The 54969-nt window shown below is 33.5% G+C and overlaps 5 protein-coding genes and 1 long non-coding RNA gene across 6 annotated transcripts; 1 reads left to right on the top strand and 5 right to left on the bottom strand.

The window, feature by feature from the left end:
- Positions 1-1697: 1697 nt before the first annotated feature.
- On the bottom strand, positions 1698-7423 carry LOC113396854 (serine hydrolase-like protein 2). The gene is made up of 7 exons (XM_026634919.2): positions 7131-7423; positions 5476-5592; positions 4798-4950; positions 3909-4011; positions 3027-3114; positions 2361-2458; positions 1698-2098 (listed from the first exon to the last, which is right to left on the bottom strand). Exons 1-7 carry the CDS (start codon positions 7183-7185, stop codon positions 1792-1794), a joined length of 921 nt encoding a protein of 306 aa, XP_026490704.2. The 5' UTR covers positions 7186-7423; the 3' UTR covers positions 1698-1791.
- Positions 7424-10248: 2825 nt separating this feature from the next.
- LOC113396847 (serine hydrolase-like protein) lies at positions 10249-15113 on the top strand. The gene is made up of 6 exons (XM_026634911.2): positions 10249-10295; positions 11792-11859; positions 13081-13350; positions 13674-13870; positions 14097-14194; positions 14796-15113. Exons 1-6 carry the CDS (start codon positions 10264-10266, stop codon positions 15088-15090), a joined length of 960 nt encoding a protein of 319 aa, XP_026490696.2. The 5' UTR covers positions 10249-10263; the 3' UTR covers positions 15091-15113.
- Positions 15114-17786: 2673 nt separating this feature from the next.
- LOC113396850 (serine hydrolase-like protein) lies at positions 17787-25730 on the bottom strand. Its single transcript, XM_026634915.2, has 5 exons — positions 25587-25730; positions 21326-21487; positions 19971-20078; positions 19285-19561; positions 17787-18738 (listed from the first exon to the last, which is right to left on the bottom strand). Exons 1-5 carry the CDS (start codon positions 25636-25638, stop codon positions 18432-18434), a joined length of 906 nt encoding a protein of 301 aa, XP_026490700.2. The 5' UTR covers positions 25639-25730; the 3' UTR covers positions 17787-18431.
- A 1440-nt stretch (positions 25731-27170) lies between these two features.
- Positions 27171-30101, bottom strand: LOC113396849 (serine hydrolase-like protein). Its single transcript, XM_026634914.2, has 6 exons — positions 29888-30101; positions 29542-29673; positions 28938-29075; positions 28511-28661; positions 27932-28069; positions 27171-27502 (listed from the first exon to the last, which is right to left on the bottom strand). Exons 1-6 carry the CDS (start codon positions 29940-29942, stop codon positions 27193-27195), a joined length of 924 nt encoding a protein of 307 aa, XP_026490699.2. The 5' UTR covers positions 29943-30101; the 3' UTR covers positions 27171-27192.
- Positions 30102-34603: 4502 nt separating this feature from the next.
- Positions 34604-45192, bottom strand: LOC113396851 (uncharacterized). The gene is made up of 3 exons (XR_010309758.1): positions 45112-45192; positions 36336-36420; positions 34604-34898 (listed from the first exon to the last, which is right to left on the bottom strand). It is a non-coding gene; the product is annotated as an uncharacterized LOC113396851 (long non-coding RNA).
- Positions 45193-51974: 6782 nt separating this feature from the next.
- On the bottom strand, positions 51975-54117 carry LOC113396863 (homeobox protein not2). The gene is made up of 3 exons (XM_064219805.1): positions 53887-54117; positions 53397-53538; positions 51975-52596 (listed from the first exon to the last, which is right to left on the bottom strand). The coding sequence occupies exons 1-3, from the start codon at positions 53922-53924 to the stop codon at positions 52480-52482; spliced, it is 297 nt and encodes a 98-aa protein (XP_064075875.1). The 5' UTR covers positions 53925-54117; the 3' UTR covers positions 51975-52479.
- Positions 54118-54969: the final 852 nt, after the last annotated feature.

Genomic DNA, 54969 nt, shown 5'->3' on the forward strand with positions numbered 1-54969 from the left:
AATTACTGTTATATATCTGCCTTTTAGGTAATGTCACCAGAAAGCAGATTCGGTATTTCACCAGACAGAAGCAGTTTTCCTGATCCCGATCACATAACGACGATCATTGAACGAAAAAAGACAACATTGAGAAACAACAGACCATCGAAAAGACCGATTTTCATAATAAAGTCCCCATCGAATATCACAATGCTTGATGGCAAATTAGCTAAAATATTTCTGAAACAGAAGGACATGTCTAAGAAACTTTTACAGCGGTTACGTTCTAGTCGACAATTGTGTAAGACTTTGAGAAATAAAGTTATGCTATTGGAAGATGAAATAAAAGAATTAAAAAATAAAACAGTGAATAATAGTACTCCGCTAATATTGACTCTATCAAATGATATGTATGAAAAGGAAACTCTAACGATCCGGGTTGCTAGATCCGAATAATATTTTAGTGTTGCTATTATTAATAATGTAAATTTTTTTTTAAGGAATTATATATTTAGAACAAGGTTTTTTAAAATTGTGTTATTTACTATTTACATATAACAGATAAATAAGCCATTTAACATATTGCACTGTAGGACTTACAATCAAACTGCTATTAGATTAGTTTATATAAAGATTTAAAAAAAGTTAATAGAATTATACATAAAACATTTTTTACATGGATGAGCTGGCAAAATGTCCTACCACCAAATAAATCTACGTCTATTTTCAATAGAGTCGAGCTAAAATAGGGTAATGTCATTAAAGCTGGTTGAACAATTTCGTGAGTTAATTGAAAAACCAATTAGTTGCCTACGACTGATACATAACTGTTTTCACCTAAAACGTCAACATTTCTTGAGAATATTTTGAATATCGAGACCAGTTGAATTATAAACAAAAACTAAGCACAGGGATACTCAGTTAATTATTAAAACCACAATATTTTTATTTCTAATATAAGTCTATATATTATTTATTCAAGTAGGCTCATAAATTCATAATAGCACTTGAATCACCATGTCAGTGCTGTATAAAATGTAAAGCTGCCACTGATTCAGAGTAGATTCTACCAAAAACAACCGACAAGAAACTCAATAGTCTTTTAAACCATTTTAATAACAGAGTATGAGAGAAAAGTATTGTTAGCGAGTAGCCCTAGCCTCCAATACGGTGTTACGTCATAGGATGTCATAATTAATTATATCACATTATATTATATACAATGATTACAATCGAAACTATTTTACATTGTTATGTACTTATAAAATTATTGCTATAATTAGTTGTTTAATAATTTTTTAAACTTTAATTAATACTATTTTATTTGGCACACTATTTAAGACTGGCACAAATACATAAACATATTTGTTTTTTTTTTTAAAAAAAGATTGATCTGTCACGAAAAATAATGGGATGTTTAGAAGTTAATTTAAAAATATATTTGTTGGAGAATTATTATAAAACGTGATTTTATTTTATCATCTTAAACTACTGAAATTATAGTATAATTATATTCTTATATATGCTGTCTGCGCTTTTTTATCATTAATATAATCTTGTATTGAGTAACATACCTTATTTATCAGTTTTTTTACACGAGCTTTTAAATTTTTAATAGGCCAAGATAAAAGTTCTTTTCACAGTCCAATTGAGTAAATATATATAAATCCATTGATTCTATTACTAGTGAAACAGTGAATTTAAAAATAAAACCAATATCAGTAAATAAATTTTAATTAAAAATTGTACATTTTACTAAAATATAATACTCTACTTTCCCCATATGAAACAACCATAACCTCATCAAAAACATCACAACTTCGCCTTATTATCTAAACCTTCTAAACCATGTAAAAGAAACTGGCCCACAAACGATGCAACTTTTTCCGGTTCAGCGATATGAACATCGTGGTTTCCTGTGACTAACTTCACTCTATAGTTGTCAGACAACGACGATTCGTTCAATAAAAATGGCGTCTTCGCAAAATGTCCTAAATTTATAGAACCGTCGGTTATTATTGTCAGTGTCGGCGTTTTCAAGGAGTTCAAGAGCTTAAGTAATTGTTCAGGGGGGAAGGGGGAGTGCATTGGAAAGTTGACCCGTTCGTCGAAGGTATATCTGAAAAAAAAAAATGTTGTTATAGCGCCATCTAGTGGACATAGCTTGAACTTGAATAAGAGCACAGATCTATAAAAATATAGAGGTGGACTTTAATTATAATATAACTACCTATCCGTCCTGACTTCACACGGATAGAATGAGGTTCTACAAATGAAAATTCTCATTTTTTTAGGACTTTACTGGCGTACGCAGAACACCGAGTTTCGTCACAACCGGAAGACAGTATTAATTTACTAAGGAGTTTAAAGAATATTTGTACCTGATAAGACCATTCCCCACCGGCTCCGATAACCTAGATATTATTTCTCCCGCTAATTCTTTACTTATTCCGCGACGTTTCATCAGTTTCGATACGATCTGTAAATCATATGTCATATAAAACATGCATTACTATGGGCTAAGGCCTCCTCTGTCTTTGAGAAGGTTTAGAAGTAACCAAAAAGTTAATGAGATACACGTGTGATCGAATTTCATTGAAATTAGATACGAGCAGATTTCTTCATGATGTTTTCCATCACCTCGGAGCACGAAATTATAAGCAGAAATTAAAATTTAGTGCTTGCCTGGGTTTGAACCCGCATGATCAGTTGTAACGGACCGTATTAGTATAAAACATAATCTCTTCCAATCACAGCTGGAGTTAAAGACTTTGACCTTGAAATTAATCGACGCGATGTCATTGGTAGACATCTTGAATTATAATCTATGATATTCATTATGATTATCAACGTCGACGAAACTGTTGTCGGAAAGAAGGAAAATGAAAGTTGGTATATGCCACACATTTTTTTTTAAAAGTAGTAGTAGCTAATCCGAATATTAATTAAGGAATGACTTATATTCCTATCGAGGGGTAAATAGCTTTTAAGCTTATCATTTGTGTTAGGAGTGGGGGGGGGGGGCACGATTAAATTAATAAACTTACCATTTCCCTGTCATACGTTGGTGTTTCTTCTCTTGGCATGTTAAACTTTTTATAATCATTAAAATATTTTATAAATGTATATTCGTACCTAAAAAAAAAAAATATGCTTAATAACCAAGTGCGAGTAGGACTCGCGTACGAGGGGTTCCGTACCATTATATATACAAAGTTAAAAAAAAAACTGTATTTTAGTATTAGTTTTTATAACGACAACGGAAATACATCATCTGTGAAAATTTCAAGTGTCTAACTATCACGGTTCAAGAGCAGTACAGCCTGGTGACGGACGGACGGACGGGCGTCCGTCTTAATAATAGAGTATGTTTCAACCTTTACCCTAATAATAATGTTAAATTAATTCTTATGTTACACATTTTAATTTAACATTTTTCCTGTCGCTTTCATGCAATCCGTGGGATTGATTTTGTTAAAAGGGACGGAAGTTTGTAACGGGAAGCCGTGGAAGCGCGCGCTATTCGATTCGACCAATGAGCGCGCGGTAGAGTTGGCCGTAAGTTGGTACCACTGGTGGCTAACACTACTTAGGGGCCCACCTATGACATATCTGAACGTAGACTTGAATTAAATTAATTGAATAGGTTTGATTAATTGCGGGATTCACAGGACTCAAACCATACGAATTATCGTCTATTTTTTACTTTGACTTGACTTAGCTGGGGCCCCCTTTAATCGACGGGGCCCTGGGCTGAAGCCCAAAAAGCCATATGGTAGATCCGGCTCTGTGTATGTATTAAGTATGATCTTACAAATACCTTAAAATATTTGCATAAATCCTTACATCATCCCGAGTGACGTCGGCTTTAAAGTTAATAAATTCATGGCAGTTATGTTTGTTGATTTTTAATGATTATTGTACTTTACCATTTAGGAAATTCCTCCACGGGAACCACCACACCTAACGTGAGAGGGTCCAGGTCAATAGCTTTGCTTATCTTTCCTGGATATGATAGATCATATAGTTTACCTGGAAATTAATTTATATATTAATTACTAGCTACCCGACCCGGCTTCGCCCGGGTGCAAACTGCCACTAAATATACTACAGAATGTCTTACAACGTTCACAGTTTTTCAGTCATTAGACAATACGAACCGCTATGTCCCTGCGTTTTAAATCTGTAATATCTTCGAAAATATTAATTTAAATTACATGCTGTAAAGGGCCATATTGATCTATATTAAATGCACAATGTACTTAAGGTACTTAATTGGATAAGGATTAATGCCGTATTGCTTATAATCGCTTCGAAAATAAGCCATTATTTCTCGTAAAAAGTAAAGGATAAAAAATGGTTATTATGGGCTATCCCTAAGAGATAGACACATACCATCGCACCTTTTTAAGATTACAATAATGTAGAACATTATTTTGATCTATCTCGTAGGATTCCACCAGCATTCGCGATGTAAGCGCAAAAATGTGTTTATTTACGTCATCACTTCAGAAACCTCTAAAATTATCAATGTTTCTCTACTATATTGTGCATGTATTATACATATAAACCTTCCTCTTGAATCAATCTATCTATTACAAAAACTTATGGTAATTTTAAAGATCTAAACATACTCAGGGACAGACAGCGGTAAGCGACTTTGTTTTATACTATGCTATTAATATAGTACGGATATATGTTAGTTTCCCTATTAAAAATAAATTAATATTTTATTATAACATTTTATAACTGCAATGTGGCAACACCATTAGCTTCACTTAAATTTTTTTTATGTAAAAACTTCCAAAAGCATCTCACCTAAAGTACAACCCATAGAATGTGCCAAGTAAATGAAACTCTCCCATCTGAAGTGTTTCACGACGACTTGGATGCTGTATAGAAGGTCATACATGCTGATCATAAGGCCACGCGGCATGTGATCCGATTTACCAGAACCTGGCAGGTCGAAACCTGAAATAAAAAAAAATAATACTGCGACTAAAAAATATATTCTTATGTTATTTTCTATTCTATTCCAAGTTTAAATGGCAAATGGGTCATCTGATGGAATGTGACCACTACCAGGTATTGTTAGTTAACAATATAAAATTTAATAAAATTTCTAGTTTATCAGTTGATAAACTAGAAATTTTGTATACACATTATCAATATATAGGGAACATAGGGGGACACAACATCTGACGCCCCTCTCCCCCCCCCACACGTGGACAGATATTTATTTATAGTTTGTAACTATTATTATAAATACGAACGTAACTGTCTGTTGCTCTTTCACCGATTTTCTTTTCACAAACCATTGAACCGAATTTGATGAAATTCCAATGAGCAAGTAAGCTTGAACTCCTTGGAAGGACATAGGCTCTTTTTTTATACATTCCCTAAAATGCGATCGAAACCGTGGGCGAAAATATTATCATTTTTGTAAAATATAGTATTTAGGAAAGTCTTTAGTCCAAATACGAATAAAATACTTACCAATATAATAAAAATTCTTTGGTAACATTTCAATGAGAGGTCTGAAACTAATGACGGTGTCTTTGGACCCAGGGCAGACCAGAACCGGTGGGTCATAGCAGTCGCCCCACGCAACAACTGTAGAAAAAGGTATTTTTTAAATAGGTAGGTAGACTTACAAATGGCTTACCTTATAATAACACAAAACCACATAAACATTTACAATGTTATAAATATTAAACAACTTGTACATTCTTAATGTATACCACCAAGCTTGGGAACTAAGATGTCCTGTGTGCCTGTAGTTACACTGGCTTACTCACCTTTCAAACTGAAACATCAATGCAAGATATTCCTATTTGACTAGGTGGTACCTATCCAATCAGGCTATCACAGAGCCCAACCAACAAGTAATAATACTACATTATTACAAATAACATAACTATTGGCATAATTGTCTTTATTTATAAATTAAAATTGCCTATGTCTAAATCTAAATGTCTTTGATTACTTGAGTATATATAATATTAGACAGATATGTCAGTCAGGTCTATGGGGCAGGACTCTGTAGTAACAACCAATATATATTGGATATAATAACTAAACAAGACTAAGAACTCAATAGTGATATCAGTAAAAGTTAAATTGAGATTCCTCTCTTTCTCTCAGCATAGATTTGACATTAGAATGAAAAAGATAGCATTGTTTAAGTAAACACCACTTAAGCAACATTTGTAGCTTAGCCTTATGTGGACTTAATGATAAGTATATTATATTTTATTAGCATTACAAAATTAATAACTGAGCCATGATTGCCGAGTGGCTAAATTGTGTGAATTTTTATTTATTCAAAATCAAACAAGTAGATTTATTGGGTTTCACAAAAGTAACAAATTCAAGGCACCAACTATAAACTTAGTGGTTAGTTTTTAACACTTGTTACACATTAAGCAGAGAATTAGTTAATATTAATTTATAAAAATATTTAATTAAAATATTAATCAAGACCAATGTTTTAAGAAAAAGAAAAAACATTTTCTTTGCTTAAAAAATACTTTATATTTCAGCGAATGACAAAAAAATAATTTAAAATATAAATCTTTATGAAAAATAGGAAAAAGTAACAAGATAGACTTAATGGTAATTCAAATTAACAATGAGGATAACCAAAGAGTGTGGGTTAAAGCTGTGTCCTACTAAGTTCTTGTGATTAACATGTGTATATATTTCATATCAAGCTCAGTAAAGGAATTTGTGGGGAAACTCTCATGTGTAGTATCAAAGCAGTCACATATGTATTCAGCTGTGTGGCGGAATGAACTCAGCACAATTTCCATACCAGATAAAAGGTCTTCGAACCCCTACCACCCATTAATTTACAGTGTCTTTATTAATTTATATACTTACATATTATTTTGATAATTATATATCAATTTAATAAAAGTACGTGAATAGTTAGTAGTTTCTTAAACATTATTTTAGTAATATGGCATTTTAAAATTGAAATATTTCATATATCTATTAGGTTATAGACGTTTTTGATACAATTTATTTTGAATTAGCTAACGTAAAGTTTAGGGTTCAAATTCCACTAAAACGAGGAAATTAAATTTCGAACAATAAGGATATTTCAGACTTAACGTAACTTATTATTTCCTTAAGCATTATATACTTACTGGACAAACGACCCCATGGAGCTTGAATAAACCATTCTTTTTCTAAAAGTGTCATTTTAACTTATTAAATATGATTATAAAAATATGTATATCACAGAATAACTTCGTAAAGAATCAACATAATATCCTTATCACATCAAGATATTACTATTATTAGTTTATCACAAAACTTTGATATATCCATACATTCAGAATATGAAAAGATCTGTATAGCATACAGAAAAAATATAATATCAAAAGAGTATTATCTATATTTTATAGTACAAATATATTAAATATTCATTTATTAAATTTTTTATCACAATATTACATACTATGTCATAGTTTATGTGTTGCCAAGTGCTCATTCTAATTCAACGTCAATCGTATTTATTTATATTGAAGTACTTGTACTCCTAAAACATCACACACGAGTACAAAAAAATTATTCATTATTATACATAAATATGTTTTATTTAAAATAATAAGGTACATTATTAACCAATGTTATTTGTGTTTTTCATCAACCACATCATTATATGTTAACTATTTATAAATATATGGTTAAGCTGTTAATTATTATTTTGTAAAAATTAATAGAAACGGAGTTTTTTTTGTTTTTTTTTTTGACTTAGAGAAGTGGACTCGCAATTGGGCCACTTGATGGTGAGTAGTCACCACTGTCCATAGACTTTTAGCATTTTAACCATTCTTTACATCGCTCATTCGCCAACAACCTTGTTATCCATTTGTTTTATCCCTTGTGGCTGTACTTATATTAGCTCACTCACCCTTCAAACCGGTTTATATTTCTTATAATGATAATGTCTACGAGCGGTGGTGACAAGGGTTTATTAGATGGGCTGTTTGCCAGTCTGCAAACCTATGAACAATAAAATGAACCACGAGTACCACTATGTACGATGTACTCCTAATATTAAAATTAATTAATTTACATCATTATCTTTATTCAACTTATTATAAAATAAACTGAACTAAAATACTTTGAACGAAAATAAACTGTTCAATGTTGATGTTAGCAATGAAAGTGTAAATATTGTTCGTTAATTTTTATCTGTTATTTTATTTATCCAATTGTTTCAATTTCTTTTTATTTGAGTACGTTTGTCCAATGACAATACACACAAAATGATTATAACAGTATTGAATTAACAACGAGGTAAGTAACAACTATACAACTAATAAGTTACTTTAAAAAAAAAGAGCATGTATAGATTTTATTTTATTATATTTTTTTTTTACTAACATTAATTATAAGGTTGCCATGTAATACTAAAATTAAAATATGGACTATGTCTGAGACAAAATATATAAATAAATAAAAAAAAAAAATGTAGACACGTCTATCTTAGCATACAGTTTAAATAGTAATCAAAATGTTTTCATTTCTATTCGTATAAATTCTACATCGTCTTTTTTTCAAGCAAATTTAACAATATTATATAATCAATAAATACATTTTTGTATTTAATATTCTGTTTATTAGTGTTCATTAATTTAAAAAGAATAAATTTGTATTTAATGCTATTCTATAATTTTCCATTTATAACGCAAAGTATATCTAAAGTTTTTTTTTAAATTCGTTGTCGCAATTAACTGTTAAATTACACCTTTAAAGTCGTATCATTTTGTATGTTACCCAACAGATATTAACTTTAAGTGCTTAGTGATATGTTGATGGTGTAACTTTTCCAATAAATAAATAAATATAAAACCTATTAGAATGATAGAAGGTATGGAATTAAGTTTTTGAGAAACGACATAAAAAAATACTAATAATAAAATTAAAACATTATTAACAAATGAATTACATCTAAAATTCAACTTCCTTTTTAATTTGCATAATTTCAAACAAGTTTTAAAAAGAAATAATGTCAAAAAGTGCCACTTTAAAATTCCAAAAAACTTTATGTTACTGAAATTTTTATTTATAAATTGAATTATTTGAAGGTTACGCTATGCAGTTACCAAGCAGGAAACATAATAAATACTCACATAATTTTTTTGTGGAACTAAAATTGTCTTTATCTTTGCTCTAAAGTACCTATAATTATATAATTTAACATATATATGACCTTACACAATAACATTTACGATTATTTAAGTCTTTTGAGACGCTAAAATTCACTTGCTGATTTAATCTTATGAGATTTACTGCGAATTTCATTCCCTGTGTGAAGTTGAAGACAATAATTATATTTTTGGTTTCCATTTGATTGTGCTTAGTTTGTACTGGATTGTACCGTATTTAAAATCATTCATACGTCAAATTGGTGAGAGATATGGGGGTACGAAATTATAGTCACCAAAGGGTAAATTTAATGAACTATTTCGTCTTTCCCTGTTTATATACCCGTCACGAGAAGCTATAAATTATGTAAACAAACATATTTTACTAAATAAACATTTTATACTGCGAGATAATAATAAATTGACCATATTCAATCGACATGAAATATAGACGGGTTATATGAAAGTAACAACCTATTTAATTTAGTCGGATCATATTTTAACGACGCATCGTTTGTGTTTTTTGGTACCGGAACGCGTCCGTCGCAGGGATTGTAAACTATCGGGACGCCATTTTGAAATAAACGCGTCATTCGAGATTCGAATGCGTACGAGTTTGTTTCATTGCTTTGCATATATCGCGGATCTGGTTGTTATTGTTAATTTTGTTATTGTTTCGTTATCAAGGAAGAAGATAATTTTTATTCCAAAATCGATGAGATGATTGATAAAACTGTAGACAGCTTCGTGATACATGTCACTGATTCTGACACAGAAATGGAAACATCTGAATCTGACGAATAATTATTCTTAAATAATATATGTTAATTAATATTTGTTACTTAATAATTCATTAAATCTTAAACAAATTCATTTTTTTTGTTGGTCCAAATGTTATGAACTCCTGAACCCTTGTTTACAAAATTTATAGCTTCTCATGGCGGTTACTATAGTTATATTATGTATAGATAGATATTAAATATTATCGTGATAATACAGACGATGCGTAAGTTTGATAGATAAGGTTTGTATATTGCATAAGATTAGCGAGTTCCGTCGTACCTGTAGATTGTTTTACTAGTTACAGTATAAGTTTATATTACGTGTTGAACATATTAAATATATGGGATACAGTGTTCGCCTGTCTTTATTCAGGTAAATTATTATTACTTAGGTTGGGTTTTATTAAGATTATTATTTTATCAGTGAGAGATATCTACTAATCTAATTTTGAAGGGGGATATTAATGACATGTCTATACGTTTTAATTTACCATAACATCTTATGTTATTGAACTTTGACATCTTGAGAAATGGACAAAAAATTAATATATACTCCTTTTCACGAAAGAAGTCCCCCAGACGCAGCGCTGTATTCGCGCGACATAATGTTGCCAGGGTTCATTACGGGAAAATATTATATTATGAATATTAAGATACCATATCAAGAATGTTTTATTATTTGAATATCAGTTTTAAATTTGTTTTTAGTATTTTATTAATTAAATTTTATATTTATTGTTTAATTGTATAAGTTGCATTTTTATTAATTATTTAATTGGATTTGTTTTATTGACAATATTTTATATTTATTTATATATTTATTATTATATTAATGAAAATTATTGAATAGATGGAATTATTAGTGTCGTTATTAATATTGATTATGTAATTTGATTATTTATTTTGAATTTTCCGGGATATTAAGCGGGATTCTGTATATCACAAAATAAGGGAAAAAAACAAAAAGAAATCACAGTTTTATTGAATAATTATGATCAGTTACATCGGTCATACTAACATCACTGTCGGAAGAGTTCATGGAAACAGAGTCCGATTCTGTTTCATTATCACTAGCCGTGGATATGATGACTCGGTCCTGATCTCGGACTTTTCCCTGGTGTGACAATTTTTTTGAAGTACTCGCTGCAGGTATAACACCTTCTTTTGTAATTCTGATCACAGTTTTTTCGGACACGCCTGCAATAAAATTAAGATTAAATTATTTGATGATTAATTAAAAAATACTAAAATTAAAAAATATATATCACTTGCAAGTTTTTTTAACATCGACAAACGACAACATGGCCGATCATTCAAATTTGAAAGTATCTTTTAGTTCCACAATCCACCGCGGGACTTCTTTCATGAAAAGAAGTTATATATTAATAATGTGTAGAGATGAATATCACAGTTTTTGTCATTGTGGTAATGTTGTCATTAAATTTTTTTTTATGTAAAATATTAAATATACAAAAAGGGAGTCGTTAAAGATTAATGCAAAATAAAGATAGGATTTGAATATTTAAAATGTATATTAATAATGCTTATGTTAAGATTAGAATACTGTTAAGAATAAAAACGGCGTGACCACGTTTTTCAGGCTTTTTATAGAAATCATCGGGTTGACAATTAAAATCTCGTAAAGTCTGTAGTACATATGAATAATTTATTATACTAATTAAAATCTTAAGCTGCCTCTAAAATTACCGGCTACGAATAGCCCAGTTTACGTTTATAGTAATCCACTACAACCATCAACCAAACAACAGTTACAAATGAATGCTCGTAATTTTAAATCTTACCAAACATAGCTTTAAAATTATCTAGTACTTTAAAAATCAAAGTTACTTAATCAAGTTATATTTACAGGGCAATGTCAACTTTAAAATCAACAGAGAAAGAAATAACAATAAGAGCTCCGTGGGGAAATATAAAAGGTACTTATTAAACTTTAATATTGGGTAACAAAACTGAACTTGCTTTTGAAGTATATTTTAACTTTTCAAAAGTCTATCTTGAAATGTTGAAATATACTTAAATATGCTGATTTTGAGTCATAAAGCATTATTGATTTATTATATTAAAATTAAAAGTCGTTTTTGGATCTGTATATCATGAGTAGTATAAGTAAATCACGAGCCGCCATGGTGTGACGTCATATAGGCAAAAACTATCGGTTCAATGTAAACAGCTAGGTACATATCTACCAACGTTCTTAGTAATTATAGGTTATGTTACCATCAACTTTATTTATACAAATACAGGAAAAAATTCAAAGTCTTATTAGATTTTAATTACTAAATGCAATCGACTTAAGTTGATCATGATAATATTCTCGTTTTGCGAGTTCCAACTAAACTTTACTTATTTTAAATATCACCCGGCACTTTGATAAGCAACTTTTCTAGAGTTTTAATGCTAATGTTCGTATAACAAGACACTACACACCAACGATATCGATTGTAATTAATTATTTTCCCAAAGATCGCCATGTTTTTATATCTGTTAACGTTCAATGAGTGTTAAAGTAGTGCAAAATAGACCCATTATTGTTTTTATCAGAATTATGTCACCAAAATGAGTGACATCGTTTTTGCGGGAATAAAAAGGTTTAAAATTTAATTTAAGTTTATAGCATGAAAGCGTTATTATATTGCCAAAATATATTCTTTTTATTAGAAAATTTTGTAGTACTTTTTCAAACATAGTATAATGAGTTTTAATATAAACTGGTTTATTTATTTTATTGTACTTTTTTTTAAGTTGAATACGGTCATTCGGAGTAGTGTCACCTCACGGTTGGTAACGTCGTCAAAGACTCCATTTGTTTATTAAACATGGTACGACAAAACATAATTTATACCTCTGTTTCGGACTTATAGATGTAGAATATTGTCAAATAATATTTGACCATATTCTACATTACATAAATGAGAACATCGGGATGGGAACATGGGATTTTTATCCAACACATGAGGCATTTCGCGATTCACGTGCAACGCCATGTGTTGGATAACAATCTTTGACATGCGTATCCCCCCATTGCGCATCGTGACTAAGTGGTAGAATAAGCCCCAAAACCTTCTCCTCAATCAGGAGAAGTGGCTTTAGCCCAGCCAGAGGGCGTTAACAGATTGTTGCTCTTTTATTTATTTCAGGTTTAACGTGGGGTGACTCCAAGAACCCACCAGTCTTATTGAGCCCTGGTCGTCTCGTACCCTGTTCTGGATTCCGTCCTCTTATTCTCAAGTTGCCAACCAATTTTTTCTACGTCAGTATTGATTTACCAGGAAACGGGTATTCCGATCATCTCCCCAAAGGAGTACGTTTTACAATTTGGGATCTAGTACCAACTTTACAGTATGTCACTGAACATTTTAAATGGGAACATTTCATTTACATTGCACACTCCCTTGGAACAGCTGTAGGTAATTATATTTATTTAATACTTTTGATTGTAGCTTAGTTTTAAGCATATGAGTCAAAAACTAGGATTGAGCCAATTAAAGTGTCTTAAGGGTGTCTTTGCCAATAAATAATCAGAAGTATCACAGAATATTATGTAAATGTTTACAATCTCGTACCTCCAAAAGCCCATAAAGCTATTTCTAGCTAAGACTCTGCGCCGGAACATTCATCGGTCGACTCTATTTGATGAAGTCTTCGTTGAGAATTGCCGTTGTAGCCGAAATCAGACATCGTCAATTTGTCTTGAATACAAAATTGTTATGTTAAACAATTTCCATTCCAGGCAAATACTTCAATATGGCGTACCCGGGTGTGATGACGAAAGTAGTAGACTTGGACCCTGTACCTGCGTATCACACGATCTTACCAGAAGAGATACCGAGCTGGTACAAGGAGATATACGGAAGTCATTACCAAGATAAGTCGTATAAAAAACATACAAGTGGCAAGGAATCCGCGCCAAAGTATAGTTATCAACAGGTATTTAGAATTAATTATTTATATATATTTTTAAAATTAATTAAATATTTTTCGGTATCATTAGAACGGTATAAGCCGTACATGTGTAGGTACCACCCATTAATTATATCTACCGCCAAATAGTAATACTTACTATTGCTGTGTTCCGGTTTCAACGGTATTCAAGTGAAATTGGGGCACTGGACCCCCTTCCCCCTTTCTGAATATTTTCGACCGTTTATTGCAGATTAAGGAAATGATAATGAAAGCTCAACAGCTGTCTGAAGAGGCGGCTAATCAAGTTTTAGATAGATACATAGAGCCGGCAGGAGATGGACTGTTCAGGTAAAACTTTACCGTATTCTTTTTTTTTGTGATTTGATTTTTGTGATTTTTTTGTGACAAATATATTTGTGTTCTGGTAAACAGCCGAGATGGCCCAGTGGTTAGAACGCGTGCATCTTAACCGATGATTTCGGGTTCAAACCCAGGCAGGCACCACTGAATTTTCATGTGCTTAATTTGTGTTTATAATTCATCTCGTGCTCGGCGGTGAAGGAAAACATCGTGAGGAAACCTGCATGTGTGTAATTTCAACGAAATTCTGCCACATGTGTATTCCACCAACCCGCATTGGAGCAGCGTGGTGGAATATGCTCCATACCTTCTCCTCAACGGGAGAGGAGGCCTTAGCCCAGCAGTGGGAAATTTACAGGCTGATTATGTTATTATTATGTCTGGTAAAGTGCTAGTGTGTGATCCAGTGTAAACGTATCACAGATGTAAACGCCATCGACTCTAATTTTTAATGGTTAAAAAATTCATACAATGCCAATAGACTAGAATAGACCATTTACTATCCTTTTATTTAATTCGCTGTACTATACAAATAGTCTATGATATTATTTTAATTAATATCTTTATAATAAATTTTTTTTTTTTTTAGATTCTCGTACGACCAACGCATGAAAAGTACATTCAAATTACCTTTCCAACCTCAACATTTAAAGGAAATGTATACACCACTTAAAACACCAACACTGGCTATAATAGCAAAAGGTTCCATAGACAACGGATCGTACAGCCGTGTACCCTTCGTGATGGATGAGTACGCTTGGCCGCATGGCAATTACAGATACAAAATTGTTAATGGCGGACATGACGTTCATCTTGAAAACCCGGATTGTATGGCGGATGACATTTCAAAATTCTTATTGGAAGATATAAAAGCTAAATTGTGAATAACTAAAAGCCATCAAACTAAGAATTGAATTGAATTAAATTGTGAATGTCGAATAATTAATAATTTACTGTCAGTACTATATTAATCAGTTTATTAAATAAAGGTTAACGTCATGAATCGGCAGATATAAAACATCAAACAGTAATATATTTATAATAAAAACAAATCAATAAATTAAGAAATTTGGAGTGTTTTATATATATGTATAAAAAAGAAACAAGTTTTTTTAATCTATATCTATACGTATATCCTACATAAAAGCGAAATATGTACCACCCAATGATTAATCACGAATGTCAGAAACCATAACACATACAAACTTGAAATTTGGCAGGTAGGTTCCTTTTAGGGTGTAGACATCCGCTAAGTATTTACGAAACTCCACCGTCAAGGGGACAGAAGGAGGGTTAGAAGTTTGTGTTTTTTTTTAAATTTCGTGCGTGTAAAGCCGCAGGTTCAGCTAGTAAAATATATTTTTCTTATTAACCCTAAGTCGTAACGAATAATTTCAACGGGAACCTGAGTTCTTTTGTCACGTGTCGTAACTTATTAGCGGATCGTCATGAAATTTTATATACACTAACCTAACTCCTGCTTCTCCGCCTTAATAATTATCATATATAACAACAAAAGCATCTATAAAATCATGAGAAAATAATAGTTCCCGAGGGTTGTATACGCTTTTGTTCCGTGTGCTCCATCCGCTCCATCCGCCTCTTGTTTAACAATCTGAGCAATTAATAAAGTACCTTGTAGCGATGACATTAATATATTCAAAGAAATTAATGCAATTGACCCTCAAAACTCAACTCATAATCGATTAGAATCACGTTAATAATAATAATTAACGTGATTGTAATCGCAATGTGTCTTCCATAATGTTTTTCAGAGCCACTGGTGGTTTAGAAAGCAGCACCACACACATAGGGATTTACTATGTCGACTGTCGAGGTCTTTTGGCAATTAACGTCCGTCCCTTTACCCTTTTCTAACTTCCTGAAATATATTTTCTCTTCATGATATGCCATTACTTTATTCAGATAAGAGAAATATTTAGTGTATTGTTATCACTATTTAATTTATAAATCTTGTTAAACTATTTAAGAATCAAAGACAATGAGATTTATACATAGACAATATTTCTTTCTTTTACTAATCTCTCTACATAGTATAAAACAAAATCTTTACGATCTTTAAAACTACACATCAGCTTATAATGCGGCTTCCATCAAATACAGAGCGATTCGAAAAGAATGTTTGTGTATTTTGGATGTATATTATAGAGAAAAGCAGATAATCTCAAATTTCCTAGGCAGTACAAGGAATTTTCTTTTTAAATTGTTTCTTTATTCTAAAAGTTGTATGTAGATCCTTATTGTGCCCGTGTTAAAACAAAAAACACAAGTCTATTAAAACATTTAATTAAAATATATCACATTTTTCCTTCACCTGACAAATCACCATAACAATAATATTAAGAAAAAATCTAGAATATAATATTTACGTAGAGCTAGACATTGACAATTAAATTTAAAAAAATCCTTTCGCTATTCCGATGGAGTGGGGAGGGGGTGGTGGTTCGGTATTGTTCTTCATAATTAAGATTTGCAACTTTAAAATAAACGATTAGGTATGAAGTTAGTATAATTGATTGTAAGTTGCGATTAGGTTAACGGAAGGACGGTAATATATTTTTAGGTCTAGGAATGAAGGAGCCGGAGGCACTGAGGCTGCACGCGATTGGTCCGTCAGTCGATGCTTGTCGTCTATTGGACACTCACTTGTCATTCTTCTACAGTCATTTTGCTGAAAGTATACAAATCCTGTGTACGAACTTGCTACTGACCATCTGTGCTCAAGAAGGCGATTGCACAGTTAGTAAACCTTGTGATTGTGTCATTCTTAACATTCAAAAGGAGGACATAATTGTAATGACTCTTCAGACATCTTTAAACACCAATAACTTTTAAAGTGATTAATGCCAGTTAAAAAAATAAGGACAATGAACTCTCATTTACTTGAACGTTAAACAAAGTTAATACCATTATATCTCAATGATTTATTAATCTAGAGATGATATACTACGATAAGAAATGTATATTTATGGAGTAATAAATATATTTGGCGAGGCTTGACTGATATGATATGATTTTTACACACGAGACATTTTGAAGGTCAAAATTTTGGTACATCTACATGTTTTACGAATTTTCCAGAAATCGCTGATTTTTATACGGTTACGTTTATGTATGTTTGCGTCTATGTGGGTATTATATTATGGGGAAACTGGCCCATGGACATCTGGAAGCCTTCCGATTTTACAGATGTCCACGGGCGATGAAAAATCACGCTGTTGTGGACGTTTGATGATGAATTTCATGTGCCGGAATTAATTCAGATCCAACGTCACTGAGCAAAGCCAAAGCATTAAGACGGTGGAGAACAGCTCGATCTTCAACAATGTGAGGTGATCTACGGTGGTCGAATAGAAGAAGCTTACCAACACTGAATGTTTGTTTTTTTTTTTTACAAATTGCTTTACAAAATCAACGTCTAATACTCCGGGTACGAGCCGGTTTTTAGTGCGTGTGCTTCCGCGGACATGCTGACCAATTCTATTGCGACCCGAAGGTATGCAGCGTGGCACTACCACTATAGATAAGCTACTACTCTGAGAACAGACTTTTTAATTTACTTAAAAGTTGTTAGTCTTGTATTGTGCGATGAATCACACTGTATAAAATACGGAGTAGTAATGTCATTTAACTTCGGGACAAAACAAATATGCAAATATTTACATTATATTTAGTCTTTATTGTACTGTATCTGTATTGTACGGTATATTTATTGTATAGGACCACTGTGTTAATCAGCGAAACACCAAACTGAAAAAGTAACTATAGTACAACACGTAGAACGCATATGGTACCATAACTCCTAGGGAACAGAAAAGGAAACCAAAATCAAATAGAATCAAGGATTTCCGAGACTCAGACGCTTTATTTCATATAATCTGAACTGAACCGCACTGCCTCAGCTCAATACATCGACTGGCGCTGATATTCAGGCATGACCCTCGTTGAAGTCACGAGGATCATTAGCAAGTTCACAATATAAAACCAAGTGCCCCCGCTATTTGTCAGTCAGTCTGTCTATCTGAACGCGATAAACTCGAAAAGTACCAGATTTTCATATTTAATGGACGGAGTCATTCATGAGGTTTTGGTACGTTTAATTCATAAGAGTTTTGTGTGAGTTGAAATATAACAATGATTGTTGAAGAAGAAAATTTGCCAACTGGGGCTATTTGCATGCGAAAGCGGGACGACGCTATATCAATTATAATTTGCTTTTCACTTCGTCTCTTTCTAAAAACCGACGCACATGGTCACTGATGCGCTCTGGATGAATGAAATGTACGTCATGAGTGCCTTCTACATTCAAAATTGTGAAGTTTTTAACACTTCTTTCCAATTTCGATATTAGTTCACCCACAATAACTTTTTCCTTTGAGTGATAGTCAGCAAAACTTTGATTAGCGACGATGTATAAGATCGGTGGACAATTCTTTGAGATCAATTTATAACAATAGTCCAATGAATAGTTCATCGGTGCTAAAATTTTCATCCGTCTGTCCCATAGTAATCTGGAAAAAAAAATTTAGAGATCACAATAACTCTTAAAATCTAGGAGGTAGCAAGATTTTTTAATCCGTGTTTATAATTCCATGAAAATCATTGCAGCGACAATATCTTTGAAGTGATAAGTTTGTAGCGTCAATTGGGCAATGGTTCAAGGGCCCCCTAGTGATGTAAAAAGTCTTAGGTTAATATTAGTAACGCCTTATAATGGGGCATTCCTACTATTATTTATAAAAAAAAAAAAATCTTCTAAAAGTAAAGTATCCAATGAACGTTTCACTGATCTATCAGTCAAGGCAAAGCATGGTCGAATAATCTCCAAGCCATTTTTGTCCTCAACATTAGCAGCCTGCTGGGCTAAGGCCTCCTCTCTAAGAAAACCCCAATATTTTTTTATCGGCCAGACCTGGGGTTTGAACCCAGAACCTCTAGATCTGTGGCCTTATATCAAGCAACACGGCCAGTGAGGCAGTCACCTTTAACATTTTACTACTCACTAGTAAAAAAAATGGTACGGCAGACAAACAATATTGGTACAATAAATTACTTACTTATATTGATCTTCTCCAATCTTCTTCAGATTCCTTGAGAGTATAATTTCAGCCTGTTCCTCCGTCATCCCCCGAGCCCTCATCACAGCTTTCAAGACCCCAGACTTGGTGTACACACGGTCATCACTGTTATATTTCGCATAGTTGGTATAGAAATCATCGTAGACCGAATAGAATTCTGTAAAGTCGTCTCTGACCAAGTAGTATAGAGCCGGGTCGGTGTCGAGAAGGATCATTTTCGTTATATTTCCTGGATATATGGCGGTATAGAACAATCCTGAAATTACATAAATGATCATGTTCTTCTGACTAATGTGGACGCGACATCCATCACTGGATATATATTTTTTTACGTGGTCGGATGGGCAAATGGGATACATTGGTCTAAATGAAGATGTTGGCTCCGTAAGACATATTAAGCATTCCATACATTATCAACGTGCCACCAACCTTGGGGGCTAAGATGGAATGTTCTTTGTGTCTGGAGTCACACTGACTCACCCTTCAAACCGAAAAACAATACTAATTGCTGCTAGGCGGAATATGTGTTGAGCGAATGGTGCCTACCCAGATGGGCTTGCCAAAGTACCAAGTAAATTTTATAGCATACAAAATTGTATGTGTGGTGACCTCATACCATCATGTGGTCCATTACCCTACCAAAATAAAATAAAAAAGAATTATACCTTGTCCAGCGCCCATGGAATGTCCAATATATATAAACTTAGTCCATCCCAAGTGTCTAATTATTTTATCAATGACAAAAATACCAATAGATCTTGACAACGGTATTCCTGAAATTTCATTAAAAAAAACTATTTTTTTTTTTGCATAATATATACGATAGAATTTGTAGTCTGTTGCAATAGCAAATATAATATTCACTACAAACATCTCTTAATAAATATATCACACTTATTGAAATACCAACTGAAATCCAAATCAACTAACTAACTTTTGGTAATTGATGTCATATTTTTTAGTGTAAATATCATATCTTTGGAATTGCTATAGATTTGTGACTAAAGATTTTAAGACAAAATTAAAACCACACATTGTCTTAAACATATAACCTTTTAATTGTAGTAAATATAATCAATATATTTTCGTTCATTAATACAACAAAAGGTTTAATTTAATCTTTTAGAATTGAGCCATTATTTTACAATAAACATTTTTATTGAAATTCTGAGCTCCGTTGATGTTTCATTAAAAGTGTGATATTATTATTTATAATATAATACTATTCTTACTTTTAACTACTTATCATCATCATCATCATCCTCCTGTCCTTATCCCAATTTTACTTGGGGTCGGCGCAGCATGTCTTCTACTTCCATACTTCTCTGTCGGACGTCATCTCACTAGTAACATTCTTTCTAACCATATCGTCTTTCACACAATCCCTCCATCGTTTCTTGGGTCTTCCCCTACCTCTATATCCATCTACATCCATTTTCAAAACCTTTCTCACAACATGGTCCTCATTCCTCCGCATAACATGCCCATACCAAGACAGCCGGTTTCCAGATAGCTTCTCGGTTACCGGTGCCACTTTCAAACTTCCTCTTATGTACTCATTCCTTACTCTATCCATTCGCGTAACACCACACATTCCTCTCAGCATTCTCATCTCCGCCACATGCAATTGTCTTTCAGTCATCCCTTTTATAGCCCAACACTCTGATCCATATAGAACAGCAGGTCTGACCATGGTCTTATAGATAACTACTTATATCCAATTTAATTTTACTTCTTTTCAGCATCATTTTAATAATCTTTAATACTTTTGCCATAGTAATTGACTTAAATAGCTTGCATAGAGTTACATATATGCACCAATTTAATGTCCACATTTATGACACAATTTTTTTTCAAGTCCATAGAGAATATCATAGATTATTTAAGCTCTAGACCAATGATATTGCATCATTTTGATGGCAAATGTTTTTTTTAATAGACTGTAGTTATTTTCTAAAGTAATCATGTTCAATATATATTGTTTTAATTGTTATAGTGGTTGTTGTACTTATAAACAAACCTATGGGCCATGTGTCTGATTTTCCATGTCCAGGCATATCAAATGCAACATAGTAATAATCATCAGACAGCAGTTCCAGTAACGGCAGAAATGTAGCTGCACTATCTTGGCGTCCATGCACAAATAGCACCGGTTGGCCTCTCGGATTTCCCCAGGATATTACTGGAAATATTTTAGCGTGCTATATTATGAATGTTTATGTATATATAAATACAGTTTGTTGTACTTTGCCATGCATTGTTTCTTTTTTCATATATTTTTGTAAGATTATCCACATGTTATGTATTAAAACTCAAATATAAATCTGCTAAAAGTATACCTTGATGTACTGCTACTGATTGACAAAATGCTATGTCATATGGCATATTACTCTGGGGTAATGCTGCAGATATTGAATCTGTTTTTATTTTACAAAAGAGAGCAATCCGGTCTATTTATAATCTTGGAGCTAGAGACTCTCTTCGGGATGTTTTTAACAAAGTAGGAATACTGACTGTTGCATCACAGTATATTTACAACAATATTATGTATTACTAACAGTATTTAAAACGAGATATTTACCATGTTTTTTATTTTTATTTGGTGGAGCTCGATATTTCGACATTATCTACGAATGTCTTGTTCATAAATAAATCTTGTTCGTAAATATCTCGTTTTAAATACTGTTAGTAATAAAAATAACCATGTTAATTTAAATTCTTATATAGAATACAGGTACGGGCCGGAGTGCGTAAAATTAGTAAAACATCTAGAGCGCGCGCGAAAAAAGTGTGAGTGTTTGGAGGAAGCATTAACGTTCCTCGTAAAGTGTCGGGACGCAAATGTGATTCCAGTGTGTGTACGGATAAAACCACGACCGGACATTCATGGTTCCGCGAGCATTCTGAGAAATACGAGTGTAAAGTTGTTGCGTAAAACTATACGAAACACCTGATTTGAAATCGATAAACGTCGGAGTGAGTTGTATCGTTTACATCTTGAGTGCAGTGCGTCATTGACAACGGAAGGTTTAGATTTTTGTGACCGTATCACTTACCAACAGGCTCAACGTTTTCGTGAGTCGAGTGCGTTCAAGAAAGAGAGAAAATTCTAGCGAATAGTAAAACGGCAAAAACCAACTGGCTTTAACTCTAAAAACTCGAATGATACTCGTACAGTGATAAATTTGTCGAAGAAAGAGTTGAAGCAAGGCGCTCGGGAGGTACTCGAAAAAGGTTTGAACTTCGCCCCTACTCCAAAATGCATTCCTTAAGAAGACGTGATTGGTAGTGTTGAGGAAGTGATTCAGCGTAATAATAGACATATTAAGACAAGATGCCGCCCTTATATTACGTCAATCAAAACCCCCTAAACCTAATATTACGTCGGATCAATTGTCCGCTTTACGAGAACTACAGAAGGATGAAGACCTAATAGTTCTTAGAACGGATAAAGGGAATGCTACTGTGGTTATGGATGTCACAGACTATGATAGAAAAATACGACATCTACTGAGTGACGTAAATACTTACCGAAAAGTCACCTACGACCCTACGGCAAGAACAAACCGGGCTACGACCACTTTAATCAAGACCGATAGGGATGCTATTGGACATGAGACAACATAATATTTACTCCGGCCGAGAAACATACAACCACCTAAATTATACGGACTACCCAAAATACATAAGCCAAATGTCCCGCTGAGGCCGATAGTAAGTCAGATTGACTCGCCCACCTACGAATTGGCAAAACATGTATCTAAAGTACTATAACCGTTAGCAGGCCAGACAAAATCTCATGTCAAGGACTCCAGACAATTTGTTGACATCTTGCGTTCGACTACGGTTGAACCTGACGACTTGATGGTCAGTTTTGACGTCGAGTCATTATTCACGAATGTGCCGGTCTCTGAATGTATGGATGTTATAAAGGTGAAATTACAGCGAAATAACATACCGGCTGAATATATGAAATTGCTACACCATTGCCTAGAGACCAGTTACTTTGTTTACCAACGCGAGTACTACTTGCAAATAGATGGTGTGGCAATGGGGAGTCCAGTCGCTCCTCTAGTCGCCAACATCTGGATGGAACATTTCGAGGAGATAGCCATGTCAACGGCAAAGGCTGTAACTACTATTAAACTGTAGAAGAGGTATGTAGATGACGTATTTATCATCATAAAGGGGGACAGTGATAGTGCAACGAATTGCTTAAATCACTTGAACAGTATCCACAGCAAAATTAAATTCACCTGTGAAATGGAGAAGAACAGAAAAATAGCATTCCTTGATGTTGAAATTGGAGTACGTACGGACGGCTCTGTGAGCCATACTGTCTACAGGAAAACAACGCATACCGACCGATATCTTCATGCTAACTCACACCACCATCCTCGACACTTAAACGCTGTAGTAACATCTTTGACCAATCGCGCATACGACCTTTGTGATGAAGACCACATACAATCTGAGCTAGCACACGTTGAAAAGGTCCTACAGCGGAATGGATATAAAGTGGGAAACACAGCTACACGGGATCATAAGTTACTGCGACAGTACAGGGTTGAAAGACAACCAGCATTTATGCCATATGTTAAAGGAGTGACAGATAAGATAGCTAGAGTCCTGGGCAAATATGCGGTGAAGACTATCTTCACTCCTTTCAAGAAGATAGGGCAAATGTTGCGTTCACCTAAAGATAGCTTTCCCCTGGAAAAACCCGGAGTTTACAAAATCGATTGTAGTTGTGGTAAATCCTATGTTGGACAGACGAAACGTACGGTATCTTGTCGTATCAACGAACATATCAAGGCGGTAAAAAACAATGATACCAAGAAATCAGCCATCGCGGAACATCTTCTAGAAGCCGGGCCGAACCATTGGATCAAGTTTCATAATGCTCAGATACTCGCGACAGAACGCCATTACATACCCCGACTGGTACGAGAAGCCATTGAAATTACTAAATATAGTAATTTCAATAGGGAAGATGGGTTTCAACTGTCGAAAGTATGGAATCCAGTGATAAAGTTATGCAAACCCTTGAATAATAATATCAAAAAATTCGCGAATCGATACGGTGAGTTTCGTTTGTAAAACACGGGATCGAGTTTCGAGTGTAAATAAAACAAATAGTAGGGGTGAAAGTGACAGTGGTAGTGGTAACCAGTGTTTACGCAGCAAACGTACGAGAAAGGAGGTAGTCCGATATGGACACTTCTAATGCCGTCAACATCTACCCGCAAACGTAAGTCTCATTAACAAGACATTCGTAGATAATGTCGAAATATCGAGCTCCACCAAATAAAAATAAAAAACATGGTAAATATCTCATTTTAAATACTGTTAGTAATAAAAATAACCATGTTAATTTAAAATCTTAAATATTATGCATATTCACAGTAGCATTGATCACTGATAAAATCAGTGATAATCATTGTATGTGCACAAGAAGTAAGGATAAGCTTAGAACGCCAAGTTTCCGACTCCGCAAAGTCAATAAATCATTCTTGGGGCAAGGTATCCGCTTCTATAATAAAATTCCGCAGACATTTTTAACATTGCCATTTCATAGATTCAAGTCAATTGTAAAAAATACATTGTTAAAGAAGGCATATTATTCGATACAAGAGTATATTGATGATAAAAAAGCGTGTAGTTAATGCTTGTTGACTTCCAGGCAGAAGACATAACATACATATATGTATAATTATAGTATTTAACTAACATGACTGTATTTTTAGACGTTGAAAAAGAGTAACTACTGAGTTTCTTGCCAGTTCTTCTCGGTAGAATCTGCATTCTGAACCGGTGGTAGCTTTACTTTAAATAGTTTGTTAAATGACTATTCAAAAGTGCTTGTAAAAGCCTACTTGAATAAAGTATATTTTGATTTTGATTTTATCTACTAGCATTTTGTATACTATAAGTGAATTATTATTCTTATTGAGAAATAAAGATTTTTAACCAGAAAAGTGTACAGTATATCAGTTACTGTAAATGATACAATTTAAAGCTTATAATAAATATCAAATATAAATTCAAAAAGAGAACCTATATATATACGTAGAAAAAAAATATATTTTTTTTTTCTCTCATAAAGAGGATTTTAGCGTAGGCGTGAGTAATTAAGAATTTTAGATTTTGAAAATTGTATTGAAATATATTCTGGATTTAAAGAAGTACACTATATTGAAAAGATATTTATGCAATTACAAGTGACAATAACGAAATAAAACTTTTGATATTGTTAATAATTTAATAATATCATTACTTACATGCAACTTTACCCCATTCAACTTCAATAAACCACTCATTTAAAACTTTCATTTTAATTCACTTGTTTTAATTTTTAATGATTTTAAAATGTAGCCTCATTTGTTTTTTTATAAATTACCCTTCTATTTCCTCATTTGTCTAATATTATTTATACTTTTATTATGATTCGAATATATAAGTATATATTGACCATGAAATTTTTTGAAGATTCCTAACCTTCCTGACTCGTAATGTCAGATATAAATTGAAGTTACTAAATTGTTACGTACTTGAATAATTGTTACGTACTGTTGTTAATTCATAGATGATACACTAATACTAGCTATATTAATTATTATCATACAAAAATATGTTTGAATTTTGACATAATTATAAAACTTGTACTAATGTTGCCTGAATAAATTTTTACTGTATCAATATTTTTATACATTTAAATGATTTTAATTTTATTAAACAACAGTTTTACTATTATTATTATAATTATTTACTATTATCTAACAAATAATTGCATTGCAAGATTGTAGCTATTTAATAGCAGTGTAAATTCAAAAATTTACCATACTACTGTTGTCGCTACGATTTTTGAAGCGGGCAACATTAAAAAAAAAAAAGAAAACATTGGCGGGAAATTTAAGCTCTCTTCTGGATACGCTGGAATCGGGAACATTGTTTTAACATTATCTTACATTACTGTATTGTTTTACGTTATTAATTACTTTCGGGAGTGATACACACAACTTATATAAATACACCGTACAAATAACTAGCAGCAGTTAATTAACAAATGACTTTCTTTTACACTACGAAGAACATAAATGCCCTCCCCATTCTGTAGTAAACAAATATCATATAGTATTGTTAGCTGATAGTTTTTACAATTAATAGCTAAATAGGCATAGCGTACATAATTTCAGGCTAAATAAAAAAAAAAGAACAAAAATTGTTTGCGGGCTGCGGCATTTGTTTAAAATCAAACGGCCAATCGTTTGGGATCATCGGGATCCTCGGAATGAGAATTTCCTCACCTTCGAATTTTCCTTTGAGTATCGTTGCGTAATTGTTAAGTGCTTCCAATGCACGTTTATGCACCTTTGTGTATTAGTCCCAGATGATGATAAAACTTTGGCCATTGCGGAGTGGTGTGCAACATTTGTCTGTTTCCAGCCTTCATCTTGTGTTTAGTGGAATGAAAACATCGGCAGGAAACCTCCATGTGACTAATTTCAATGAAATTCTGTCACATGTGTGTGTATATATTAGAGCAGCTTGGTGATCTCCTCAAATTGAGAGGCATAAGCCCAGCAATATATTAAGTAGTTGCTTTACTTTTTTACGCCTTCGAATGACAATGACTCGATAGGTATACTTTTTTAAACGGTCAATTGAGCCACCTTATGGTTCGTGGTAACCAACATCCATAAGCATCATGGGATGGTGGCGCATATGTCTTGTACCTGAAGATACACTGGCTCATTCGCCCTTCGAACCGGAACACAATAATACTAAGTATTGCTGATAGAATATCTGATGAATGGTTGGTACCAAAACTAATACTTATTAAAGGTACAAAAATAAAACAAAACTCAAATAAAAATACATTTAATATTATAATTTAGCTAGGCGTTTCGTTTTAATATCACTATTTAAGAAATCATTAATTTTATCGACAAAGGCTTCAGGTTTAGTGATGTGAATATCGTGTGTTCCCGTGACGTTTATAACGATAAAAACCGGTATCGATTCTTGTAATCTTTTCATTAAATGATCGCCGCGCTCCTTTAACATTTCAAAAGTTTCGTCAATAGACGCTACGATATTTAACATAGCTGGTGCATTAGTTGTGGCAATTTTAATAAGCATTTCTTCTGTCATTGGTATTGCTACCACTTTTTTCATACGGGGCTCCCAGGACAATCTGTGAAGTTAATAGTTTTAATAAACATACACGTGAATGGAATTGAAACACAGCCTGGAAACTCACACATGATTAAAATGGGTATTTTATTCAATTATAAAAAATATCGATTCTACCAAAATAATACTATTTAGGACTAAGAATTATTTTTGTTGTGTTTCGTAGTCATTACCGGAATCCTATAAAATCTATTGTAGTTAACCTACATTTTCTAAGGAAAAAAAATACCATGCTAACAATTTAATAAAATTTTGGAAATGTTTATATATATATATATATTTGTAAATATGGAGACGTTCCCCTTACCTCACTATTATATTCATATATCTCATATTATCTTTATTAATATATTATGAATTATTGCTATGGTTTGCAAATCTAAGCTGGGTTGGTCTCACCTAGCACTCCTTATATTCAAAAGCTGCTTACCTGTATTTACCATTACCAACAGGCACCAATGTTCTGGACAGCACAACGGCAGACTGTTCCTTACTCAGCTTCCTACTCCTTACTAGTAGGTTTATTGCTTGTTCGTATGAATATTCTTTACTATGTTCGAGTTCCCATCTAAAAAATAAATATTGGCTACAATGTGGGATTTACTGTGATTAGATTCAGGGGTTGGGGGGCAGTCGTTAGGTACCCTATGTACGATTTATATGATAGCGATCATTCTTTAAGATAAAAAAAAAAGTTAAATATATATTAGTATGAACTCGGTGACTTGTCAATTTTTATACATACTGGCTTATCGTTGGCCAGCATTTAAGACTATAACTCAATCACACCCAGATTGAATCTATGACTTGCATTGTTTAATTTAATTATGTACAGATTAAATAAAATAGTTAATTATATTCGAAACTAGTATTCAAATTAATTTGTATTTAATAATTATTGTTGATAATTAATGATAATCCAGGGATGGCTCCTAACTTCCTAGTGGGGTTGTACCCACCCTTGCCCCACTTGGCTATTTCTATAAACATAATTAATAATTAAAATTACCTTGAATAATTCTCATAATAATCATCATAAAAGTATTGATACCACAAATTAGGGCTATAATCTGGGAAACAATTCATAGAGAGCGGTGGTGGGGGGTCCAGGTTCACCATTTTTGATATTCTGTTTGGATATATGTAGTTGTAGAGAATTCCTGCAATGGACAAATAAAAGAGTTTAATTTCTTTGATAAAATTAGTTATTATTAGAACAGAGGATTTATTTTTTTAAAAGAATAAAAGCAATGTGACTCAAATACCATCTGCCCCAAAAATACCAAATCGTGATGATCACGAATGCTCGGACATCAGTGATATAATCAAGAATCAGTTATTACTCTTGTTGTTTTTTAGTTTCATAATTTAATCTAATTTGTTTACAGTTATAGATATATATAATATATTTTTTAAGAAGACATAAGAGTGCTTGCCTATAATAAATCCACTGGAATGTGCCATGTAGACAAATGCTTCCCATTTCAAATGCTGGATCACCAATTGTATCGCCACCATATGGTGAGCTTGGGAGATGAGAGGACCCACCGGAAACGGATCTGATTTGCCATGACCTGTAAAATGAAAGTCAAATTGTAAATAATACTTATTAAAAGCTTCTGTAACTATTTGTAATTTTTCTCCTTGTATTTTTTTTTTTGCTGATAATCATACTTTGGCCAGAACTTCAAGTTCAAACAAGGTTTCACTTGTCTTGTGTTTCATGACTATTCCCAAGAATATGCTTGTAATCAGTTGTAATTGTTAATTTGTACTGTATTTTTTTTTTAATCTGAGTTAAATATTATGTTCCATAGCTATAGGTACATAGCTAAACAATTTAGGAGAAAAGAATACTTGAAAGGATTTATTTACAATTTTTTATTTAACTTCACAGGTATGAATCAATTGAACTGACATTTTGCAAAACTTACACGCAAAACATACATTAGCGTGATTAAACTCAATTTGCCGTAGTACATGAATAAAAAAAAATATTAGTGTTTTTTTTCTATCGATAATACATATTTTTGAACTTACCAGGTAAGTCGATCGCTACGTAATAGTACTTGTCAGGTAAATGCTGTACAATCGGTATGAAGGTTGCGGCAGTGTCCATATGACCATGGACCATCAACACAGGGAAATTTCCAGGATCGCCCCACGATACACCTCAACAATACAGACACAAATTCAGAAAAAAAAATCGCTTAAAAAATAATCTTAATACCTAGGTGATAAAATTAGTTAAAATCGTGTTAATGTTGCAGAAAATTACTTAGCAAAACTTGCAATGAAACGCTCAACTTTTAAATATTGTGATATGTGTCAATTCAAAAGGGATAGATTAAAACATAAACACAGAATAATAACAAGCAAAACTTACAGGCGATTTTACCCCATATTGCTTCAATGGACCATTCTTCAGTTTTTTTCAACATTTTCGATGAATACTACTGTCTACTGAGATATCGGAAAATACAGTAATAAATATGTAATTATAATTTATACCTACACCTAGAAGCGAAGGTCATTTTTTTATTATCAGGAATTATATAGCTGAGGTTAGAATTTTGAATGAATGAAGTATTGTTTATTGAAATCAGTGTCTGCGTTCTTATCGTTACTGTAAATAAATATTTTATCTATAAATAATAGACAGCAACGTCGCGAAAAAAAAATCTTACGTCAGTAATTTGTGATGTATTACAAAGATGTATTTCTTGTATACAAAATATTTTACCAGTAAATAGTTACATTAATAAATATCACCCATACGAAGCCGGAGCGAGTAGCCAGTATAAGGATAAATTGCTATACAAGTATACAGTTTTGACGTTGCTAACATAAATATTTTGCAACCATTTTATTTTACCATAATATACCAATGCTATATTAATTTATCTGACAAAATGACGCTGTGTAGTGTGTACGAGGTCTAGACCGATTTAAGTCTCGAGTCACACAGTCAGTACTAAATAAATTTTAATCGTTCGTATTGAACTGTATACTCAAAATACATGAATTAAAAAAAATCGTACAACTAATTTATCGATAAAAACAGTGTCAAATCACATTGAATTGTAATTTATTTTGTGCCAGAAATATTGATTTATGATATTTTTCAATAGATTCTCTTAATATGAGACTAAACTTTTGTACAATATTTTTGTTTAAGTACCTAACTGAAATTTTTTGGCACTATTGAATTTCTTGTCGGTTTTTCTGGGCAAAAATTTCTTTCCGAACCGGTGGTAATTTACTTTTTTTTTTTTTCAATATTTATTACGACATAAACCTTTTATTTACACCTTTAGCTCTGTGCGACAGAGACGGCTTTTAAAAATGAAGAATGGGCTAAATGTTTTCTTTATTCAGAATTCTGATGCGTAGGTACATATTACATAACGATTAATGTCACTTTGAATGTAGTTAACCCCACTCCTTGAATGGCACATCATTCGAGACTCAAGGCTGTTAAGGTCAGGGTTTGTTTTTATTAACAAGTTTATTGAAAATCTTTGTTAAGTCTAAGTACATTAAGGAGTTCTATTATACATACATCACGATATTATCAGTAAGTGTGGAACTTCAGAAGGTTACGCTAGTACTGGGTCCGATAATCTTATTATGTAGGTTTATAATTTAATAGTAATTGATCATTATTTTGTTGCGGAGATATTTCAAAACTATGATATCTTCTAAGATATTTATTGAAATCAAATAATTTATAACACCTTCTCAAATAATACTTAGTAGTAACGTATCAACGTATTATGTATTATTATTTTTTAATCTAATCTACCCTAACCGGTATTGGCGCATTTGTTTTTTGCCTGCGGTGGCGTTAATGCCTAAATACCAAAAAGGTTAGCTGTCAAAAGAAGAAAAAGAAACTCCAGTTTTTGCAACATTATTCATTGATTCCGCTCTTATTAGTCGTAGCGTATATAACCTAAAGCCTAAAGCCTTCCTCAATAAATGAAATAATCTAACATTGAAAATATTTTTTCATATACGACCAGTAGTTCTGGAGATTATCGCGTTCCATCAAACAAACAAATTCAGTCATAATATTAGTATAGAGGATTAATTAATTAATCTCTTATTAGTTTAAAAGAGGCCGTGATAAAATCATTTCCTTTTTCCAAATAAAATTGAGAACTGCTGTAATGTTTCAAAGTGAGAATTGTCGTTACACTTGATAAGTCGCTAATCTCAACTACTCAACCGATCGTGAAGATTTTTCTGTTTTTTGGGTCTATTCCAAAATGCGCGTCCCTTTGTCCTTGAAATTTCCTGTACTTATTTTGTTTTACTATAAGTATTTGCCATTCGTAGAATGTCTCGTGAACAACACATTCGTAAATAATGTCGAAATATCGAGCTCCACCAAATAAAAATAAGTGTTACATTCAGTTCTTCACTCAGTTCTACAGTCAGTTCTCGTGTACATATAGAATATAAGCCCCAGTCTCACCAGTCAGAAAATATATGATAATGTAATTCTTAGTTTAATGGCTTTTAGTTATGATAATGTAACTATGATAAAGACTCATGTAATTTATGGAGAAATAAAATAAATTCATCAACTCAGTCATTCATTCATTCGTGATAACTTAATCATTGATCATGATAAAGTTTTGATTTCATATATTGGTAAAAATACTCTCGTTAAATAATAACAACTTAGAAATACTTTTTCTGTCTACGTCAGGCAAGTGTTGATTTTCGCGTTCGGTATATCTTCGTGAAAAATAAAACAAATTAATTCAGTCATTCTTTAATTCATACTTAAATACTTTTTTGGTATAACTTGGTGTCACTCAATCCCCCTCCCACCCCAATGATAAATATTGATATGATAAAAATAAAGACACGCTTTGTTATTTATTAAATACAGATTATAATATTGTTATTGCATACACAAGAATGTTTTCAACTAGTTAAATAATAAATAAAATGTACGTGTGAGTTCAACTATCCACCGGCTTCAACTTTAAATAATTGTACTATTCTAAATAACTTATCCTAAAACATTGCCACATCACTACCACTAATTTTTGCAACAAGCATAATGGATCAGCTCCAGAAATCGATTGAGCAGCTAGCTGCCACATACACAGCTCAAATGACTGAGTTCCAGAGGGAAGTTCGGGCATCCATTCCTGCAGCTAGTTCGACGTCTAATATAAATGCGCAATTTAGTGCATTCCGAACTTTTCTGATGACGGCGCTGGAGAACTTGCAGGTGCAGCTTCAAATACTCTCCAAGCAACAGGAGGACATGGAGGTTCGGTCCAGACGAAATATTTTGCTTGTACACGATGTGCCCCAGGGCAACAATGAAGATCCAGCTGAGATTATGTGCAAGATTTTAAATGAGCGGCTATCCTTGGCAGAAGTCACAGTCAGCAATATTAAGAGGTGCCATCGTTTGGGTCGTCCAAATAATAGTGACAAGCATCGTGCCATCTTGGTTAAATTCTGTGATCAGGGGCTCCGCAACAAGATATGGTACGGCAAATCTAAATTAAAGGGCAGCGGTATTACAGTATCCGAATTTCTGACGAAGGGTCGGCATGAAGCATTTGTTGCGGCACGTAAACGGTTTGGGGTATCGCACAGCTGGACGAAAGACGGCTGTGTTGTTGTGGTCGGTCCTGACGGCAAGCACCGTCGGGTCGTCTCAGTGGCTGAAGTTAACGCTATTCCGGAGGTGGTTGGCAGCATCAACAGTGCAGGTCACGTCGTGACAGCGGAGCCGGCATCCTTTACGCAGGTGGGACTACGGAAGCAGACCTCAGTTGCTTCGATTACCCGAAACCAAATGTTAGGCCCAGAAAGCCCTATAGAAAATACACATTTAACCTTTCACTTGTGTAATCTTTGTTTTAAGTCAATTATTTTTAAACTGTTTTTTGTTATACTTTGGTCTCTTTCATGCTGCTGGTGGATGTCGGGCACAGTTACAGTAAATACGTAAAACTACTTGTTAAGTTAGTTTTAAAATTATTATTATTATTTTTAATTATTCTAACTTTTATTTATTTATTTTATTATTATATATTTATTATTACAATGTCTTCAAATTGTAGTATTCATAGCGATATATTTCAGTCGGTATCTTCGGGTGATGAGTCATTGAGTGACTTAAGTCTTCAAAGTGCAATTTCTTCCCTTCCACTTAACGTCAATCTTAATTCTCTCTTTTCTGATTGGGTGAAAAATCTCAACGTTGTACACATAAATGCCCAAAGTATTCCAGCCCATTATCCTGACATGCTTGCCTCTTTTGAGTCCCGTGATATTCATGCGATTTTAGTATCGGAATCATGGCTTAAGCCCTGTTTACTGTCTACATCGTATTCTTTCCATCTCATTCGTAATGATCGTAACAACAGGACTGATGGAGGTGTGGCGACCTATCTTAGATCCTACATTCCTTTTAAAATTGTAAGTTCGTCATGTCAGCCACCTCCTGTTGATTCGGCTGAACACTTACTAGTCGAAGTTTCTCTAAACCAGACAAAAATTTTGCTCGGCGTTTTTTACAGTCCCTCTCTATTAACGAATTTCTTTTACTCTTTCGAAGCCCTTCTAGAAACATTTGTTCTAAATGATGTTCACACCATATTAATGGGCGACTTGAATACATGTCTGCTGAGGGATGACAGTAGGGTAGTATACGTGAAGCGTGTAATATGCATATTCTTCCCCTTACAGCGACCCACAGATTTCCAAATTCCACTCCTCTTCTTGACCTTATAATTGTGTCTTCCCCTGATTTCGTTTCCAAGCACGGTCAGTGTTCTGCCGAAGCTTTTTCCTATCATGATTTAATTTTTCTTTCATATAAACTGCAAATTTACTGTAAATTTACCGTTCTGAACACATCATGGATTTAGCCATTTAGTCGTAAAAACAAAAGAAGAACACAAATATAAAAGGCAGAATTCATTTTAGTTTTGGAGCTGAATCTATATTTAAAATTTCAGCTCCGTACGAAAAATGGAATTGATTCTAATACCTGCCAGATTTTATTGAAAAAATCTAACAGATAAAAATTGCTAGTTAAATAAATGCTTGTAATAAAACACAATTAAAGTTTTGATTTCATATATTGGTAAAAATACTCTCGTTCGCCATTTATTAACTTTAATAAAACGTAATCGTAATTTACAAAGCCATCGCCGTCTTTGGTAACGTTTAAAAAATGACTCAGCTCTTTTTTTAAACAATTTGAGCTTGTGTTTATTAAATTTAATTTACTAAATATTAATCCTTCAGCAAATAAATCTTCAAAGGTAATACTTTTTTTGCCTGACGTAGTGTTGATTTGGAAATACGATTTTGTTATATCTTCGTCGTGTTTCCGTTTCTGGAATTTTGAAGATCTAAAAAAAAAAAAAAAATGTTTTTTAAATGGGCATTATTAAGAAGTTAACTTTACATAACTTCATTTATTAAGATTTTATCGATAAGTAAGAAACTTTAATGGTTTCAATTTTTTTTCAATACGGCAACACTATTGTTAAAATATGTGGGCAGACAAAAATGAATCGAATTGTTATTCAACGGTTGAATTATAATGTGCGCCATCTTGTTTATTTATACTTCTCGGAAAAAAGTGACAATAGGGTTTGAACTGCGCTCTAGTGATGCGTTGCGTCGATGGTTGCGGAGCGGCCATCTTGGATCGACGGTTACATTTAACTCTGCTATGTATTCATTACAAATAAACAATATAATAGTTGATAATCTATGTATTTACATAAGAATTATTTACATGATGGCCTTCATTATATAGAAATAATTAATAATGGCAACAGTACGCATCATGACCGCGTGGAATCGTGGCTAGAATGCTAGCAGCATTTTCCTGTTATACCGCAATTTCGATCCACTGGGCGGACAATTATCCAGACCTCACCAGCTTTCCCTAGTGGAGACAGTAGGTATTTGTAGATTAGGATTCTACTTAACTGTTTATGTCCAATTTAATTTTACGGATTTTTAAGGATGTTATCTGAATATAAGGTAAAAGTTTTTTAGGTGAAAGGACTTTGTAAAAGCCCGCCTAGGTAGGTACCACCCTCTTCTCAAATATTACAGCAATAATTAGTATTGTTATGTGTCAGTTTGAAAGGTCAGTGAGCCAGTATAATAGGCAATTTGACAATGCGTAAAATAAAGTGTCAATTATTGTAATCAGTATATATTATGAGTTTAAAAATGGTTATTTATTAACGAAAGTTGAAAATAATAATTAATTTATTCAAAAATCCATAAAGAAAAATGCATTTTTTTAAACGTTTGTCACGTGATACAAAATGCTCCTGATTGGTCGGGCTTATGATGACGTAACTTGCTTGTTAACCTCGTTTGCCTACTGTATGTGGATTACATATGCCACAGATTACAATACAGGAAAGTGACGTCACCGACCCCATTGCAGCGCCAAAGTAGCGTTTTCGCTATTTAAATATGGTATTTTTAATTTGATATTTTTCAGCAAATAAGTACTAGAATAAAAAAACAACATTTACTGGGTTCCTTAACCTCTGCTAAATAATATAAAATGGATTTAAAAATCAGTCAAATAGCGTATTACAGATACATAACATCTAAATTCCCAAGGTTGGTGTCGCATTGGCGGTGAAATGGTTAATATTTCTTACTTTGCCAATGTCTTTGGGCGGTTGTGACCACCTCCCATCAGGTGGCCGATTTGCCCGGCTTACCTACATCATAAGTCTGCCTAACTTATTTCTATGGTTTTTTTTTTTAACTTTTTAACATAGTTTTTAATAAATTAAATAGATAATAATTACCTGCCATATATATATTTATTATATTTACATATCCAGCTGTCGAAATCTGTATAAATTTCCTGCCATCCGCTTTGTATTTCGTGCCCTGGAAAAAAAAACACCGTGAAATAAATTAATTGTCATCAATGTGTCATCAATAATTCATCTCGTACTCGGCGGTGAAGGAAAACATCGTGAGGAAACCTGCATGTGTCTAATTTCAACGAAATTCTGCAACATGTATATTCCACCAACCCGCATTGGAGCAGCGTGGTATATGCTCCAAACCTTCTCCTCAAAGGGAGAGGTAGTCGTAGCCCAGCTGTGGGAAACTTACAGGCTGCTAATGTAATGTATGTAATGTAACCGAATGCGATAAAAACATGTTTTATTATAATTTTGTTTCTGGATAGTGTTGTACTTAAAGAGAGTAGCTATTTGATTTTTTTTTCAATTTCTTTTGGGAGCTCGTTTCGTTGAATGGCCCTCAGTCTAGAATATTTTTATTTTTTAAATACTTTATATGTATTTACTACAATTACGACTTCCGATGTGGTCTCACGTAGCCTTCTGTACCGTATAATATATAGAGACGATTGATGTTAAGATTTTCCTTTAACAATAACATCTTTAAAAAAAAAAAATCTCATAGTTGCCCTTGGCTTTTAATCAACTCACTATGATAAAAAAAGTCATTGTATTCAAATGTTTTGCGTCACAGCGTGTGTATACTATGCTGAGGTGAGGCCGGCATAGTTTTGTAATTTTATTCTTACTAGGTATAAAGTAGAAAGTTATTTCCTTATAGATAATCTACTCGAACTCGTAACGATTTAGGTAACCTTTTACGTAACGTTGCTTGTGAAATATACGTACGTATATTATAGGTATTAGTAATAAATTGTACGAAATGCATTTTTCAAACAATATTTTAATCTATATTTATATGATAAAGGGGTAAATTTATTTGTTTTTGAGTAGAAGGATAATCTCGGGAACTAATGTCAGAAAAAACAATCACAGATAAAATATTATGTCATGTCATTGCATTCATTTTGCTAATATTACATTGTGCAACTTTCTGAAAATCGTTGCGATTTGAAACACGATGAAACGAAAATGCGTCAAGATGAAACAAAAAATGAAAATAATAATTATAAACTCTATACTTTATACCAACCACATATTCCAAACAAATAAACATCATATGACATCGAACTGATGGATATCGTTGGCCGAGACCTTGAATAATCTATGATATTCATCAAAAATTTCGTTTTAAACATCGACCAAACTGTTATCGGAACTTTGGAAGTAACATTAAAGTGTATTTAAGTAGTTAAGTGGAATATTATCTATGCATATAATAAAATTGGAGTGTCTGTTTGTAATATTAAAATAACCGCGTTTTACTAAATGCATATGTATGTATACACGGTACATATGCCTAAATAACATTTTTTACAATTTTTGTCTGTCAGTCCGTTTGTTCCGGCTAATCTCTGGAACGGCTGAACCGATTTCGACGGGACTTTCACTGGCGGATAGCGGATGTAAGCAGTAACTTAGGCTACTTTTTTTTTAGAATTATATATAGAATAAAAATAAAATCACGTTACAATATCCAAATAACTTAAATTCAAACAACGCGCACGAAGTCGCGGGCACAGCTAGTCGTATTATAAATACAGACTTATGAATTAAGAACTGTTTGCAGTACATTGTGTACTACAAACAGTTCTAGCAGAGCTATTAGAAAATCGCGATGATTACGTAAATATAAGGTTTGTTTATCTTTATTCCTTCTTTGATTGGAATAGTCTATTCACTTCTATCGTATGTGAATTTCTTTTCTTTTTTTTTTTATGATATCGTTAGGCGGACGAGCGAATAGGTCACCTGACGGTAAGCGGTCACTACCGCCCATAGACAATGACGCTGTAAGAAATATTAACCATTCCTTACATCACCAATGTGCCACCAACCTCGGGAATTAAGATGTTATGTCCCTTGTGCCTGTAGTTACACTGGCTTACTCACCCATCAAACCGGAACACAACAATACTGCTGTTTGGCGGTAGAATATCTGATGAGTGGGTGGTACCTACACAGGCGGGCTTGCACAAAGCCCTACCACCAAGTACATTTTTATTAATCGCACATATAATTATTTTATGAATTTATTTTGATAAAATAATAAACAATATAACTTCTTAATCGATATGTCCTTTACAAAACCGGTCTTAGCACAATAAATATTTAATACGCATATGTTATTTTAAAAAAACAAACTTATCAGTGCGTTGACCTTTGCAACGATATTGACGTTTGTTATTGTAATTAAAAAAAAAAAATCTTGGCTTTGCTTTCCTATTGTTCGTTTATTTTAATCATTGATTATATTTGATAACTAGCTAAGCCCGCGACTTCGTGCGCGTTTGAATTTATCGAAAATGTTATTGTTCAGTTCGCAGATTTTAATACAACTTATTAATTCCGTATCTCGCGTATAGAAATACCTGTGCTGATTTTAATGAAACTCTTCTATTTTTGTGTTTTTTTCGGTTTTTCGTATTAGATTTATTGAAAAATTTCTTTTATATACAAACAATGTTTGATGTACGATTTTCTAGAGCTAAATTAACAATACAGTATAGTTGCCCATGGGGAACGCAACCCTTAGTTAAGTCATTACTTTAAACAACGTTTGCCCTCGTGATTTGTTGACTGTCATAGCAGAACTAACAGCTTTTGTGATATTAATTCGTTGGTGAGAGGCACCCGACGTGACGGCGGAGTGATGGGTTGCGAGCGATACTGGACAGTATTTGGACATTACAGCGTGACCTTATTATTATTTTATATATAATTCTAAAATAAAAGTAAGTAGCTAAGTTACTCCTTATTACATCAGACGGACAGACGGACAAAAATTGTAAAAAAATGTTATCTTGGTATATATACCGTGTACATATGCATTCAGTAAAAATCGATTTTTTTAATATTACGAACATACACTTCAATTTTATTATATGTATAGAAGATAACCTATACCTTGCAATTGCAACCGCTTTAAATTTAGACAATCTCCGTGACAAAGGTCAATTACATGATATTTTAATAAATAAATAAATAATTTAAACATAACTTGGAACAATCATAAATGTAAAATAAGGAATATTAATTCGTTTGACAAACGGGCCGTCACGCCATTTTGTTTTTTTTTTTTTATATGTCTGTTAATTTTTAATGACTGTTACATTTTTACTACTATTTTAATACCCAATAAAAAAAAAATTACTTGTTATAAAACGATAAATATATAAATCTTATATATTAAAAGTGTAAGACGATTTTTGTCCCAGTGATTATGGGGCGATATAAAAAATTGGTTATGGTCTCATTTTGAAGAGCTCCAGCCGTAGACGTGTAGATCATTAAAGATGTTTAAATTGTTACGAATTAACGAAGAATTTCTTTTGAAAAAAGTTACTGGTCGGTTAGAGAGTTTCACTATGGATGTATAAGATAATATTGAAAACCGTAAACAAAATTAAAGTAAATCGTTTTGACAAACTAGTTCTAACTGAACTAATGTATATTTGGTACTAAAAATTTGGGGTTTCATCATTTTGGCGCCAAATGTAGATGAGCGACTTGCAGTTTACATTGAAATGAAATCAAAACAAAACCTGTCATAGGTTTCGAAATTCCTAAAAAATCTTTTGATAAACGCGAAGACTCGCGTGAGACTTACTAGTAGTATATTAGTTAGTACCGTAACTTCATAAGGTAAAGAGGAGTGATTTTAAATTGGTGGTAGGGCCTTGTGCAAGCCACTGGTTACCACTCACTCACATACTCTACCACCAATGTAATACAGATGCAAAGGACATAAAATCTTAATTTCCACAGTTGGTGACTCTTCGTCCATTTAATGAATGGTTAATATTTCTTGAATATGTAATGTCTATAGGCGATAGAGACCACTCAATGTCAGCACTATTTGCTCGTGTAATTAATCTCGTGGAGGTGGTCACATCGTGGGGAAACCTGCAGGTCGTGGATCTGTCACGTAAACCAATCTTCGTTGGAGCAGCATTGGATAAGCTCCAAAAACTTCTAAATAGGAGAGGCTTAGCTCAGCAGTAGGATATTTACAGGCCTACTTACTTTTGCTACCAATTTCAATACATAGTATAAAAAAGTCGCTTACCGCTGCTGTCTGTCCCTGTGTATGCTTAGATCTTTAAATCTACGCAACGGATTTTGATGCGGTTTTTTAAAATAGATGGAGTGATTCAAAAGGAAGGTTTATGTGTATAATACATGCACGGTATAGTAGTGAAAAACTGACAATTTTAAAGGTTTCTGAAGTGAAGTCGTAAATAAAAATACATTTTTTCCGCTTACGTTGCAAACGCTGGCTGAACCCTTCGAGATAGGGAATTCTTTGAAGCAGATAAGATATTCGGTATAGCAATCTTCAATAATTCAGCTTGGTTTCGTAATCTTATACAAGATAACTTTCAAGACAAAGGAGTAAATCAGCTAGACCATAACATGACAAATAATCTTTTGCATCAAATACAGATAAGAAATAAATATAAATAGTGAATCAAAAGGCATTTATTATTTTACGCTCAACCTTGCGCGTAAAAATAAAATCTGTAATGTCTTTTCCTCATAACCTTACCCTTTAAAACATTGTAAATAAAATCTTAAAAGGTGTCCTTATTTTTTTTAATTTATACAAGCATATGTTCGTTATAATCGGCCTAAAAATAATAAGGTTTTAACAAAATTAACTTTAATATATGTGAATAAACAATTAACAGAACTAAAACAAATAAATTACCTAAACGACGCAAGAAGGAACGCCATTGCATTCTTGCCTAGACTCCTCAACCGTCCCGTTCACGGTATCGGGCTGGAAGTTAGTTTCGGCGCAGGCGACTTCCTGAATCGTTCAGAAATCCGATCGCTATATCGTTGGATTCTTTATGAAAATGGTAGACAGACAGGCAATTGGACCACCTAGTCGTTAGTGGTCACCAACGCCCATAGAAGATGGCACTGTACAATACATCGACCAATCTTTACATCGCTAATGGACCACCGATCATGGGAACTGAAATGTTATGTCTTAAGTACCGGAATATAAAATAGCTTAGTATCGTTGTTCGGTGATAGAATAGTTACGTGGTGTGTCGGTAACTATAGGCTCGCCCGAAGCCTTAAAAAGTATTCGTTTATTGAGTTGACAGGACAAGGATGCCTTCGGCCGTGGCATAATTCGTCCAGGTAAAACAAACATCTGTACCATGACATTAGCCTGCATAATGACGACCTTCGGGGCAGTAGATGCGTTTAATTAATCGTCTTGTTTATCTGGCATGATGTCAAACCGCAGTGTTAACTTAAGTTGGCACGCTATATTAATACAGAGAAAAATCATTTGAGATGTTGGATTATCAATGAATCGTCGCTTACGACGTGAAGGTTCAAAGTGGTTTAAATTTTATGAGAATTAAATATAAACCTTAAGATTAAAAGTTCTTATGTGAAAAATACCCCAGAAGACAATTTAATTTGCCACTAAAATATTACAACATAAAGAGTTCAAATCCAATTTGGACGTCCTTATTAGTCCTAAAATTTTGACTATGATGTTGTCAGACACTAAAATAAACTCAATACAATCTATACTTGTAACAGTTTGTCCTTTTTGATAGCGCTCGAGTATTTCTGTAGATCGATTTTTTTGTACTATTTTGATGGACTGCGCTCCAGCTAGACGCTCGCTAGACGCTCGTCCCTATTTAAATCGGTCGTTTACGTTGGACGTACTCTGCTAGGAATAACCTTCTAATCTGCTGCGCTTGAGTAAATTCCAAAATCCCCTCGTGGGCTCCCGAACTAACGCATAGATCGTAGGTATATTTTACAACGTAAACATCCATTGCTAAGTATTTTTGGAAATTTTAATTTCTAGCCGACTCATTCCTTAAAGGTCAGCAACGCTGCAAGCCCGGTGTTGCAGATATCCATGGGCAGTGGTGCTCACTGTCCATCAGATGAACCTCTTGCTCGTTTACTACCTTTGCCAGAAAATTCGACTTCAAGGAAGTGCAAATGGGAAGGCTTTACCCGTACAATAAAATATACACAAAAGGCACGTACGGCATGTCTGTGAAGGTTTGATAATATTAGACAATATACATACACGGACAATTAATCAATTATTTATCACTAGTTGTCGCCCGCGGCTTCGCTCGCATTTTAGGGGTTGGTTGTCATGCGTTAGGCACAAAAAGTAGCCCATGTCCTTCCTTGGAGTTCAAGTTTGCTTCATACAAAATTTCATTAAATTCGATTCATTAGTTTGGCAGTGAAAGAGCGACAGGCAGACAGACAGACAGAGTTACTTTCACATTTGTAATATTAAGTATAGAAAATATAGATTAAGATTACATTGGGAAATCTGGACGTTTCTAATGCAACCAGTTATAATTCATTGTATTTTTACAAATAATATCATAAAACGTGATATCATTGCCTTTGGAGTATCTGTTCTATTATTTGACCTAAATTTTTGATGTGCACGTGTTTATTTCTGTGTTTGATGGATGACCGCAGAAATTACTAAATTTCTTGGAGCCTTTGTCTATTGTGGTATTTGTTGAAGATGAGTTATTGGTCATTTGGTTAGGATCTAGTAATCTCTATTACGGATTGCCATTTTAAAGTTGTAGTCCAGAATCTCTGTTACCTCTCTCTTGTTATCTGATGGCAATTTTTCGCAAGGGGAGAGAGATCACGCAATTCATCGTTTGCTCCATTTGCTTTCTGAAACACGGGTGTGTAAACAATCAAAACTTTGTGCTACTCCTGAGAAGCTATATCAGCGTAGTTGTGTGCCTTTGATAAGCCGACACAGTAACATATATTCAACCCCTTAATCAATTTGACGACCTTATCAAGGCCCACAAATTCATTATATATTCAAGTGGCCTTTAACAATTATTTTTTTTGTTATAGATAGACGGACGGGTAAGGTTACATAAACATAATCAGCCTGTAAATTTCCCACTGGCTGGGCTAAGGCCTCCTCTCCCGTTGAGGAGAAGGTATGGAGCATATTCCACCACGCTGCTCCAATGCGGGTTGGTGGAATACACATGTGGCAGAATTTCGTTGAAATTAGACACATGCAGGTTTCCTCACGATGTTTTCCTTCACCGCCGAGCACGAGATGAATTTTAAACAAATTAAGCACATGTAAATTCAGTGGTGCCTGCCTGGGTTTGAACCCGAAATCATCGGTTAAGATGCACGCGTTCTAACCACTGGGCCATCTCGGCTCTTCTCGGGTAAGGTTAGTAGTAAGGTAAGGTTCAGGAGCATCTGAATGTTGGCGCTGAAAGAAATATTAACCATTCCTTTAAACATCAATACGGTACCAACTTTGGGAGCTAAGATTACATATGCCTACGGTATCAATGGCTTCAATTTCAAACGGGAACACCGCGAAACTAAGTATTCCTATTTGATAATAGAATTCATGATGAGTGCGTATCGTCTGGGCTTCACAAAGTCCTACACAATCAAGTAGATAACTGAGTTCCTACAATAAGAATATAGATCGCATCAAGGGTACTATTCGTAACATATATAATAGTTAATTGCGTTCAAGTTATATGTCATACTATGAACTCTTTTTCTTCATTCTCATACACGAATGGGAAGATATGACAATTGTACATTAAAAACAGAAATCTTGAGTTTGTATCGCCGTTTCTCCCCAGGACCGAGGTGTTTATTTCCGAACCGTTGCTAGATTTTCGGCTATCACTAAGCGAGTGTACAGATTCTATATTGAATAAAAAAAATTATAGGCCGGCAGGATTGTTATAGACATACGGGCAGAAGGTACCTAATATCTCAGCTACCAAGGTTGGTGGTGTATTTAAGATTAAAGTGATGGTGGTGTCCATTTCAGATGTCTTATTATATAGTCTGCCATGTCAGTAAAAATAAAAAATTATATTAACAAATTGTGTAACGAAGTGTCGTTTGAAACAATTCTCAAACACTGACCATCTGTATAAACACGGAATATGGAATATTTGAAATTGAAAAAGAAATTGAAGCATCTACTCGTACTGGCTTCGCACGGCTAAAATTAAAAAGAAATAGGAGGTTTATATTGAAGGACATCCTTTTGGGCATATTAGGGCGTACGTAGAATATCTTTTCAAATTTTTATTACAGTGGATAAACTTAGAATACAGGCAAGGGATCCTGTGATTTCCTCTTAAGAGTCGGAATGGGTACCGCTATTTTTTAGTGGGTTTCCCGGTGTGTTGTGGTGCATTACGCGTTCCAGGGATCAGAGGAATACCCTCACACTTCGTGTGGAGGAACACGTAAGAGCGTTTAACTTTTTAAATTATTATTAAATACGTTCATTTTAATTCATTGAAGATTGGGTATGTTTTATACTGCAGTAGCAACGTCATCTTAGGCTTAAGATTATTTATTTAACTGAGATAACTTTCTTGATTGCCTTATCATAGAAATAAAATTACAACTTGCTTGTTGCGCTAAATTTTAATTTTAATTTAGACTTTTAAAACATTTACGTATGCATATATTTTTTAAATTAATCTCACCTTTGCATAAAATCAAAATAATAAAAAAAAAACAATAAAAATAATTATCAGATTTGTGCCCAAATTATTTAAAAAAAAAAAATTAAACATATTTAAAAAAAGAATAAGCAATAACAACAAACCTTTGCAGATAATATCCATTGTATAACAAATCAACCACTCGCGATCACTATACGTCCGATTTGTAAACAAAAATAAAACCAAATGATACTGTTTGTTTATAACTATGAGCGATATGTAAACATGGCGATAGCGGGAGTCAATGCCTGCTATTTAGTGACGTGCGATTATCGATAAGAACTATCGATACATTTTTATATTGACCCAGTTATTACAATAAAGTAAATCTTTTATTGATTAGTTAATTGATATAAATCCTGATTTTCATATTATAATATAATTATAATTGTCTTTTTTTTTGTTTTCAATTATTTTTTTCACTACACCAATGATTGTCACACGAGACTCAAGAAGTTTAAGAAAAAACAAAATTAAAACATTATTTAACATATTTTAAGAAAAGACAGCATAGTGGCCTGAGGATGCTGTTAACTGGAGAGATAAACAGGAATATTAGGAATTCCATAAGTAGATGCATTGTCATCATACTTAAAAAAAAAACTTTTATATCAATAAGTTTACTTCTTAGTAGGTACATAATAATTCGTCAATAGCGCAATGGTCGATCCTGACCCCTTGGGCTAGTGTCGTACCCACTCCTAACACTATCGATAAGCTCAAAAGGAGGGGTAAAAAGGAGTATTAGTAATTCCTTAATTAATTTGGGGCATTGCTATTGTACCTTTTTTTTAGAAAAAAGTAAAAAATAGGATAATTTTAACATTACAGTAGAAGACAGGTAGGTAGGCTGGTAATCGGGTCACCCTAGTAAATATTAACCATCCTTTAGATCGCGAAAGCGGTACTAACCTTTGGCGTTATAACTAAATAAGGACTGTCATATCCCTTGTGCCATTATTGTAGTAAGTTACACTGACTACAATAATAAGTATCGATGTTAGTCGATATCGAATATATGACTAGGCGTTTGCGTAAATTCAAATGGGCTGGAAAAAAAACCCCTTAAACTAAGTAAAAACACACATTGATCGTTTAAAACTAGTAATTTGCAATTACTTTACCTTCCTAGTCCAAAAAACTACAGGCACAAGGGACGTAACATAGTTGGCAAGGTTGGTGGCATTGGTGATGTAAGGAATGGTTAATATTTCTTACAGCGCCATTTTCTATGGGCGGTGGTGACCACTTACCTTAAGTGGACCATTTGCTCGTCCGCCTACCGATATCATAATAATAATGCATAGCATATTATATCTTTTTATAACTTATTTGCATTTGTTTGTTCGTTCTAAACCAGAGAATACGGAGGAAAATGGACTATTAACTACAATAAATAATTAAATATACATCGAATATTAATATTTAATGTAAAATATTGACTTGCAAGTCGAATCGTTGTTAGACAAATATCGATATATATGTATGTGTAAAATAATAAGCACATCACTATAGCTGAGGTCGTTCTGTAACCGGTTACAATGGTTTCACTTTTACTTACATTTTATAATAAAATATTACAATATTCGGATTTATTCTGTATGATCGAGGTATGTGCTCGGTTTACTATTGTTTTTTTTATGCTCATTTATATATTAGTATATTTAATTGTTTTTTACATACATTAACAGCTTGTAAATTTCCCACTGCTGAGCTAAGGCCTCCTCTCCCTTTGAGGAGATTGTATGGAGCATATTCCACCGCATGTGGCAGAATTTCTTTGAAATTAGATATGTATGCTTCCTTACGATGTTTTCCTTCACCGCCGAGCACGAGATGAATTATAAACACAAATTAAGCACATGTAAATTCAGTGGTGCTTGCCTGCGTTTGTACCCGCATTCATTGGTTAAGACGCACGCGTTCTAACCACTTGGCCATCTCGGCTATATTGTTTTTATTAATTAATATTTATTATTTAATCGTTAGAAAATATATGTATTATGTTTAATTTAAAGTAAAACTTAATGTTATTATTAAATTGTATTTATTTCAACTTTGAAATATGTGTGATTTATTAATGTTTATTATTTCGTTAATACATATTGAAATGAGTAATTACTGAGTAGCTTGCCGGTTCTACTCGGTGGAATTTACATTCCGAACCGGTGGTAGCTTCACTTGATTACAGTTTGTTAAATGATTCAAAAGTGCTTGTAAAAGCCTACTTAAATAAAGTTTATTTTGATTTTAATTTTACTAAATATATATTACTAGGTAAATAGTACATTTGCCAGGATTATATTTTATTGGAATTGTATCTACTGTTGGTTGTCGTACTGAAAATCAAATAAAAAAAACTACTTATACGCATTTAAATTTTACATAGTGAATATCATAGTTCGAGTTCTCAACTAATAATATCGCATCCATTCAAGGACAAATGTTTATATGTCCGTTCTTCTCCTGTGATTGAAATAGGCGGTAGTTAGCGTAACTACAGCCTTTTTTTTTTATTTTTACGAGGAGGCAATGGGACGGGTATGTGGGGCTCATCGGGGATTATTGCCCCGTACCGGTGCCTAGTGTCCCGTCTTACCCACTAAAACCTCCTCGAGTTTTCACTACGCTGCCTAGTGTTGGGGCAACGGACTCGTGGCTTACAACCGCGGCCCCACCAGCAGCAGCCGCCATGAGGCGACTGAATACATAGAAGCGCGCCTAGATCGCGCCTTCCTCCTCTGCATCCTTGTCGAAATGTGACGAACTCCCCCGAGTCCGCCACTGGAGGCCGAGCGTCAAGACGACGCCGTGCGGCGGATAAAATGACTGGCTCCGCCGCTGACCACCGGCGTAAAACACCTCGGATGCTCGTCACGAGCGTCTATTCCAATAGAAAAAGGAATAAAGATAAACAAACCTTAGATTTACGTTTGCCGATTTGCTAATGGCTCAGATATATTGTGCATCACTAACAATTCTTGATTAATATAACTTTATACATTTATTATGGCTGCTGCACATAAAAAAAAATTGGTTACTTAATTGTTACGATTTAACAAAGCAGGATCTACCGTATGGCTTTTTGGGCTTCAGCCCTGGGGCCCCCAGCTAAGTCAAGTCAAAGTCAAAAATAGACGATAATGCCAAATAATCGAATTCAATAAATTTAATTAAAGTCTACCTTCAGTGGGGCCCCTAAGTAGTATTAGCCCAGGGCTAAACTCACGGTCCAGCCCTGTAACAAAGAATTAATTTTAGAGAGCGGAAAAAAGTTACTGGCCGGTTAAAGAGCGGTACTGCGGCTGTATAAGAAAAAAAAAAAAAGAAAAACGTAAACTAATGTAATGTAACTACTTGACATTAATTTTTTTTTTTAAAAACAACTCCGTTACTCTTCCACGGCTACACCACCGAACCAATGTTAATGAAACTTTGTATAAAGCGAAGTGTACACAACGATGGAAATAGGTTACTTTTTTACCTTTCAAGGTGGTAAACTTGTAAAATAGGGGTTGCATGTAAGTTCTTGAAGGATTTTCGTCACAAGCCGAATTCCATGCGGACGAACACTCGTTTCCGGAAACGTGTTTTGTGCCAATTTATATTTGTTAATAGTAGAAACAGACAAGTACCATTGAATTCCGTATATTGTTTCCCTGGGTTGCAGATGTCCGTGTGCGGTGGTGACTTTCCATCAGGTGAGGCTCCCGTTCGTTTGCCACGTATTCCATAGATATTCTTTTCCACTAGCGTTCTAACAATTCACGACGACCGATGACGGCCGACGACGCAACGACCGGGATTCCTCCGTTTGTCGTAGCGTGCATTGTTTTAAAGTCGCTGCCGCGTTTTACCGCCGTTTTAACTTGCCAAAATACTAATAAGTGGTAAAAAGTGGTAGTATTCGGACGGTCTTGTTCTCAAAATTTTTGGTTTCAGTAAGTGTATATAGTGATGAAAAATTTATGCTAAATTGTCTGGCATAACTTTTTTCTCCCTTTGCCTCGTAAACAAAAGTTACATATAAAATAATTGCTACGGCTGACATCTACAGTAATCCCGCTAACCATAAAATAGCTTGAAAAACAAGAATAAACAAAAAAATGAATATATATATATATATATATTTTAATAACGTAATTTAGAACCATTCTTTGAATTTAATATCAAAGTACAATGCAATTACTACGTTATCCTTTACAGTGTACGTATTAATATGCGAGGTATGAAATAACATAATTAATTGTTTAAAATTGTTTTATTAAGACGCGCATATGTACAGACAGATTTCAAAACTGTTGAGATTAACATAACCTTACTTTATAAATCAAAGTGAAGAACAATGTTTATTTTAAACTAACGGTCGACTCGCTTTGTTTTATAAATATATATAGCTTATAAATATTAATGGCAACTGCAACTTAATTTTTTTACATATTTGTTATAAGATCTTTCTCTATAGTCTATTCCAATCACGAGAGGACAAAAGCCAAATAAACAACATTTGACAGCGAATTGACGCGATATCATTGGTCGAGAGCTTGATTAATCTGTGATATTCGCTATGGATTTGCGAAACAATGGCGTTACACACAGACAGAGTTTCGCATTACAAAAGAACTAAAATAAACGAGCCAAATTTATTATTTTAGAGTGTGTGAAAGCTACGCTTGACACTCGTCAAACGTCACAACTCATACTAAACGTTTGACACTTTTTTCGACGCGTTCTCAGCTTTGACAGTTTATTTAGAGTGTTAGTTTAACATTTATTAGGTATTTTTTTAAAGTAAAAATGTATTTGCCTATTCCAATGGAAGTAGGAATAAAGATAAACAAACCTTAGATTTACGTATTTCATGCGATTCGCTAATAACTCACCTATATTGTGAGTAAATGATCAACATATCTTTATTTATAATACAACACTATTACACTGAACCACTTATTTCCACTTTAATTTTACTTCCAAAATTCCGATAACAGTTTCGTCGACGTTCAAAACGCCATTCTTTCGCAAATCCACAGTGAATATCATAGATTAATCGAGCTCTCGACCAATGATATCGCGTCAATTTGCTGTCAAATGTTGTTTCTTTGACTTTTTTCCTCTTGTGGTTGGAATAGAGTATACTTAATATATATATCAATCGAAACATTTGACAATTTTAGAGATCAATGTTTTTACAATTTAGTTGAGAGAAAAATTTGTCTTGTCATTTTAATGATTACCTTTGCTTTTAATCAGTATCAAATCAGTATAGTATTAAATCAGTATTGTTTTTTATCTACTTTATATATATATATTAAATTATTACAATTCTGGTATATTAAAAGTAATTATCAATAAATACAAAAAGAACGTAAATTTAAAGCTTCCTTTTGGATCTAATTCTAACTATAATTAATCATATTGTTAAAATCATGCGTGTTCATGAACAGGAATTTTATGGAGCTCCGTAACCGTCACCGAAATAAAAAATTATCCGAAACCATAACCGATATTTATTAATTTAAAGAGAGAAGCTAATTTTATTTTAAAGCTAGACAATTTAATATATTGTAATTTTAGCTTTTACGATTTGTAAATAATCTTTTATCAGTAACCGAAACTTGCCGAAACAATCGGATAATCGGACATAATTTCGTATCCGGAACCGTATCCGAGACCGTTAAAATATTATTCACATATCCGTATCCGTATCCAGATCCGAAATGACATATCCATAACATCCCTGTTAATGAATAAAGAATATTAGTATTCAATTTCAAAAAATCGCTAACATCTTCGTTCCTTTATAATATAACAGAAATAATGTTAGGTTATCAATAATAAATAACTGTGTCTTGGGTTATGAATGTATTTTTTATACAATAAGATGCTACCTGTTATTATAGAAATCATCCTATATTACCGAAAATTAAAACTATGCAATAGTTCCGAATCTGTTTTATAGATGGCGATAGCAGTATCATTTACTAGCGATATCGGTTGGCTTAATTCTTAGTTTTTTTTTTTAAATAAATAAGTAAGTTAATTACCTACTGCTATTGTTTGATTGTATTAAATGGCGTACTAATGTATGTTAATACCTGTCTTCCAAATAGTGTTAAAAATGAACGCGGCTGTTATACTTTTGAAATGATTTTATAACGTTTATTTTCAGACCACGTTATTGAATACATTATTTTATTCCGGTTCACGTCTGGAAGTTTTGTAATAATAACGAAAAATACGAGAGGTATCGTGGGACATCCGTTTGGAGCAAAGTTGCTCTCTCAGTATATTATTAATATAACAACAGACACAATAAAAAAAAACAACATCTGAGAATAATTAAATTACAAGAAATAAAAATGTTGCTAATATTCCGTGTGAATTGAAACAATAACGAAAAATAAGTTTAAATTAATATATACCCTGTACAATAGAAAGAGGCAGATAGAAATAGAAAGAGAGGGAAATATCGATTAGCGAGGGCGTAACGCGTATTCTTTACGTGACCATTTCTGCTAGACGCCAGTTGACTTCACTGTAAGCTCAGGGCCGGATATACCATATGGCTTTTTGGGCTTCAGCCCAGGGCCCCGTCAATTCAAGAGGGCCCCAGCTAAGTCAAGTCAAAGTAAAAAATAGACGATAATGCGTAAGAATCCATAATTTTATTAAATTAAACAGATCGTATGGTTTGCAGCCCTGCGAGTCCTGCAATTAATCAAACCCATTCAATTAATTTAATTCAAGTCTACGTTCAGATATGTCTTAGGAGGGCCCCTAAGTAGTGTTAGCCCAGGGCCCCCTAAACTGAAGGTTCGGCCCTGTGCCTGCGCCTAAGCTGCGTAAAAGAACTTCGTTTTCCAAAGAGTCTTATTTATTTTTTAAATCTACGAATCTTGATGTTATATACGATGAGTTAAATTGAATTTTATTTAGCCTATAATACATTTGATGAATTAAATTTTACCGGTCGCTTGGGTTTGGGTTGAGTTGATGCAATGATAAAACGAGATGACTATTACTTGTTAATAATCACTATTGATGAAACCAGCGGGCTGAGTATTGTAGGTGCTAACTATGAGATTACAGAAAATTAAACATAATAAGAAAAAAATATAGAAACGACGGATTACATCGTTGTGCTTCAATCCGTTATAAATTAGAAAAGTCATTCAAAGATCTTGGTTTTGGAGACCGACTTGTGACCAGCAGCAAACTCTTGCCTTTCGCCTGCATCATAGTTGGCTTAAAGTCTATACGTTTTTTATTCGATAAATATTTTATAACTTAGTTATATAATTGTAACATAAAAACAACCGAAATAAAATGGGTTATAAAATTTACAAATAGAAAAAAAATAGCTTAATCATTGTAACATAGATGGCGTTAGCAGTATTATGTAGTTACAACTAGCGCCATCTACTGACACAATTATTACATGATAATGTTTTACGTTTAATTAATTTTATTATCTACACATCGCTCGTATCATCTGTCCTGTGCCTCTGCATCAAAGCTAGCCTTTGCTGGGTGACTTCCAGGTGGTGCTTCCGCCATTTTATGCGACGGTTCTGAAACCAGACTTTTACCTGGAAAATAAAGAGTTACCTGTATAATTATCACTGTTGAATTCTTAGTTTACTTACTATTTACACGATTAGTACAGAGTTCTCAGGGGAAGTCCCTGTTCTAAAATAGCTTGTAGCCTGTTCTGGCGTACTGTCAAACATTTATTTTTAGAAATAGATCATTTGACTACTTTTTACGAATACGATGTAATCTAAACATTACGTTTAGTATATTTTTATATAGATTTTGTATAAGATAAGTTATAGAATTTATAATACATATGCTTTCTTTTTTATTATCGTGTTTTCCTTCCGCCAAACACAGGATTTGCATAACATTGCTGTCATGCTTCGAGGTTCATGAAAATGACTAACATGTTTAGTACAAGCGGCTTGGAGCATATTCCAATGGCAGAAGGAGGATACTTGAACGAAGCTTACCCTTTTATATCTTGAAAGTTCCGATAATTTTGACGAGTGATTAAAAAACAATCGTGAACATTAACATCATTGGATATCTGGTTATTTAAAAGAGCAACTATCCGAGTTTGTATGAGTATTGGTAAAGGTCGTATTATTCGATACAAGATTATATTGATGATAAAAAAGCGTGGAGTTGATGCTTGTTGACTTCCAGGCAGGAGACATAACATACATATAAGTATAATTGTATTTAACTAACATGACTGTATTTTTAGATGTTGAAAAATAGGAACTACTAAGTTTCTTGCCGGTTGTTCCAGATATACCCGATAAGTGGGAGGTACCTTGAAGACAATGGTTTTAATTTGATATCCTAAAGTTTAGTTTTGTATTATTACCTGTGCCTCAGTTAGTTGCAGCGCATGCGCGAGGTACAGCCTCTCTGGCCCAACCATGTACTGCTGCCGTTCAAACTCAGCCTCCAGCCGTTCCAGCTGTTCTGGCGTGAATATAGTCCTTATACGTTTACTTCTTCCTGAACTGCAGCAAAAAAAATAATATTAAAACAAGTTTGAATTTCGACTGGAACCGTATTCGAATGTTTATAATATTTTTTTTTATTTATTTCTCTTTTTTTTTCCATTTGCGAAATACGAAAATGTTAGCCGAAGATCAGTGCTAAAACACCACTGAATTTTCATGTGCTTAATTTGTATTTATAATTCATTTTCTGCTCGGCGTCGAAGGAAAATTGAAATTTCGGGAATTCTTCATACGACCAATTGCATTGGAGCCGCTGAGTGAAATTAACTCCAAGCCGTCAATTGGAGAGTAGTCTTTTCTTCAGCCGTGGGACCTTTACAAGCTTTACTTGAAACACATATTTACTTGTTAGAACATGTGACCGCGTGTGTTCTGGACTTCATTTGGCCCACCTGAGGCCTGAGCTCCGGTCGTGGACTATCTGTAAGATAAAAAATAAAATTTTACAGATCAATAACATTTAGCAATAATTATATATATGAGCCGAGATGGCCCAGTGCTTAGAACGCGTGCATCTTAACCGATGATTTCGGGTTCAAACCCAGGCAAGCACCACTGAATTTTCATGTGCTTAATTTATGTTTATAATTCATCTCGTGCTCGGCGGTGAAGGAAAACATCGTGAGGAAAACTGCATGTGTCTATTTTCAACGAAATTCTGCCACATGTGTATTCCACCAACGAAATTGAATCAGTAAAAGAATAGGAAAGAAAAGGGGATTTGCCAGGCCGGTTATAGTCACCTTCACAACTATGGGGAAAAAAAATATTATTACAAAACAAGAAAAATATTGAAAACAGCGCTACATATTACAAAGAGGATTACCCACAAAAAGTTTTAGAGAAGAGAAAACAACTGCAAACAGAACTATTAAAATACAAAGCAGAAGGCAAAAAAGCAATAATTAAATACGATAAAATAACACTTTTAAATTATAATATCCCCAATGAAGTCCCTACTAGCCGACAACAAACAAAGAAACGCAACCTAGAAATTTCCCCAAAGCAAGACGGAACAACTGTCCAAACCCAAGCTCCGAAAAAGAATAAAATCACTGCTTTTATAAAACAAAGAAATTATTCCGAACATTGAACCACATGTCGGCATAAGTCAGTTGGTTGATTGCGATCTTTCATGATCTTTGATGATCTTTCCTATAATTACAAGTTGCTATTATTTGATCTTGAATAGCGAGCATAAAACCTTCGGTCTCAGGAAACAGTTCACCTCGTTTGAGCCATTCGTTCGACTTATCTTTGTCGACGTAGGGTTGGTCCAAATCGGCTAGGTGCCTTCCATGTAGTGGTTTTCCGGCCCATGCCGACATTTGTTGTTATACTTATGAGGTTTTCATTTACTTGAGTGTTTTTGTCATGTAAGTTTAGTGGTGTAAGTTTTTTATCTATTTCTGTTGCGTGTTTATGTAG

The sequence above is a fragment of the Vanessa tameamea genome, chromosome 29 (assembly GCF_037043105.1).
Source record: "Vanessa tameamea isolate UH-Manoa-2023 chromosome 29, ilVanTame1 primary haplotype, whole genome shotgun sequence".
NCBI lineage: Eukaryota > Metazoa > Arthropoda > Insecta > Lepidoptera > Nymphalidae > Vanessa > Vanessa tameamea.

What these genes read in the sequence shown, in the direction of transcription:
- LOC113396854 (XM_026634919.2), bottom strand. Translation starts at nt 7,185, where the DNA reads ATGACACTTTTAGAAAAAGAATGGTTTATTCAAGCTCCATGGGGTCGT. An exon ending in TTCTATGGGTTGTACTTTAG is followed by an intron (nt 4,012 to 4,797) that starts GTGAGATGCTTT and finishes ATTAATTTCCAG; the next exon opens with GTAAACTATATGATCTATCA. An exon ending in GTGGGGAATGGTCTTATCAG is followed by an intron (nt 2,099 to 2,360) that starts GTACAAATATTC and finishes TTTTTTTTTCAG; the next exon opens with ATATACCTTCGACGAACGGG.
- LOC113396847 (XM_026634911.2), top strand. Translation starts at nt 10,264, where the DNA reads ATGGGATACAGTGTTCGCCTGTCTTTATTCAG. An exon ending in CAAAGTATAGTTATCAACAG is followed by an intron (nt 13,871 to 14,096) that starts GTATTTAGAATT and finishes CGTTTATTGCAG; the next exon opens with ATTAAGGAAATGATAATGAA. An exon ending in GCAGGAGATGGACTGTTCAG is followed by an intron (nt 14,195 to 14,795) that starts GTAAAACTTTAC and finishes TTTTTTTTTTAG; the next exon opens with ATTCTCGTACGACCAACGCA.
- LOC113396850 (XM_026634915.2), bottom strand. Translation starts at nt 25,638, where the DNA reads ATGAAAGTTTTAAATGAGTGGTTTATTGAAGTTGAATGGGGTAAAGTT. An exon ending in TGAATGGGGTAAAGTTGCAT is followed by an intron (nt 21,488 to 25,586) that starts GTAAGTAATGAT and finishes AAATATTTCCAG; the next exon opens with TAATATCCTGGGGAAATCCG. An exon ending in TTCCATGGGCGCTGGACAAG is followed by an intron (nt 19,562 to 19,970) that starts GTATAATTCTTT and finishes ATGTAATTTCAG; the next exon opens with GATTGTTCTATACCGCCATA.
- LOC113396849 (XM_026634914.2), bottom strand. Translation starts at nt 29,942, where the DNA reads ATGTTGAAAAAAACTGAAGAATGGTCCATTGAAGCAATATGGGGTAAA. An exon ending in CGTAGCGATCGACTTACCTG is followed by an intron (nt 29,076 to 29,541) that starts GTAAGTTCAAAA and finishes TTCATTTTACAG; the next exon opens with GTCATGGCAAATCAGATCCG. An exon ending in TTCCAGTGGATTTATTATAG is followed by an intron (nt 28,662 to 28,937) that starts GCAAGCACTCTT and finishes TGTCCATTGCAG; the next exon opens with GAATTCTCTACAACTACATA.
- LOC113396863 (XM_064219805.1), bottom strand. Translation starts at nt 53,924, where the DNA reads ATGAAGTCCAGAACACACGCGGTCACATGTTCTAACAA. An exon ending in GCGGTCACATGTTCTAACAA is followed by an intron (nt 53,539 to 53,886) that starts GTAAATATGTGT and finishes TTTTTGCTGCAG; the next exon opens with TTCAGGAAGAAGTAAACGTA. An exon ending in TGCAACTAACTGAGGCACAG is followed by an intron (nt 52,597 to 53,396) that starts GTAATAATACAA and finishes TTTATTTTCCAG; the next exon opens with GTAAAAGTCTGGTTTCAGAA.